The 72,089-nt window shown below is 36.1% G+C and overlaps 3 protein-coding genes across 6 annotated transcripts; 2 read left to right on the top strand and 1 right to left on the bottom strand.

Moving 5' to 3' along the window:
• Positions 1-33,790: 33,790 nt before the first annotated feature.
• LOC131061328 (probable sarcosine oxidase) lies at positions 33,791-35,751 on the top strand. The gene has a single exon (XM_057994968.2). The coding sequence runs from the start codon at positions 34,073-34,075 to the stop codon at positions 35,303-35,305; it is 1,233 nt and encodes a 410-aa protein (XP_057850951.2). The 5' UTR covers positions 33,791-34,072; the 3' UTR covers positions 35,306-35,751.
• A 12,099-nt stretch (positions 35,752-47,850) lies between these two features.
• On the bottom strand, positions 47,851-54,226 carry LOC131860407 (uncharacterized). The gene is made up of 6 exons (XM_059214818.1): positions 50,668-54,226; positions 49,486-49,555; positions 48,892-49,402; positions 48,566-48,775; positions 48,357-48,444; positions 47,851-47,921 (listed from the first exon to the last, which is right to left on the bottom strand). Exons 1-6 carry the CDS (start codon positions 54,224-54,226, stop codon positions 47,851-47,853), a joined length of 4,509 nt encoding a protein of 1,502 aa, XP_059070801.1.
• A 4,283-nt stretch (positions 54,227-58,509) lies between these two features.
• On the top strand, positions 58,510-60,148 carry LOC131062438 (D-3-phosphoglycerate dehydrogenase 3, chloroplastic-like). Of its 4 annotated transcripts, none has more exons than XR_009359442.1 (3): positions 58,711-59,283; positions 59,546-59,642; positions 59,950-60,148. XR_009359442.1 is itself a non-coding variant. In XM_059214088.1 (2 exons), exons 1-2 carry the CDS (start codon positions 58,639-58,641, stop codon positions 59,955-59,957), a joined length of 276 nt encoding a protein of 91 aa, XP_059070071.1. In that variant the 5' UTR covers positions 58,510-58,638; the 3' UTR covers positions 59,958-60,148. The 4 variants fall into 4 exon arrangements, 2 of the variants coding, with proteins under 2 accessions (XP_059070071.1, XP_059070070.1); XR_009359443.1 differs by having other exon boundaries at positions 59,494-59,642; XM_059214088.1 differs by lacking the exon at positions 59,546-59,642 and having other exon boundaries at positions 58,510-58,906.
• The last annotated feature ends 11,941 nt before the right edge of the window (positions 60,149-72,089 follow it).

Below are 72,089 nucleotides of genomic sequence, written 5' to 3'. Positions count from 1 at the left end.
TCCCATCTTAGGTTTTCCTTATATATATTGGTGTATGAGATGTGCCCTTGTGTATGCTTGCATTGCATTGTCTTGATTTATCTTACCAGTAGGCCCACTATGTATTGGGATGTTAACCAATACACATACTTGGAATATTAAGGGTGAAGAAATTTAGAAACCACTGATTCACCCCCCTCATAGTGTTATCTTGTGTCCAACAATTGGTATCAAAGCCTAGGTTCCCAGTTGATAATATTTCTCCAGCTTAGGTAGATTATGGATTAAGGACATAATGGTCTATTTAGTGTCAATCACAACTCCGGTATTTGATGGTTCAAACTATTCCATTTGGAGTTGTAAAATAGAAGTCTACTTATCCTCTCTAGGGTATGATGTTTGGATGTTAGTTGCTAATGGTCTCCCTAGTCATGTCGGTCCTCCCACCGGTCTTGAAGCAGAAAGAAGATCTAGGTGCAATGAAGAAGCCATGAAGGCTATATTCAGTGGACTATCTAGTGATGTTTCTTCAAAGGTGGATAAGTGTAGGTATGCTAAGAGATTGTGGGATAGATTGAAGAAACTCTATGGTAATGAGCCTACCACTGCTGGATCGGATTGTGAAAGCAAGAATAACAATGCAACATATACATGTATAGGTGTAGAAGGGGGATCGGTCAGCAATTAGAGTAATGATGATGAAGAAACTCATCTCTTTATGGCCCAAGTGATAGAAAGTGAGGAGCACACATTTGAAAGTGATAAGGAAAATAGATCCCACCAGCAAGATGTGTTTGGCAGTGATAGTGAAGGTGAAGAAGAAGAAGAAGCAAAAGTTGATCTTGAAGGAGAACTTGTAAGTGCGCTCAAAGAACTTAGTAGAGTGAGGAATGAGTACAAGTTATTCAAGAATGTTACAATTGTACAGTAGAACTGATTGATCAGATGCCTTGAAGAATCTGAGAAATGTGTCTTAGAATTAAAGACTCAACAAGAAGACACTAAGGTGTGTCGGTGTAATGATCTAGCATTTGAGCTAGAAGTCAAGGATAAAGAATATCAATAGTTGGTAGGAGAAATGGAGATTCTTCAAAAGGGCCTTGAGAAATGTCAGGATGAGCTCAAGGTAAGAATTTGGTTTGATGGAAGCAATGATGCCTTGGATAAAATGTTGAAAAATCAAAAGCATGCCAAGGATACCAGTGGATTAGGAAGTGGTGTCAATGAATGCTCCACCAGCAAGAATGTCCCCCACAATGACATTTTGTTTGTCTCCTCAAATGGAGATAACATGGGTCGGACCTTCACAGTTAGAGATGCTCTCCGGAAGAAGGTTGATCTAACCACAACTAGTGAATACAAGCAGACAAGGATGAAGACCGGTGCTGCAAGAAGGAGAATCAATTTAGATCCCAAAGGAAAAGGGAAGATGGGGGAAGGCAACTTCACCAGAAGCAAGAACATGAGAAGACAACAAAGAAGACCTACCAATAGAAGACAAGGAAATGCTACCGCCCACAAGACAAAGAAAGTGTGGAAGAAGAAGGGACCAGATGGAAGAAATGCAAAGAATGGACAACCTAGGGTCCATCCCTAGAGAAGTAAACATGGAGATGTCAAACCGGTAAGATCTCCCCATGCATGGAAAAATAAGTTTGTAAGTTATAAGCCTTCCTTCTCCAGTTATTGCTTTGCATGTAATGGTTACAGCCATAGGGCAAAAGAATGTAGAATGAGATCTAGAAGGAACAATCTAGGATCTCATAGATATCATGTATATGAGCAAAATGTTTCAAGGAGTAGAAACATGCATATTTCCTCTCCCAATTATGCAAATAGTGTTTGTTATAATTGCAATGGATTTGGCCATAGAGAGTTTGAATGTAGGAAGAAGGACTTGCAGTCATATGGAAGTTGGTATAGTAGCTATGCTCAACACAGAAATGGATATAGAGCATATGGAGGTCAAAGACCTGCATTGAACCAAAGGAGAAATGTTCCAGCAGGATCAAGAGGACCACCGGTTTCGATAGCCGATTGCATTAGCATGACCAGAAGAAGATGGTCAAACCGGTTTGATAGAAGGTCCCCCAATCATGCGTTTGGCATGAACATTGTTTTCTTCTACAACAAAGTCTCTGGTCATGTGGCAGAATTCGGCAAAGCAAGGACCCATCAGCAAAAGAAGGTAACACCTGCTCCTAAGACTAAAATTGGGAACAAGAATAAGACCATGCATGTATGGATGAAGAAACAAGAAGATGCAAGCATGGACCGACACTCTATATTCAATGCACAGGTGATATTTCTTAAGCCTTAAAGGAGATGTGGGACCTTAGGGAGAGTGGTACACTAACCTTATCACTCACCCCCTCAATGGAAGAGGACACATGGAAGAAGAGGATGTTGCCAGTAAGAAAGAAGAAAATGAGATGGCAAGTGTGTATAGTGGCTGCCTTGGTTACACACCTACAGATGAAAGATGAATAACTACTGCTTGTGTCAAGGGTTGGCAAATTTTCAATTGGGATCCGATGCAAATTGACACAAGAAGACATGAGTTATAGGAAGGTAATCTGGTGGTACAAGAAACTGGTATGAATACTAACAGGTACTTGCAAATTATGTAAGATAATAAGGTTTGAGATCATTGCATTAGGCCCAATAGCATGGAATGAGGAGTTTATGTCTCATGTGGTATTGGAGATGACCTGAATGATAGATGTTGGCCCGATTTTTTATCATATATATGCATCATTTGTGGGCTAACTGGTTTGATTTATGGCATGATGATGATATTGTATGACATTTTGTATACCTAGGATCATGTCATATGTTGTGGTGGAAATTGTGGAGATGATAGATCATTAGATTGATCACATATGCACAACTCAACCGATATATGGTGAAGATTGGAGCTCCAATTTTGGACCTGACCGACAATGTGGACCTAAGATGCATGACTCAAGGGGAGTTGACAACCATGTTTTCTGACTAGTATCAGACTTGTTGGACATAGAGGGTGTGCAAATGTCTATGGCCATACCGATATGTTTCCATTTTTTGGAAGTGTCTAGGGTTTTGAGATATTTTAATGTCTATCAAATTGAAATCACAACCAGACCATTGAGAGTGTTACCTAAAAAAAAGAAGAGTTACCTGCATAGGAGAACATATAGTTGGTATCAGAGAAGATACAATTAGTATTAGTGTCAGCTTCAACACTTGATACAACAATTTGGGGTTAGAATGGATTCTGCATATCAAGAGAAGATGATGCAGCTTGACCGACAGTTATGTTGTATTCACTAACACTTGGTCCTTCAATTGGTTTCAAACCTGTATATGCATTAGGGTTCTGGTTTGTATATACACTTGGTTGTTGAGCAATTGGTGTCAGTTGATGGTTGAGCCCTCCATCTCAAGTGTTGTGACTTGAGAAGATGTAACAAATGATGGTTGAAGGAGGAGGAACATCCGACAAAGAAAAAGGGGACAGAAAAGTATCAGTGCCCTGTAGACACGAGGAGAGAAACCTTGTCAGTGCCCTTTGCCATTGTTGTCAAAGGGGGAGAGATAATCTATAGTATGTCAGATGCTACATGTGTTGACATCAATTCCAAAGAGAGATTGTTGGCTTTGTGTTGTCATCGATGTCAACCGGTATAGCATATTACCGATATAGTTGTCACCAGTATTGCATGTTACCACTAGAGCAGGATAACCAGTATAGGAAAATAGTTAACATGATATCTTTGATGTCAACTAGCCTTGTGATGTCATTTATGATCACCGGTACACAAGTTAGTGTGGGCTTGTGTTAAAGACAAGTATTGGAGATCAGCCTGGTATGATGTCTTCTGCAAGAATGCAAGGTTTTTGGTTGTTGATTGTGATGAAGAGAGGGAATGTTACTAAGGATCACAGCAACACCGAAGGTGAAGTATGTTCAGGCCACCGATATGTTGTTGAATGTGTGGATGTGAAACAACAGGACTCCCACTAGATAAAGATGAAGTCACCAGATGAAGAAGATAACACAAAAAGAAGAGAAGGCTGATAGAGAGTGTGCTCAACAAGATTATATGTGGTTGTTTGAAGATATGCCTACTAAAATAGGGAAGCCATATTGATGCAAATGTCAGAAGCAGATGACAAGGATCCTCTCCCACTGGTAAGTGGAGCTTATCTCCTATTATGCATAGGATGCATCATAGTTCTCCGTGATAAGACAGAAGAGTTAAAGGCAGGTGATTGAAGGCTCACACTGGATCTACCGGTGAATCACAAAGATGCCTCAAGTGCATGAAATCAAAGATATGCACTGAAATGACAAAGAAGGCATGATGGGTTACCAAGACAAATGAAGAGTGAAGGGTTTGTGACTTAGACAAATGCATCTTCCACCTTGACAAACTGGTTAAGAGAAGAACTAGTCAAACAATGAAGAAGGCAAAAGGTTGAGCAATTGCAAACAAAGAGTTCAACTAGATTGAAAAGGGAGAAAGACATTGTTGCAAATGTAGATAGGTGAAGTTTGATGTCACTGGTGTGCATGGTATCTTACCAGTTTACATGCTGAAGATACTACCGGTATAGAGGACAACCGGTAAGGTGAAAAAGAACTGATGTAGAAGGCTCCCATCTGTTGAAGATGTGCATGAGGTAGGTTGGCAAGTGTCCTGACTGGTTTAGGTGCTCCCTTAGAAGAGAAGAAAGGTGCAAGGTTGATGATAGACCAGTTAGGGTATAACCAACAGATGAACTTGGTTGTTTGTGTGTTGGTCAGTGGAAGAGTCCAAACTGACATGGAGGCCTGAGCTGAGCTAGACACTGACAATGTGGCCACGTGGAGTTGAAGTGGCAAGAATGAATGCACAGGTCGGCATGGTGTGTCGATGAAGTGTCTGTCGGTGAGGTAGATGGTGGCAAGTTGACATTTATGTTGACTGCGTGATTCATGGGATGTGTAGTAGAGGTTTGTGGATCGAGTTCAAACAGACAACAGAGATCTAGGACTGACTGATTGAGAAAATCGAAGTAGGTGAAGGAAACTGCAAAACCATTCTTGGTGATCGACCAAGAGATCAGCCGACATATTAAATACAGACTACTAAATATAGAAGGCGTGCTCTAGAAGGAACGACAATGGCGGTGTTGATTGATGAGTTGTAGATCATCAATCAAGGAGACCAAATCTGATGAGATCTGATTGGATTTGGTTTGCCTCAAGGTTGATGAAGAAACACTAACTGCTTGAAGTTTGAATTGGTTTTTAGCAGGAAGACTTGTTTATAAATATGCAAGTCAAAATCGATGAAAGTTGTTGCTATTATATAAGAGAGTGAAGAAGTGAATATAATCATTTTTTCAATCAAGTGCTCAACGTCGATCAGAGAAAAGACTGAGTATGTGAGAGAATCGGGTTGAAGAGTTCAACAAGCGAGAGTGAGGCAACCGGTGGAAGGGTTTAGCAGAGGTTTAACCGGTAAGGCCATAGCAACCGATAAACTGCAAAAGTGCATTTGTGAAGACAACTGATAGTGTTAGAGCCAGCACAAAGATGGATCAGAGTGAAGTAACTGTGTGCGAGTATGGTAGAGAAGATTCAGCAGGCATAGAACAGAGCATGGGTAAACCGGTAAGCTGAGTAATTGGCAGTCAAGTACAAAGTCTGTCAAATAAACAACTGGTAGAGGTTGAGTCAGCAAGAGAGCAGCAGAGATAGGAGGCAGTAATGAATGGGACAGAGTATGATTCGACAAAGAGGAGTCTAAGTGGAAGATAGAACACACTACTAGTAAAGTTGATGACAAGGGAAATCGACAGAGAACTTAATTATGAGTTGTTATAGAACTCCTTTATAACTAGGCTATTACTTTTGTTATGATATCATTTATTGTGGTCATAGAGTTGGTGCTCAATGTAGGGATTGTTGCTCCTTTGGGTTGGTGCCCATAAACTCTAGGGGTTGGTGCTCCTTGGGTTGGCTCCCTAAACATTGTAATCATATTTTCATTGTGAGGCTAGATTGGAGCAGCAAACTCCAGCAACATTTCTCACCAAGGTTTTTCCCATCTTAGGTTTTCCTTGTATATATTAGTGTTATGAGATGTGCCCTTTTGTATGCTTGCATTGCATTGTCTTGATTTATCTTACCAGTAGGCCCACTAGGTATTAGGATGTTAACTGGTACACATACTTAGAAGATTAAGGGTGAAGAAATTGGAAATCACTGTTCACCCCCCTCTCAGTGGCATCTTGTGTCCAAAAATCAATACCTTCAATCTAAGATCATCCCTTACATATTAATCTTTCTTTTTTTCTTACCACTTCATCGACTTCATTAAGTTTATTCTGGAACACCCATTTAGTGCCAATCACATTTTTGTCCTTAGGTCTCAAAACAAGCTCCCAGGTCTTATTATTTTCAATTTGATTCAACTACTCCATAGATTTTATCCAATTTTCATCCTTACATGCTTCAACAACATCTTTAGGCTCAATCTGAGAAAACAAATATATCTCTTCAGCAACAAGTCTTCTCCGAGTAATCACACCTTTGTTCTTATCACCAATAATCTGATTCTCAGAGTGATTCAATTTTACATACCTTAGAGTCTTCAGATTATTTTGATTCTTAGGCTCTTGAATTCCTTCACTGGCTACAACAATATCTAGATCAATTGTCTCTACATGATTAATTTGCTTTAGGATCTCAGTCCGTCCAGGCTTAGAAACAATATCCTATTCATCAATTTCATATCCACATGCTCTGATATGATTTCCAAAACATTCAAATTTTACATTTGCACTTTCCACTACCTTTTTCAACCTCTTATTGTAACACTGGTAGGTGTTTCTCTTAGTAGAATATCCCAAGAAGATTCCTTCATCACATCTTGCATCAAACTTTCCTATAACCTCATCTTTTTATATAACATTTGCTTCCAAAAAATCTGAAATATTTAACTGTAGGAACATGACCAAACCAAAGCTCATAAGGAGTCTTACCGGAATCACCTTTTATATGCACCCAATTGAATGTGTAGACATCAATGCTAACAAATTCCTTCCAAAAGGTTTGTGCAACATTTCCTTCAATCAACATCATTCTAGTAGCATCCAAGATTGTTCTATTCTTCCTTTCAACAACTCCATTCTGTTGAGGGGTTCTAGGAGCACACAATTGTCTTCTAATTCCATTCCTCATAGAATGTATCAAACTCACCGAATGTGAATACTCCTATTTCAGATCTTAGACACTTCATCTTCAATCCTATCTCAGTCCCCACCTTTGCTTCGAATATCTTGAATTTCTCCAATGCTTCTTATTTCTCCCTTAGAAAAGTCACCCACATCATTCTAGAGTAATTATCAATCAACAACATGAAATACCTATCACCCTGCATGCTTCTCACTCTAGTAGGACCGCGCAAGTTAGTATGCACAAGATATAATAGTCCATTAGATGTATACAATTTTCTTTTAAATGTTGTTCTTGTTTTCTTCCCCAACTGACATTCTTTACATGTTGGATTAGAGGTCTTCACAATCTTAGGCAGATCTCTAACAACTTGAGTAGAACTTATCCTTATCATATAGTCAAAGTTAACATGACACATCCTCCTATGCCACAACCAACTTTCATCTATCTAAGCAATCAAACAACTTTTCTCACCAACATTCAAGTGAAAGATATTACCTTTAGTTTTAGTCCCTGTTGCAATATCTACACTAGAGGAATTCGGAATATTGCATTTACCATTATTGAATTGCAAATCATATCCCTTGTCAACCATCTTTCCAACACTCAAAAGATTATGCTTAATCCTTCAACATATAAGACATCATTAGTGTTATTCTTACCATCAAAATATATAGAACCTCTACCACGAATCACACAAGTTTTATCATCTCCAAATCTTACTATGCCACCATCATACTTTTCCATACAAATTTAATTTTATCACCTGTCATATGATGTGAACAACCACTGTCAATTACCCATTCATCTCTCTCTTCAATCTTAGTAGCCAAATATTTCTCCTCGACAATGCAGCTTGTAGGATTCACTGGTACCATATCATCTTCCTTTAGCAATAAACACAAACTCATCTCCTGAGTTACCATTATCTGACTCTTCATCTGTCACACCTTCATCAGCAACATAATAACATCTCTTATGATTTCCGTACTTCCGGTAGGGCTTATCATGCTTCTCATATCTATCATGCTTATCAAATCTATCACGTCTTTCATGATTATCATACCTAGACATTCTTTCAGGACACCTAGAAGCAAAACGTCCTATCTTATTACAAGAGAAACATTTCAAAGGTAACTTTCCATCATACTTACCAACTCCCTTAGGCACTCTTTGAGAAATTAGTTCTTCAAGCTCATCCAACTCTCTCTCCTGCTCTTCCATCTCTCTTAACTCTTTCATATCTTGAAACCCTAGATGAACTCTCTCCCATATCATATAGTTGCTTCCCAAATACAAAGGCTTTAAATGCAGTCTTAGTTTTAACTTGTGATTCTCCAAACTCTCTCAACTCAAATGCAACCAGCTTAACAACCAACATATCTCTTGTCATAGTAGTCACACTCTGGATCTCGTCAATAGCAGCAACTTTAGCTTTATAAGAAGAAGGAAAATATCTCAATACCTTAGCAACAATCTCTTTTTCCTCAAGAGTTCCACCTGCACATCTGATATTAATAACTAGCTCATTCACCTTAGCCATAAAGGTAGTTATGTTCTCATCTTCTCTCATCTTTAATGTTTCATATTTTTCCTTCAAACTCTACAACTCAGCAAATTTTACTTGTGCATCTCCTTCATACAAGACCTCAAGCTTCTTCCATATCTCATGTGCAGTCTGAAGTCCCATCACATTAGTCATCTCTGGATTGGTTAAAGCACTTAGCAATGCTTCCTTAGCCCTTATGTTATGTTCATCTTCTTTGATCTCATCAATAGTAACTGGTCCATTGGGAGGAACATTGTAAGCATTCTTTGTAATCTTCCAATAATCTTCACCAAGACACTTCAAATGCACTTCCATCTGGTCCTTCTAGAAAGCATAATTACTTCCATCAAATCTAGAACTCTCCTTCTTAAACACATAGGTTGTCATCCTAGATCTCCTCAAGCAATTAAGCTTCTTCCAGAGGATCTAGCTCTGATACCACTTGTTGGAAACAACAAGAAGGAAAACTGAGAGAGGGGGGGTGAATCAGTTTTCACTAGATTAAGATAATTAAGCGCAATCTTAGATCTAATTAATTGCGGCAAAAAGAAAGATAACAACAACACACATAACACCAATATTTTTGAGGAAAACCCAATTAAAGGAAAGACCATGGTGGGAACCTACCCACATTAAGATGATACTCTGCAATAGTATGTGAAAATATTACAATGGGGAATGCACATGCATTTAGGCACACTACCTAGAGCTCACTGCTCAAATTACAATGACCTAGAAGGCTCCAACCCTCAGGGAAGGCTCACTACCTTACAAAGAGATTCAAACTTCAATCTAGAAAGAATGAACTATAGCATCTGTCAATGCCTGATAACAGTTTTGGTTAAGCTCAAATGTCCGCCCTTCACCAATCTCTGCTCAACACACCACACCAAATGATGATTTCTCTTATTCACACATATACCGCTCTTTGATAATGTAGACTCAACACCATGATCCCTAATTACATGAATATTACACCCATTTATATATATCATCAACCTTGACTGCAAGCTCTGCCAGACCCATAACACCTAATTACATAATTACATCATACAATACATAAATCAACCAATGGACCAATACAATGACATCGATAGCATAACATGTACCTAAATAAAATCTCCAAACACTCATCACCACCAGAAATCGCACCAAGACCAATCGCAACACGTTACACCACCAAAATACCGCATAACACGAAGAATATCACCGCACCATGAAAATCAACAAAAAATCACACAAGTATCGATGTGGACCACCAAGACAAATAGAACATTATTAGTAAACACCAAAAATCACATTAGAACCATCTGCAATGGCTGCACCAACACCACTTATGCAAATCTTCATCAATGAACACGTTAATGTCCAAGAACACTCAATAACAACAACTTGGATAAGAAAGATAGCTTCTAGAGCACCAAATCATGAACCACTTGAAATGAAGATACACATGAATATCAAAAACATTCTCCCAAATCTGCAACACAAGATATAATCATACTAGAGCTCACTAGATCAAAAATCAGACTCTACCAGCCACTGAACAAAAAGACAAAAACCTCAAATGCAATCACCATATCAAGTGATATGATCAAGAAGACTTCCGGATAGCTGAAACCAATTTTATGAAACACCAAACCATAGGAATATGTTGACATCAATGACAATAACATATCCTAGTAGCAACAATGCCCAACATTACTGAAGCCTTTCAAACTTTTAAAGAACTTGAAACCCCATGTTATGGATTGTGTAGACCAACAAGATGTTGGAAAATTGGAGGAATTGATTATGCGTTGCATTTATGTTTTGTCATTGATGGCAACACCGACTGTTTTGGTTGTTTACTGATTTTCGATAGGTTCCGATAGAGTGGTTGGATTATGATATTGATTTGGTATGCTTTGGTTTGTGGAATTGGTTTGGATCTATCATTCACGCTATTCAGATGTGTATCACAATTAGTTGGTTTGGGATTTCATGACTCAAGAGCTATCATTTGTTCTAGTAAGCCTTTTGGTCACTGGTAAGGGTTTTATCGACAGAGCTTTGTTGAAGATATTTTGATGCACTTGATAAGTGGTGTTGTTGTGGCTTCTAGATGGCTTTTGGGATGTTGTTGGTATCTTGTTCATGTTCCTGTTGATTGGTGGTGTTGCATTTAGGACCGAACCTAATGCTATCTTATTCTGCTAGGTTATGGACCGGTTTATGTAACGTGTTGGTGGATGATCCCAATGCGTTACCAGTTGGATTTATTGGTTGGATTATGTTGTTTCGGTCTTAGGCTGACTTGGTTCATCATTGGATTGCGGGTTTATGTTATGAATATATTGTATTATCTTTTAGGTGGTCGACCTAATTGTTTAGGTCCTGGGTTGGTATAAATGTGATGTAAGATCTCTTTGTAGATCATGTTATAAGGTTTATGGGTTATGTGATTATTTGTGTGCGAATAAGGTTGTAATCATATGCAAAGGTTTTGGTCAATCGTAGTTGATCGAATTGGGTTGGTGAAAGAGGTTTAAGACCTCCTATACTGAGCTTAACCAAAACTGTACTCAGGCATAAGAGATGTTATTCTTGTAGTTCACTCTTCTTTTTGGATTTATTTTGCAGTCAGTGAGGCTCCTTTTGTGATGAGTAGTGCGCTCTAGGATGTTGGCCTTCCTGCATGTGTAGGCCCCTCTTTTTGTAATCACATACTTTCTGCAAAAGTATTATCTGACTGTGGGTAGGCTTCCCACCATGGTTTTTCCCTTTACTGGGTTTTCCACTTACAGATCTTGGTGTTATCTTTTGTGGATGGTTGGTAAATGTTATGTGGCTTATATTTGTGCTTAACGGTTATATTTTTTATTCCAATTTTTGGTTTATGTATTCCAATAATAAGGTTTTAATGCTTAAAGTTCTATAATCCATCGACAACTGATTCACCCCCCTTCTCGGTCGTCCACCGGTTATCTGAGCTATCTAACACAGAAATATCACAAAGTTTTGTGAGTGTATAAACACAAACTGTATATCTATATATATGGATGTCACAAGTTTCTATGCTTGCATTAAAACAAAAAAATAGTCTACACTTGTCTTCTCCTTATGCACTCTTTCATCCTGATGATGGATCACAAGGTGTGATCCAAAATGTTGATGCAAACAACTATCTACAACTGAATCTAGAAGCAATTACAAACAACAATATGGATTGTGGAAATCTAATATCATTAACAAATAAAGTAGTCTACACTTGTGTATATAGAATATATAGAGTTTCATCAATATATATTTATGTTGCTCAAAACAATGTGAGTATATCACAAAATCTAAAACTCAGAGACTGTATATTTTTCCTATCAATGAATATATACAAAATATAAAAATGTTGATTAGATACTCCATCCATACATTAGATACTCCTTGTATATATGTCGACGAATGAAGGGATTTGTGTTTATTTGTTCTGTGCTTTCCATTTAGGAATTATACTTCCTGTGTATATGCTTAGCAAATTGCAAACAATAGCGAATAGGCATAGAAAACATGGGCCATATAGATTCTATATGAACATATGAATTTCTGGATGACAACTCTTATGATATTAATTTATTTTTGGCAAAAATTGTCATTAAGAAAAATATATCGAATTATATGTTAATATTAATATCTTAGCCTTCTTGAACACAACCATGAGGTTCATTTTGTGATTAGGGGCTACTAGTAAAAGTCGACCTCTGAGACCCTCTTAGAAAAGTCTCTTTAACCTGCAATACTAGACTCACAAAATTCAAAAGCATACATGTTAGATAGTATTGATTCATGTCAGGTTCACCAAAATGAATGCATGCAAATTTATTAAACAAAATATGCATATAACTTAGCCTATTTAGACAAACATATGCAAACCTCAAAACAATAAGTACGCTGATATGTTGATTATTGGTTGGATGTGGTTTCTGATTGATCCAACAACATAATGGCATAATAAAGATGATTGAATGATGAGATGGATAGCATAACGATAGCCTATGAAAAGATGATTAAAATGAGAGAAGAGGCCTCCATTTATAGATTTTTCATGAGGAAAATATATTTTAGGCCCTTATGCCCCAAAATCCACCATCCCTAGTCCATCATCCCCTTCACCTATTTTGGGTCCTCATTTCCGAAAATCCACATTTGATCCTCCATCCAATTGGAAACCCTCTTCTCCACAACTTCAACACCCCTCAAGGTGTGTGTCAATATTGATCTTCCCAACATCCCCATCCATTTATCCACAAGTAGTACATATTCAAGGGATACCATCCATGAAACTAGATGCTTGAGTCCTCCCTCCATCCCCCTATCACCTATTCACTATCTTCCACATCCACTTATCCTCATCCTTATCCATCAACAATATTCCAAAAAAAATTTTAAAAATGACAAAAAGAAGAAAAAAGAGAAGAAAAAGAAGAAGAAAAAAAGAAAAACAAATCCATCCAATGGTGAAAACCACTACTTGTGGTGCCTTGGGTAAGTACCATGATGAAAACTTGGTAAACAAGCATCATGAGTAATCCCCTCATCCTCTTGCACTCTACACTTGGGGGCAAGCTTCATCCATGCCATCCTACCATCCACATCTTCCATATCCTTATCCTTTATCCACATCCTATCTAAGTCCATCCTCCTTTCCTATGTTTGATCTTGACTATCCTATACGTATCCTCCATCTTGTATTCCCCAACCTATCCAAATGCATCCTCCATTCTGACCATTGATCTTGATCAAGCTAGAAGAAACATAAACTTCGTGCATGCTTTAGAAAATACAAGCCTAAATTCCTCCTCCATCCATATCCATTCCACATTAACCTTCCATCTCATACATCTTTATCTACCATACACCCATCCATAATTTCACTATCCTTAGTGTGGGGCTTTTACCTCCTTTTAAACATAGTTCTTGGATCCTCATCCACCTATCCTTCATCCTTTCATCCTTCATATCTTGTCATATCCAATCCATTTTTCATCCTCGAATCCTAACCAATCCATTTATCCTCCTCTAATCCTTTTACCAAACATTTATTCTCCCTTGTCACTGGTATTAATCTATTTATCCTTTATCCACCATTCAATCCCATCATATCCAATCCATTTAATATCCTTGATGGGGTTCACCTAGTTTGCTAACACTTCACCTAGTTGATGTTGCTCAATTCCACCAACTCTCTAGGCCTAATTGCACTCTATACCTCCAATTCCTTCTCAATCTCTTCTAGGGATTTCTTATTAACCATTCCAAGGTGTTTTCTTCAAGTGTTTTAGCTAGGAACCCTACCAATTTCACAATGCTTCCCATGTACTCATCTTGGTTGTCTTGGCTTCAACTTGTCAAATTGACCTCCTACTGTTATGAGTTGCTATAGAGGTGTGGAGGTGGCTACTAACATTCTTTTAATTCCTTTTGGGTCCTTTAAAGGTTTTCTTTCTTTTCCCTCCTTACCAATTTCACCATTTTGCCTAGAAAAGGGCTACAAGGAAAGAGCCCCAATTAGGCCTCCAAAATCCGGTTTTCTACGGCTTGGAGGAAAACAATCCAAAAGACCCCATAAAAAGTTTTTATTTTCTTCAATGAATCACCTAACCTCAAGTTATTTTTTTGTGGTTTTGTTTCCTTACTCCACCGTACAATGTCCTAACCCCAAAATGACGGTTTTGAAGGGTTTCTAGGCCTTCTAGCTGGTAGTGACTAGTCAAGTTGGTGTTTGGGAAAAAAATGAATTTTTCAAGGCTTCCCCTTGCATTGGAAACTCTGTACTAACTTCGTGGACCCCTCCAAAAGATTAGATAGTGTTTTGGCATTCACTCCTGCACTTTGCACTTCAATTTCACCCTATCTCCTCTAGTCGGGTTGCTTCTGGACTCACCTAGAACAAGGTGATATTCACATTAAATGTCATCTCTAGAACTTGTCCCTACATATGTAAAATGTAAAAGTGGTTACCTTCCATGTCCCAACAGGCCGTGATGGTATCACGTGTGGAATTCATGGGGCAACCATTTTACTCAAAACTGCTATATACAAGCCAAAACAAGAAAACACTAATGCAAACTAATTACAAATATTGAAATGAAACTAAATGCTCTAAAACACACTAAATAAACTTAATCCATCACTGGATCAATGGATTCAATCCATTTGCATTTACAAAATGAGCAAAACAAAGCCAAATGTTGTGAAACAGTCCGAAAATGGGTAGTTTCAGAGTGTTGAACTTACAAATCAAAATATCCAACCTTCGTAATCATGCAAGAGAGGTTTATTATAGCATTCCCCACATGTGGAGTCTTTCTAGGGCATTGGAAAATCCCTAACTTCATTTCTAACCAATTTAGGACAAAAGTTGTCATGACAACTTTCAAAAGTTGTCATGACAACTTTTTGCAACTTTACACTTTTGCACTTTTTGGCCTTCTCAACCTATGAGACCTATTCTAAGTCATCACACATGACTTTTAAAAAAAATTTAAAACTAATTTAACCCTCCCTAATTCCTATACCAAGTTTTGACACTTTTGACCATCAAGAAGTCAACTACCTACTCAAACCACTATTTATGCACAAAATACAAACCTAGGAAGAAACTAACTATACTAGGCCTACATTTCACTCATCACACTCACACTTGAACCCTCCTAGATTCCTTATTCAATTCCTGACTTGGCTAGGGTCAGTACAAGCCAATATTGAGAAAACTAATAGCCTAAGTCCTAGGTGTTCCTACACCATTCTCCCAAACAAAAGAAGATCATGTCACCTCCTTAGGAATCAGATTGTGATGAATGCCTAGATTCATAAACTCCATCTCAAGAACCCATGTAGCTTCATCATCATCCATACCCTACCATTTGATTAGGTTCTCCCAATAGGTTTGATGCATTGTCTTCTTGGCGATCCTTGAACTCAACACCTTCTTGGCCTTTGGATTTGATTTGGATGGTAACTGAAGGTTGTTCACATCATCTGATACCTCTGAGTGACTGCAATCTGAACCTTTAATTGGTCCCTTGTAGGCAACTAAGTCTGCTATGTTAAAAACTGGTGACAATCCTATGTCACTAGGTAGGTCCACCTTGTATGCATTTTCTCCATACTTGGCTAGAATGGCACATGGACCTAGCCTTCTCATTTACAACTTGTTAGGCACTCCTTGTTGTAGCCTTTCTTTGTTTAGGTGAACCATGACAAGATCTCCCACTTGAAATTGGAGGTTCTTCCTTCTTTCATCAACTTTTTGTTTGAGTTTGCTTGTGTTTTCCATCAATTTTTTCTTGACTAAGTCATGGACCTCCTTCATTGACTGAGAAAAGTCTTCTGCATATCCACTCCTTGCTGCTGCACTACCTAAGTCTCTTAACTCCAAAATACCTTTTGGGTGCACACCATAGACCACTTCAAAAGGGCTCTTGCCGGTAGTCCTATTTATGGAGTCATTATATGCATATTCAGCTTGTGAGAGTACTTGATCCCATGTCTAACCATATTCCTTAGTAAGGCACCTTAATAAGCTTCCCAAGCTTCTATTCACCACTTTGGTCTACCCATCTATTTGAGGATGGTAGGCTGAACCAAAAGAGAGGTTGGTGCCAAGCTTTTGCAAAAGTGTCTTCCAAAAATGACTCATGAACTTTGAGTCCCTATATGAAACAATGCTCATAGGTAAACCATGTATCCTTACTACCTCTTTGAAGAACAAATGAGCTATTTGGCATGCATCATGAGTAGTCTTGCAAGGCACAAAGTCAACCATTCTGCTAACTCTATCCATAATGACATAAATGCTATCAAATCCCTGATTTGTCCTTAGTAAACCTACTACAAAGTCCATACTAATGCATTCCCAAGGTCTATTTGGGATGGGAAGAGGTTGGTATAAACCGGCATTTGAAGAAGTACCCTTGGCCTTTTGGCAAACTATGCAAGTTTCCACATACTTTTTCACATCTTGATTCATCCTTGGCCAATAGTAATACCTTTGAACCAACTCTTGAGTTTTATTGACTCCAAAATTTCCACTAAGGTTTCCATTATGCTTCTCTTGTATGAGATTTTCTCTCATTGAGCCTCTAGGCACACAAAGCTGCCCACCTCTAAACAATAGTCCATTTTGCAAAGTAAAAACAGAATGCTCACTATGGAAGTGATTTTGATACTCCTTACACACCTTATAGGCATTTGAGAAGTCTTCATCCTCTGGGTATAAGTCTCTAAAACTGTCAACACCTATGCTTCTCAATTGGATTTCTTGGACTGTCAAAAGTCTCCTGCTCAATGCATCAGCAACCCAGTTTAACTGCCCTTTCTTGTGCTTGATTATGAATGTGTAGGCCTGCATGTACTCCACCCATTTCATGTGTTTATGATTGAGTTTGTCTTGTGAGTTTAGGAAACTCAATGCTTGTTTGTCCGTATAGACTACAAATTCCTTAGGAAGGAGATAGTGCCTCCACTTCGTCAAAGCCTGCACTAAAGCATTTAACACTAGATCATAAGAGGAGTATTTCCTCCTGGCATCACTTAGCTTCTCACTATGGAAAGCTATTGGTTTTTCTTTTTGGCTTAGGACAACACCTACTGCAACATTGCTTGCATCACATTCTACTATGAATAGTTTCTCAAAACTAGGCAACACTAGCACCGGTTGAGTAGCTATCTTCTCCTTCAAGGATTCAAAACCTTTGTTTTCTTGTTCACCCCATTGAAACTTTTCCTTTATTCCACCTCTAATGGTGTCTAACATTGGTGCACATATGGCACTGAATTGCCTAATTAACTTCCTGTAGTACTGAGCTAGTCCATGGAAGCTTCTCACCTCTGTTGGTGACTTAGGAGTAGGCCAATTTACTATGGCTTCAACCTTGTTGGGATCCATCTTGAGGTTTCCTTGAGACAACACAAACCCAAGGTAAACCAACTCCTGCTTAAAAAACTCACACTTATCCAAGTTCATGGTTGACTTTTCATCATACAATCTTTGTAATACATCTTGCAAATGACTAATATGATTTGCCCTATCCTTATTGAAAATGAGAATATCATCTAGGTATACCACCACAAATTTACCTATGAAGTCCTTCATCACCTCATTCATGAGTCTCCTGAAGGTTCTTGGAGCATTGGATAAGCCAAATGGCATTACAAGCCACTCATAGAGACCCTTTTTAGTCTTAAAGGCAATTTTCCATTCATCACCCTCCTTAATCCTAATTTGGTGATATCCACTTTTAAGGTCAATCTTGGTAGAGTACTTGGCTTCTCCTAAACAATCCATTAGGTCTTCTATTCTAGGAATTGGGAACCTATATCTGATGGTGATCCTATTTATGGCTCTAGAATCAACACACAATCTCCAAGTACCACCTTTCTTTGGGGCTAACACGGTAGGGACAACACAAGAGCTAATGCTTTTCCTAATTAGGCCTTGGTCTAAGAGTTCTTGGATTTGCTTGGCAATGTCAACATTTTGTTGGGGAGTCATTTTATAAGCTGCCTTGTTAGGTAAGGATGCTCCGGGAATGAATAATATTTGATGGCTTATGGTTCTTTTAGAAGGTAAGGTGGCTGGCTGTCCATCACTTACTATGCCTTTGAATGTCTTCAACAAATCTTGTACCTCTATTGGCAAATTTGGCTACTCTTTCTTGTCTTCCTCTTTGGGCTTCATTACTAGTGCAAACCCTATACCTTCACCTTCATCAAGTGTCTTCAAGAACTTTTTTTCACTCACCAAAAGAACATTAGGACTTGCTGCCCTCTTTTCACCTTCCTCAAGGATAGACTGAATCTTGTATGTGACTCCATATTTCTTGAATGAGTATGCATTCTTGGCTCCATCATGAATAGCTTGTCTATCAAATTTCCATGGTCTTCCCAATAGAAGATGACATGCATCCATGGGTAGGACATCACATAACACCTTGTCCTTATACCTCCCAATGGTAAAATCCACTCATGCTTGCTCATTGACTAGGACATGTTGGCCTTTATTCAACCAAGTGACTCTATAAGGGTTGTTGTGAGGTATCATTTGCAATTTGAGCTTACTCACTGCCTCTTCTAACACAATGTTGTCTATTGACCCTAAGTAAATGATCACTTTGCAAACTTTGTCCATAATCTTGCATTTGATCCTAAATAAGGACCTTCTTTGGCTTGGCTCTTCTTTGAATAGTTCTTTGACTAAAGTTCTCCTTATCATCAAGTTGTGACCTACCTCTGAAGTCTTTCTGCTTGAAGACTCTTCTTGAAGATAGTTCACCCTCCTTTCACCACATTGTGATGATGACCCCTTCTTTGGACACCTATATGCTAGATGACCAAGTTGGTTACAATGGTAACACTTCATTGTTGCAAAAAATGAGGAACCTCTACCTTAGCCACTAGATCTTCCTTTAAAATCATTTTTTGATCCCCTTCCTCTATTGAATCCTCCTTTATTAGTGCCACTCTCTTGTTGCTCAATGAGTTTAGACTCACCTTGTGTTCTTTATTCAGAACTTCTTCCTCCAAAGCCTCTCCTATGGCCTCTATTGTCTTTTCCTCTACCTCTGCCCCTATTGTTGCTTGAGTCATGTCTTCTTTTCAGTTTTTCCTCCACCTTAAGGGAAAATTGATAGGTTTGATGGACTATTTTTGGGCTCATTAGACTGATTTCCTCTTCGATGTTTCACTGTAGACCATTTAGGTACCTAGCAACCTTGAGACTCTCTTCTGTAAGGAAAGCAAGTGCGGAATTCGCTTCCTTAATGTCAATTCACAGAGGAGAAACTGACTAGTGTAGACAAAACTTCAATATTTACTAAATATGGTACGAGTAAAAACATGCACAAAAATAGCACAGAGAGATAACACACAGAGTTAACGTGGGAAAACCCTTTCGGGAGAAAAACCCACCACCAACAAATGATCAACTTTATTAACAGTATGTTAAAACAATACAATAGAGTCTCATCTACAGATTTTCTTTTTCTCTGTTACACAGTCATTCCAGACATATAAACAACCGGATCAAACTTCTCACAGAACATGCCCTCAGCTCTCCATATTTCATCTTCTTCTCAACCTTTGGATTGTCGTTGGTTTTCAATACCAAACGGCTTGACGGCTCATCAAAGTAACGTCCCCAATGGCTTGAAGTCTAACCGTTTGCCAATGTCAGTCTGTAATCATGAAAAACAATTATCCCACGTGCAGTAGACAACCGTGTCGGTTCGTATTCATTTACACCGATAGTCTCATACATAGTATCTGAGAATCGATCTTTTGGATCTCGGTTCGACCTCGCTCTCGCAATCGGTCTCTGCTCCATCGGCTATCAGCACAACATTCAAAAGGCAAAGCCGATGGCCCGATGATATCTGATCACCTAAGGCGACTCCATTGGGTCACTGGTATATCTTTTCAAAAGATACTCTGATCTCTGATGACAAGGAGTGGTCTTTACCGGGACATTGGAATAAGAGCATAACTACTATCCCGACTGCCGATACCAAGAACACGGACTCATCAGCTCATCGGACCAAGTCCAAAACTGTTATTCTAATTTGCATTGCCAATCCGGTAAGATGACATCATCGGGTCATCGAAACACAAGGAATAATACTATGTCGATAAGAGAAATAATTGAGACCGGTAAAGCGAGCTCATCGAGACATCGGCATGACATTCAGAATGTCAACCCAATAGCCAATAGGTGACCCGAACCAAGACCGGTAGAGTGGGCTCATCGGGACGTCGACATAATGCTACAGTAGCTATTTCGATAGAGAAGAATACATCAGCAAGAGTCATGCTGATAGAACTCACCGTATCCTTCATACTGTTTCATCGTTATGACTTAAACTGATTAGTATGGACTATTGTCAAGTGAATTTGAGGCACATTTTTCCAACAAACTCCCACTTGATGAGGAATTAACTGGGTCGAGATACTATTCCAGACATTACTGACAGACATGGGTACGAAGACCCATAGAATTCGAACACCACCTAAACTTGTGTGTGCTCACTAGTTTTGTCAAGGCATCTGCAACATTTTCCAGAGTGTCTACCTTGTTAAGATAAACTTTTCCATCTTCCACCATGTCACGTACGAAATGATACTGAACATCAACATGCTTTGACCTGGCATGGAAAGTAGGATTCTTTGCCAAACAAATGGCACTCTGACTATCACTCCAGACTTCAATCAGCCCTGCACCAAAACCAATGTCAGAACTCAAACGTCTAAGCCAGACTGCTTCTTTGCAAGCATGTGTGGCTGCCATGTATTCTACCTCTGTAGTGGACAAAGTGACTATAGCTTGTCGCTTGCTCATCCAACTAACTGCTCCACCATTCAAGACAAAAACATATCCACTGGTAGATCTCCTGCTGTCAATATCCCCTACCCAATCAAAATCCGTGTAACCACAAATGCTTAGAGTTCTCTTTGAATCCTTCAGATTACCATGATAACATAATGCAAAATCCAAAGTACCCTTCAGGTATCTAAACACTCTCTTTATAGCATCCCAGTGTGTTCTCCCTGGATTTGACATAAACCTGCTAAGTACTCCCACTGGTTGGACAATGTTTGGTCTTGTACAAACCATAGCATACATCAGACTACCTATAGCACTTGCATACGGTACATCTTTCATGTCTTCAATCTCTTTTGGAGACTTCGGACTGTCCACCACAGACAACTTGGTTCCCTGCAAGATGGGAACAACCTGTGGTTTACAGTCAGACATATGAAACCTGTCAAGAACATTAGTTATGTATTTTCTCTGGCTGAGCCAAAGTTTCCTCTTAGACCTATCTCTTTTGATCTCCATTCCCAGAATGTAATTTGCTGGTCCTAAATCCTTCATTTCAAATTTCATACAAAGCTGAGATTTTAGATCTGAGATCATACTTTTGTGTTCCCTATGAATAACATGTCATCTACATACAAAGCTATGATAAGAATCCTATCATCATCAGTTTTGTAGTAAACACAATGATCAGCTTTGGGTCTCACAAATCCCAAGGACAAAACAAATGTATCATACTTCTGATACCACATTCTGGGAGATTGTTTCAAACCATACAGAGACTTCTTGAGTTTGCATACCAGATGTTCTTTACCTTTTTCCACAAAGTGCTTAGGCTGAGACATATAAATTTCTTATTCAAGATCACCATGAAGAAATGTTGTCTTCACATCCATCTGCTCAATCTCCCAATCATATGCTCCTGCAAGTGACAAGAGAAATCTAATAGACGTTAGCTTAGCTACAGGAGAAAATATTTCTCCATATTCAATACCTTCCTTTTGCGAATACCCCTTTGCAACCAGTCTTGCCTTATACTTCTCAACATTGCCATCTGGACCATACTTCTTTTTGAATACCCACTTACAGCCTACAGGCTTTCATCTTTAGGCAATGGCACCAAATCCCAAGTTCCATTTTTATCCAATGATGACATTTCATCATTCATGGCTTCCAACCAAGAATCTGAATCAGGCATTTCAATTGCTTCTTTTACAGTCCTAGGCTCATCAGTATCTGCAAGTAACGCATAAGCACAATTAACATATACTTATTAGGTGTATACCTTTCAGGTTGCTGCCTCTCTCGAGTAGATCTTCTCAACTCTAGTGTTGAGGCTTCTCGAGATTCATCAGAAGGCTCATTATCATGTTCTTCTTCAGAACTACTTGAACTACTTGAGCTCTCCTCATCTTCAGGTATCTTTGGAGATTCTTCTTTGATTGGAGGTACTTCAACCTCAACTTCTCCTTTCTTTTCTATTTTGTGGTCTAATGACTTAGGCTTTATTTCATGAAAAATCACACTTCTGTTGAATAAAACCTTACCAGTCACTGGATTCCAAATTTTGTACCCTTTCACACCAACTCCATAGCCAATGAAGATACATTTTATTGCTTTGTTATCCAACTTAGATCTATTCACATCAGGCACATGAGCATATCCCTCTACACCAAAAACACGTAGGTGCCTTAGAGAAGGTTTCTTACCAGACCACACTTCCATAGGTGTTTTGTCAACTAATGCTGAAGTAGGAGAGTGATTTAGCAAGTAACACGTTGTAGCAACTGCTTCAACCCAGAATGTTTGTTCCAGCCCAGCTCCACTCAACATGCTCCTTGCTTTCTCCATTAGAGACCGATTCAACCTTTCAGCAACTCCATTTTGCTGTGGAGTGTAAGGTACAGTCTTATGTCTTTTAATTCCATGATCAACACAGTACTTGTCCAAATCTGCACTACAAAATTCACCACCATTGTCTATTCTTAAACATTTAATCCTTCTCCTAGTCTGATTTTCAACAAGGTTCTTAAACTCCTTAAACCGACTGAACACTTTTATTTTACTTTTAAGAAAGTATACAAATGCCCTTCTGAATAATCGTCTACAAAGGATACATAGTATTTAGACTTAGACAAAGAAGGTACATCCACTGGACCAAACACATCAGAATGAACATAATCTAGAATATCAGAAGATTTATGAGAACTGGAATAAAACCAAACTCGGTTATGTTTTCCATAAATGCAGTGCTCGCAGAAATCAAACTCAAAACTACAATCATCAAGACCATCAACCAGATTCTTATTCTTCAAGGCTTTTAAACCTTTTTCACCTATGTGGCCTAACCTGTTATGCCAGAGCATTGTTTTCTTACCAGGAAGTTTAGCTTCCAATGAGTTTGCATTATGTATCCTTATAGTTGTTTTATCAGACTTTTTAGAAGTTACATTACAACATATAGGTTCAGCATTTAACTTGTATAGTGTACCAATGCGATCACCCTTTGCCAATACTATGGAACCCCTAGTCATTTTGCAACCACCAGACACAAAAGTAACTTGAACTCCAGCATCATTAAGTTTACTTACAAAGAGGAGGTTTCTTGCCAGACCTGGTATATGAAGAACCCCATTGATCCCCTTCACTCTACCATCTGGAAATTGGATTTTGATTCTGCCTCTCCCTACAATCTCTAATGTAGAATCACTAGCCAGATATACCTTTCCACCAGCATATGGTTCATACCTCGAGAACCATTCCTCATGGGACATCATATGGAAAGATGCACCAGAATCTACTAACCAGGTGTCATCTATGGTAGGCACTGCCAGGGCTGCAACAAAAGCATCACTTTGAGAAGACTCAGTGTCAGAACACTTCTTCTTCTTCTTCTTCTTCTTCTCCTTCTTGCAGTCCTTTTGGATATGCCCTTTCTCCCCATAGTTCTAGCACTTCACCTTTGACTTCTTGCCTGGAGATTTAAAACTCTCTTGAGACTTGGACTTCTTTTCTTTCTTCTTGTCTTTGTCCTTTGATCTGCCTCGAACAGAGAGTGCATCCTTTGTCGTCTTAGAGGACTTCTTTCTCATTTCTTCTGACAAAAGAGTATTAACCACCGTATCCATCTTGAACTGGGTCGTGGTACTACCAATAGCCATCACTAAGTGTTCCCAAGAGTGAGGCAATGAACACAACAACAACATGCAATGTTCTTCTTCCTGAATGGACACACCAACAGAAGTTAACTGTGCAAGAACCATGTTGAATACATTCAAATGGTCTGCCAATGTTGTCCCTGTGTCCATCTTCAGAGAGTACAATTTATTCCTCAAGAAAATTTTATTCACCAAGGATTTTCCTTGATAAATATCACCCAACTTCTCCCAGAGAAGATGTGCAGACTTTTCCTCATGGATGTTTAACAAAACAGAATCAGCCAGACATAACCTGATTAGACCCCTTGCTTTCCGGTCGGCTAAATCCCAATCTTCTTGCTTCATGCTTGAAGGCTTAGAAGTTGCAACTACAACACCCCAGAGATCTCTATTGACCAACAAGTCTTCCATCTTGAGTTTCCAAAGTTCAAAACTGGAACCATTAAACTTCTCCATGTCTATGCATCCTGAAGTACTTGCCATTTTAATCTGTAAAACAAGTAGACACTCTGCAAGACTCCCACTGAGACAGAACTAACACAAAAAACCAACCCAACCCAACAAGGATAACAAAACGGGACAGGCTCTGATACCACTTGTAAGGAAAGCAAGTGCGGAATTTGCTTCCTTAATGTCAATTCACAGAGGAGAAACTGACTAGTGTAGACAAAACTTCAATATTTACTGAATATGGTATGAGTAAAAACATGCACAAAAACAACACAGAGAGATAACACACAGAGTTAATGTGGGAAAACCCTTTCAGGAGAAAAACCCACCACCAGCAAATGATCGACTTTATTAACAGTATGTTAAAACAATACAATAGAGTCTCATCTGCAAATTTTCTTTTTCTCTATTACACAATCATTCCAGACATATAAAAAACTGGATCAAACTTCTCGCAGAACACGCCCCTAGCTCTCAAGATTTCGTCCTCTTCTCAACCTTTGGATTGCCGTCGATTTTCAATACCAAACGGCTCGACGGTTCATCAGAGTAAGGGCCCCAATGGCTCGAAGTCTAACCGTCTGCCAGTGTCAGTCTGTAATCATGAAAAATAATTATCCCACATGCAGTAGACAACTGTGTCGGTTCATATTCATTTACACCGACAGTCTCATACATAGTATTTGAGAATCGATCTTTTGGATCTCGGTTCGACCTCACTCCCACAGTCGGTCTCCACTCCATTGGCTATCGACACAACATTCAAAAGGCAAAGTCGATGGCCCGATGATACATGATCGCCTAAGGCGACTCCATCGGGTCACCGGTATATCTTTCCAAAAGATACTCCGATCTTCGATGACAAGGAGTGGTCTTTACCGGGACATCGAAATAAGAGCATAACTACTATCCCAACTATCGATACCGAGAACACAGACTCATCGGCTCATCGGACCAAGTCCAAAATTGTTATTCCGATCTGCATTGCCAATCCGATAAGATGACATCATCGGGTCATCGGAACACAAGGAATAATACTATGCCAATAAGCGAAATAACTGAGACCGGTAAAGCGAGCTCATCGGGACATCGGCATGACATTCAGAATGTCAACCCGATAGCCGATAGGTGATCCGAACCGAGACTGGTAGCTCATCGGGACGTCGACATACTGCTACAGTAGCTATTTCGATAGAGAAGAATACATCGGCAAGAGTCATGCCGATAGAACTCACTATATCCTTCATACTGTTTCATCGGTATGACTTAAACCGATCAGTATGGACTATTGTCAAGTGAATTTGAGGCACATTTTTCCAACATCTTCTTCCACTATAGGAGATCTAAGGCTAAGTTTGTGAAACTCCTCCGTATAGCTACTGACATCAAGGTCTTTTTGCCTTAAGTTTTGCCTCTTCCTATGAATTTTTTATCTAGGTATACCACCACAAATTTACCTATGAAGTCCTTCATCACTTCATTCATGAGTCTCATGAAGGTGCTTTGAGCATTGGATAAGCCAAATGGCATTACAAGCCACTCATAGAGACCCTCTGTAGTCTTAAAGGCAGTTTTCCATTCATCACCCTCCTTAATCCTAATTTGGTGATATCCACTTTTAAGGTCAATCTTGGTAAAGTACTTGGCTTCTCCTAAACAATCCATTAGATCTTCTATTCTAGGAATTGGGAACCTATATCTGATGGTGATCCTATTTGTAGCTCAAGAATCAGTACACAATCTCCAAGTACCACCTTTCTTTAGGGATAATACGGTAGGGACAAGACAAGGGCTAATGCTTTTCCTAATTAGGCCTTGGTCTAAGAGTTCTTGGATTTGCTTGGCAATGTCAACATTTTGTTGGGGAGTCATTTTATAAGCTGCCTTGTTAGGTAAGGATGCTCTGGGAATGAAGCCTATTTGATGGCTTATGGTTCTTTTAGAAGGTAAGGTGGCTGGCTATCCATCACTTACTATGCCTTTGAATTTCTTCAACAAATCTTGCACCTCTATTGGCAAATCTAGCTGCTCTTTCTTGTCTTCCTCTTTGGGCTTCATTACTTGTGCAAACCCTATACCTTCACCTTCCCCAAGTGTCTTCAAGAACTGTTTTTAACTCACCAAAAGAACATTAGGACCTGCTACCCTCTTTTCACCTTCCTCAAGGATAGACTGAATCTTGTATGTGACTCCATCTTTCTTGAATGAGTATGCATTCTTTTCTCCATCATGAATAGCTTGTCTATCAAATTTCCATGGTCTTCCCAATAGAAGATGGCATGCATCCATGGGTAGGACATCACATAACACCTTGTCCTTATACCTCCCAATGGTAAAATCCACCCACACTTGCTCATTGACTAGGACATGTTGGCCTTTATTCAACCAAGTGACTCTATAAGGGTTGTTGTGAGGTATCCTTTGCAATTTGAGCTTACTCACTGCCTCTTCTGACACGATGTTGTCTGTTGACCCTGAATCAATGATCACTTTGCAAACTTTGTCCATAATCTTGCATTTGATCCTAAATAAGGACCTTCTTTGGCTTGGCTTGGCTCTTCTTTGACTGGTTCTTTGACCAAAGTTCTCCTTATCATCAGGTTGTCACCTACCTCTGATTCTAAGGCAACCTATGAATTCTTGTTGCTTGAAGACTCTTCTTGAAGATATTTCACCCTCTTTTTACCCCTTCTTTGGACAGCTATATGCTGGATGACCAAGTTGGTTACAATGGTAATACTTCATTGTTGCAAAAAATGAGGAACCTCTACCTTGGCCACTAGATCTTCCTCTAAAACCATTGTTTGATCCCCTTCCTCTATTGAAACCTCCTTTATTAGTGCCACTCTCTTGCTGGTCAATGAGTTTAGACTCACCTTGTGTTCTTTGTTTAGAACTTCTTCCTCTAAAGCCTCCCCTATGGCCTCTATTGTCTTTTCCTCTACCTCTGCCCCTATTGTTTCTTGAGTCATGTCTTCTTTTTAGTTTTTCCTCCACCTTAAGGGCAAGTTGATAGGTTTGATGGACTATTTTTGGGCTCATTAGACTAATTTCCTCTTGGATGTTCCATTGTAGACCATTTAGGTACCTAGCAACCTCGAGATTCTCTTCTTCCACCGTATGAGATCTAAGGCTAAGTTTGTGAAACTCCTCCATATAGCTACTGACATCAAGGTCTTTTTGTCTTAATTTTTGCCTCTTCCTATGAATTTGCACTTCATAGTCATCAGGGAGATAGACTTCTTTGATTTTGACTAACATCCCTTTCCAAGAAGAGATGGGTGCTTTGCCCATTTTCTTCCTCTCATTTTGCACAAATTTCCACCATGTGAGAGAAGCTCCTCTCATCCTTGATTTGGATACCTTGACTCTTTGGGCTTCATTTATGCCTTCACATTCAAAATGGTTCTCCATGCCTTCTATCCATTCTAGGACCACTTCTGCCTCCATCTTACCAGTGAACAATGGCAATCCTTCCAGTGATTTACCACTCAAGGCCTTCAATGCCTTCAGGAAAGGCTCTTGATCTAGGATGGGATCAGGTTCAGGTACTTTGTCTATCTCTAACACTTATTTACCCTTCCCTTCTTCTCCTTCTACCTTTACCAACACTTCATCTGCCTTGGTTTCTACCTCACCAAGCTTACTCTCCAATTTTAGCAACTTCTCCTTCAGGAGTCTATTTTCTTCCTCTTGATCTTCCACTTTCTTTGTCAACTCTGCATTGGTCACCATGTTGTTGTCTCCTACAGATTCCACTGAGGATATCTACTCACCTAGCCCGAATCTTATAGGCTATGATACCTATTTGATGGGGTTCACCTAGTTTGCTAACACTTCACCTAGTTGTGTTGCTCAATTCCAACAACTCTCCAGGCCTAATTGCACTCTAGGCTCCAAGTCCTTCTCAATCTCTTCTAGGTATTTCTTCTTAACCATTCCAAGGTGTTTTCTTCAAGTGTTTTAGCTAGGAACCCTACCAATTTCACAATGCTTCCCATGTGCTCATCTTGGTTGTCTTGGCTTCAACTTGTCAAATTGATCTCCTACTGTTATAAGTTGATGAAGAGGTGTGGAGGTGGCTAATAACATGCTTTGAATTCCTTTTGGGTCCTTTAAAGGTTTTCTTTCTTTTCCCTCCTTACTGATTTCACCATTTTGCCTAGAAAAGGGCTTCAAAGAAAGAGCCCCAATTAGGCCTCCAAAATCCAGTTTTCTAGGGCTTGGAGGAAAACGGTCCAAAAGAACCCATAGAAAGTTTGTATTTCCTTCAATGAATCACTTAACCTCAAGTTATTTTTGTGGTTTTGGTTCCTTACTCCACCGTACAATGTCCTAACCCTAAAATGAGGGTTTTGAAGGGTTTCTAGGCCTTCTAGCTGGCAGTGACTGGTCAAGTTGGTGTTTGGGAAACAAATGACTTTTTCAAGGCTTCCACTTGCATTGGAAACTCTATACTAACTTCAGGGACTCCTCCAAAAGCTTAGATAGTGGTTTTGCATTCACCCCTGCACTTTGCACTTCAATTTCACCCTGTCTCCTCTAGCCGGGTTGCTCGTGGACTCGCCTAGAACAAGGTGACAATCACATTAAATGTCATCTTTAGAACTTGTCCCTACATATGTACACTTTACAAGTGGTTTCCTTCCATTTCCCAACAGGCCATGATGGTAGCACATGTGGAATTCATGGGGCTACAAGCCAAAACTGGTTGTTTGCAAACCAAAACAAGAAAACACTAATGTAAACTAATTACAAATATTGAAATGAAATAAAATACTCTGAAACACACTAGAGAAATGTAATCCATCACTGGATCAATGGATTCAATCCATTTGCATTTACAAAATGAGCAAAACAAAGCCAAATGTTGTCAAGCAATCCAAAAATGGGTAGTTTCAGATTGTTGAACTTACAAAACAAAATCTCCAACCTTGGTAACCATGTAGGAGAGGGTTCTTATATAACTCCCCACGTGTGGAGTCTTTCTAGGGCATTGGACAATCCCTAACTCCATCGCTAACCAATTTAGGACAAAAGTTGTCATGACAACTTTTTGCAACTTTACACTTTTGCACTTTTTGGCCTTCTCAACCTATGAGACCTATTATAAGTCATCACACATGACTTTTAAAACATGTCTAAGAATAATTTAACCCTCCCTAATTCCTATACCAGGTTTTGACACTTTTGACCATCAAGGAGGTCAACTACCTACTCAAACCACTATTTATGCACAAAATGCAAACCTAGGAAGAAACTAACTCTACTAGGCCTACTATTTATGCACAAAATGCAAACCTAGGAAGAAACTAACTCTACTAGGTCTACATTTCACTCATCACGCTCACACTTGGACCCTCCTGGAGTCCTTATTCAATGCTTGACTTGGCTAGGGTCAATACAAGCCAAAATTGAGAAAACTAATAGCCTAAGTCCTAGGTGCTCCTGCACCAATCCTCCTCTCATCCTTTTACCAAGCCTTGGTTCCCCATTGTCAATGGTTCTCATTCATTCTTCTATCTTAACCATCATATCCTCCATGCACTCCTATCATCTCCAATTCATTTATCCTCCTCCCATCTTATCCAATCCATTTATCCTCCTTTCAACCCTATTATCCAAAAATCCCAAATCAATCCAATCCAATGCAATCAATCTTGATCCATGCAATTCCGCATCTTGCAATCTAGTCAACCATCCTTGATCAATCCATCATCTTGATCCAAATTAGTTGATAATCAATTGATCATCTTTAATCCAATAATCATCATGGGATGTATCCTTCCCAATCCTTGAGGTATGCATTGTTCTTATCGTCAACTTTGATATCCTCTTTATCAATAAATTAATTAGTCAACTGATTGGTTTTCAACTTGACTAGAGGCCAAATTTTGGGTTTCTTTTGGTTTGTTGTGCATGCTTGCTTGTTTCTTGTGTGTGTTATAATTGTTTAAATTTATCATGGTCTTTGAATCCTATTGCCACAACGGAATCATGGTCTTCCATATCATGGTGTCATAAGGCATATGTTTTCACTTGACATTTTTGATCACGTGTTTGGCACATTATCATCTCGGTTCCTCATACCTTGGTGCATAATGTCAAGTACAATATCAAACCTAGGTTTCTCATACCACTACAGCATGACTCTCATTTAACCCCTCTTTCTCTATCTTTCCATCTATCTAGATCCATATCCTTTTCATACATATTTAATTTCTCTAGTCCTCCTATCCATTTCGAGAGCACACTCATGTTCTTAGAACCTGCATGTCCTCTTCAGGGGCATACCACTACCTCCTCATCATCCTTTCTCAATCCACATGTATGATTGGAGCATCGTGCTACTAGTCCTTATCCCTTCCTACCCATTATGTTTTACTCTTCTTTGATATAATATCATTTCATGATGCCATATCAAAGAGGGGCAAAATGTAGACACTTAAATTAAATAAATCTTATTTAATTAATTGCACCCTTATCACATAATTAATTTTATTAATTGTCTCCCCCATTACTCTTCCAAAATAATTAATTAGATTGTATTTAATTAGTTAGTATCATTCCTTCATAATTAATTTATTAATTATGTATCATTTTGCTTCTTCTAAGGTTTGATTTATTTTAATAAATCAAATCCCACCTTAGCCAATATTCCAATATTTCTTTAATTTAGATTAGTTGATTAATTTTTAATTAATTAGCTAATCCCCTTATTCCTAACCTCATTAACATTTCTTTTATTTTTAAATTCCTCACATCTACCCAAGTCCACATGTGACACCCTCTTAAATGACATGCATGCACAAGTCATTTTCAAGTCTCCACATCACTCTTTGACCATGGGTGCTCACACATGTGTGAGACTGCTCTTCCCAATAGAGCCACCCAACCTCTTACACATGCCATAGACATGTCACTTTCACTAGCCCTCTACCTTTTCAACATGTGACTCACAAGTCACTTCATAGCCACCTTACCTCTTACACATGTCATAGACATGTCCCTTTCATGAACTTCCCCATGCATGCTCACACATGGGTGAGAATATCACTTCTCTTGTCATAAGGCTAAGCCTTCAAATCTTAGACCATATTCTCATGTTGCTGGATCAATGAGCAACCACATCCATACAATAATCAACATATCAATACACATTGTTTTGAGGTTTGCATGTGTTTGTTAGAATAGGCTAAATTATATGCATATTTAGTTTAATGCATTTGCATGCATTCATGAGGATTTTTGAATTAAATTAAATTCAAAATCGGAAGAAAAGGGAAAGACACATTTAATTAAATAGATATAGGGATTTATTTAATCAAATGAGAGAAAGGACTATATGTAAATTAAATAAATTAATTAACCTAAGACTATAGAGTAATGGACATTAATTAAATAATAATGAATTATTTAATTAACAATGTGACTTGAATAGAAGAATAATGACAACTAATTTGATCAAATGTTTAGGTGTCTACAAAAAAAACCATTTCACCTCCTTTTAATACAAATGATAATATTATGAAAACCAAAATAAAGAAAAGAAAAATTGTTACACATCTTGATACAAAGGCTAATAATATGAAAAAACAAAATAAAGAAAAGTAAAAAAATCACACCTCCTTTTGATACAAATGATAATAATATGAAAACCAAAATAAAGAAAAGAAACACATACAAATGATAATAATATGAAAACCAAAATAAAGAAAAGAAACACATACAAATGCTAATAATATGATAAACAAAATAAAGAAAAGAAATGTCATTACACCTCCTTTTGATAGAGATGATAATAATATGAAATTCAAAATATAGAAAAGAAACATGGTTACACATCTTGATACAAATGCTAATAATATGAAAAACAAAATAAAGAAAAAAAACACCATTACACTTCTTGATACAAATGCTAATAATATGATAAACAAACCAAATAAAAGAAACACCATTGCACTTCCTTTTAATACAAATGGTAATATTAATATGAAGAAAAAAAAAACACCATTACAACTCCTTTTGATATAAATGTTAAAATAATGTGAAAAAACAAAATAAAGATAAGAAACACCATTACACCTCTTTTTAATACAAATGCTAATAATATGAAAAACAAAACAAATAAATAAATAAATTCCATTAAATTCGTTTTAATACAAATACTAATAGTGTAAAAAAAAAAAGGACCAATACACTTCTAAGAAAATATTAAAAAATGCATATCAAATCAAGTCTATGGCTCCTAGTCAAAATTAACAGCAGCTGGTCTCACACAGAAAAGAATATGAAGAAAAACTAAAGTTGGTGATCTCAGTGCCATACACTAATTAGTCATCTGGACAACATTTAAATATTTCATTCAAATCTCAATAGACATATCAAACCAAGTCTATGGCTCCTAGTCAAAATTAACAGCAGTGGGTTTCACATGGAAAAGAATATGAAGAAAAACTAAAGTTGGTGATCTCAGTCCCATACACTAATTAGTCACCTGAACAACATTTAAATCTTTCATTCAAATCTCAATACACATATCAAACCAAGTCTATGACTCCTAGTCAAAATTCAAACCAAGTCTATGACTCCTAGTCAAAATTAACAGTAAGAATGCCCTCAATAGAAAAGAATATAAAGATTAACTAAAGTTGATGATCTAAGTGTCATAGACTAATTAGTCTCTTGGAGAACATTAAAATCTTTCAGTCAGATCTCAGTCAAAATTAACAGCAGGAAGTCCTACATCAAAAAGAAGACAAACTAAAATGGCTAATCTCGGTCGGTCTTCATTAAAATATTTCATTCGAGATCCAATCGAAATCAAGAATAGGAAATCCCACATGAAAAAAAAAACTAGAAGAAAAACTAAAATTGCTCATCTGAGTCCGCAGACTGTTCTCAGTCCGTACACTGTTTAGTCTGCTAAACTGTCATCGATTCTAGCATTCATTCATTCCCTTGAATGTTTCACACCACAGAAAAAGTAAAATATCTTAGCTGGCTGCCAGCACAAAGCATAAAGACAAAATGAGGACACATCGATGGAAGAAGAATGGTAAATTTATATGACATACGACACCAGTAAATTACAAGAAACTGAAACCTTGAGAAGGGAGAAGAATCTTGACAGAGGTGAAGAATCTTGTGCTGGCAGCTGTCAACAATACTGTAAAGGACGGCCTACTTGCACTAAAACTCTATAAAAAGCTCTCTGGGTGCTGGAATGAATCTGCACCTTACATGTTTGGCCATGCAATAAGCCTTGATCTGCCCAACAAAATCTTATCCTTCTGCAGTGGATCTGGAGAGGAGTGAAGCCCTTTCCAAGAGTGACAACAGTAGCATCCTAGTGAAATACACAAGTTAACACAGGAGGAGTAATGGGTGAGATCGCAGGTGAATATGAAACGATTGTTGTAGGAGCAGGCATAATGGGCAGTTGCACTGCCTATGAAATTGCCAAGAGAGGCAAGTCGGTTCTTCTTCTGGAACAATATGATTTTCTGCACCACAGAGGCTCTTCACATGGGGAATCCAGAACTATTAGAGATGCTTATGTAGAAGAATACTATGCTGCAATGATGGAGGAGGCTTTTTCTCTCTGGGAAGAAGCTCAGCAGGAAAGTGGGTACAGAGTTCACATCAAAACCCAGCAGCTAGACATTGGTTCGGTCCAAAACAGGAGCCTCCAATCTGTCATAGCTGTCTGCAAAAAACTAGGGATCCCCCATGAAGTTCTAGATGCAGAACAAGCTTCCTTGAGATTCAATGTATTGAATTTGCCTAAGGATTGGATTGCCGTTGTCACAAATAGAGGAGGGATACTGCGAGCCTCCAAGGCAGTTGCAATGTTTCAGTCTTTAGCTTTGAAGAATGGAGCCACGCTAAGGGACAATGCCCGAGTCACTAACATTACTAGCGGGTGGAAATTGAGTGATGGGTTGGATGGGGTTCAGGTGTGCACCAGCAGGGGCTCTGTACTTGCAAGGAAATGCGTGATCACTGCAGGAGCATGGGCTCACAAACTTGCTAAAGAAATAGCAGATATTGAATTGCCTCTTCAGCCTGTTCATGCTACTATTGCATATTGGAAGATTGAGGAGGGTTTGGACAACTTTTCGGCTGAAAAAGGGTTCCCCACGTTTGCTTGTTATGATGAACCTTATCTTTATGGGACGCCCTCTTGGGAATACCCTGGTTTGCTCAAGGTGTCACTCGATGGAGGTAAACCATGTGATCCGGACAAGAGGTCTTTGGTTCCTGATTTCGATGCACTAAAAAAGTTGCTAAGCCCTTGGTTAGCTGAGACTTTTAGAGGGCATATTATGTCAGAGAGCCCTGTTGTTGCAGAGGCGTGTATGTGTACAATGTCTCCAGATGAAGACTTCATCATTGATTTTTTGCCACTGACAAAGACTTCATTGTCAAGAGAAAGGTCACCTATCTTGATTGCTTGTGGATTCTCTGGCCATGGATTTAAAATGGGTCCATTGGTGGGACGGATAATGGCAGATCTTGCCCTCAAAGGAGAAGCCCATGGGATACCCATGCAGTATTTTTCTATTGAACGTTTTCTTAAAAGTTCCAGAGGCAATATCAAGGACTACAAATAACAAGTGTGTCACATGACATAATAAGGGTAGCAATAGAACTGCTTGAATGTCAATTGCATTTCGGCTTTCCCGAATGATATTGGTGGGTGAAGACTAAGAATCTAGGTAATTTGCAATATGTCCTCTGAGTAGCAATAATATGAGATCACAATTTGCTTTTTGATGTCAAAGCTTGCATTTGCATGACATGATTTTTCAGTTTGAAGGACCAATAGAGCTTAGAGGACACAGTATTTAGTATTTAGAATTTCTCTATTTTTCGCATTGATTTCCTGTTATTCAGTATATGTAATTGTTCAGCCTCGTTTTCTTTGTTGAAATATGTATAAGGTTCTGAAAAGCCTTTATTATGGTAATCTCAATATTTTAACCCTGCTTAACCCTTAAATGTACTGAGTTCTACTCTTACAGTTGTTCTCTATTACTATTTCAATGGTTGCATTCCTCGATCGGTGCATTGATTTCTTGTGTCTAGTCCCAAGAACTCAAGTAGAAATTTGAATGCAGTTTTTTGTTTAATTGATGTCGGATGCACACACATAAAGTGCTCCCAAATTTTAGAATAATGTCTGTCATTACTTTTATATTTATTAACATATATTCAGTAATTGGAAGATCTTTTCATTTTGTAGAAAACTCTTGTTCTCCCTTTGCGATTGCCTCATTATGCTATGTCTACAACTCTTACAATCTTCCATGCCATAAGAATTTTAGAGGCTTAATCAGCTCCCTAACACATTTCTCTTGTTAGTGCCATGGTTGTTGGAATTAGTATATTGATAGCAAATTGCATGTCACTGTGGTCAAAATGGCATTAGTTGTGGTCCTTCAACTAGGAATAGATGGCACACAAAATTTTACAGTAGATGGTACAGTGCAATTTAGTGCAAGATATGATAAGACCAATCACTGCTTCAACTTCATCATTAATAATCCAGAAAATTCTAGCATCATGTATAAGGAGCTACAAAACAATCTGCAACAATGATAGCTCAAGGCATTCTGGTATATTAAAGATTTTAAGCTACCAAAATCCTCCTCTCTTTATGCTGTCCCACCAGTAATAGATTTTAAAGGAGTTAAAAAGCCTATTGACACTGTAACCTACAAAATGTAGCAACAAGAGGATCAAATAGCTGGTTAAAGTTATAATGAAGAGTGAGAAGAAATTAGAGTGTTATGATTATGAAAATGTGGAGAAAGTGCCATCTTAGAGAAAATGAGGCTGTTAAATGGGGATTAAATACCTTAATGGATCTCTTCTAGGTCTTCAGTCTTCACTGAGACATAAATGGGAGTCCTGCAAAATGAAACTTTTTTGTAGGAAGCTGTTGCAGTAGAAGACATCCTCTTTCACGATAACAGATTCAATTAGAAATATTCAGGGGTATTTCATGACTTTGGAAATTATCTAGGGACAAACAAGGTATTTTCATCCTATGATATGGAAAATGGAACCTGAAAGCTTGAAGTCATTATTGATTCATTCATTTCAGTCTTCTCTTTTCTAAAATCAGGGGAGCCCTGGAGGAGCAGGTGCATCTTGTTAAAACTGTTTCAAGTGAATCCACTAAAAAACTAAAAGCTTCCATGTTTGGCATGTAGGTGGTATTAATCCAAAAGATTGGATGAAGTAAATTCTTTTCTTCATTGAAGAACTCAATGAATCAGTTGTCTGGAAAGCCATATTTCAATAGAACTCAGATAAGGATCTATAAGTATTCACAATGCTGTTTCTAGACCAAGTACTGGAAAAAGAGCTCAAACATGGTGAAAGTGTTAGAAGGGTTTTTCTCAAGAGGGTGAGTTCTTACGTACAACACGGGGCATATACTTAACATATTTGAGAATATCCAAGAAATTATGAACACCGGAAGAAAGGAAAATTTGGACATTTCTAAGATGATAGTTCATAGCAGAACAATATATGCCGCATGGTTAATGAGTGTTATAGGTAAGACCTATGAGGCATCACAAATATGGTGAAGATAAATTTGTGGGGCATGGGAGTATTTATCTAGATGTAAGCATACATTTTCTTATGTATATTTGTTGATTCTATGGCCTATTTAATCAGTCAAGGTCATATAAAAGATGACAAATTGAAAGAGAGGTTATGATACTTAGTATTGATAATGATTATTTATGATTTGAATGAAATGTTATTTTTATATGTAAAAATAATAAATCTTGTGATGTCACATCAGTTTTTTTGTCTTTTTGGACACCTTGGCAAAAAGCATATTGATGTGACATCATTGTAGCCTTGAAACCTAAGTTATAAGTAGGGGACTTGCCAAGTAAGTTGCTATAAAAAATTGGAAGTGATTTGAAATTTCCACTAAGATTTTGAGAAGCGTGAAGTTAGAGTGCTCAACTACTAGGCCCTCTCTCCCTAGTGATGGGGAAGCTTTGGTGTTTTTTATTTAGAGTTGTTCCCTTGTTTTTTAATATGTCAAAATTTAAAAAATTCGTGTCAAAATCTGTGATTGGGTCATTCCTAATCGTAAATACTCAAGTGCTTCAAAATAACAAGGTTGTTTGTCCAATCAAAATTGTCATTTGACAATCATCATTGCAAGTCATCTACATTATGTGTTTTTTATTGGAATCAAGGAACACTGAGAGGAGGGGGGGGAGGGGGGTGAATCAGTGTTCTACCGGTAAATAAACTTTCAGACTTATTCTCAAACCACCAGAAGCAAATGCAGGAAAGTAAAATGCAGAAACACAAGATAATAAACCACAAAACCATAACACTAGGATTTTTACGTGGAAACCCGGAAAGGAAAAAACCATGGTGGGATTGGAACCCACAATATTCATATACTGTGATTAGGAGTATATAAATATTACACAAGGGGAATGCACTTGCATTCAGGCACACTGCCTAGAACCAAAGGTTCAATTACAGTATGGAAGTCTCATTGACTTACAAACAATTACAATGATAACTACAATTTTTGAAATCCAAAATAGCATCAAACAATGCTTGGATGCATTCCGGTTAAGTGCAAGAAGTTTGACTATAACACCTTTGCAACTCTTCTTTGTTTTGCTTTTCAGTTAGCTACCAGATCAAGAATGCGCACGTGAAACTACGCCAAAAAGGGTTCTCAATCACAACTCACTCATATCACCACCAAAAAGATCTTCTACATCAATTATATATATCCGCAACCACAAAATAAAAATTCATTAAGTCGACCAAGCATAATATGCAATGGAGTGTGTAACCAGGTGTCGGCTCAGACCGGATCACCAAAACATATGCGGATCAACCAAATAATGACAAAATGATTTCTACATGCTGGCTCTATCATCCCATGCTTGAATCTAACCATCGCATTCACCTCAAAGATTTTGGACCAAAAATGCTCTGCTTATCCTGAAATACTAGAGATAGATTACTGGATCACTTCCTCTTCCGGATATCAAAATCCACGACTACCAGATAGGATTTCCAAGGAGAGTTGCCATCAATGACAACCCTAATCCATTATCGATGCATTAGAATTCACCGGATGAGTGTTAATTGCCAACATTTTTTGCGTAGTTAGTCATAATTGTTTTAAGTATTAGTATTCAATTGATTTATACAAGCTACTTGCATTGAATTTGGAATATCTAACACCGGCCTAAAAGAAAGTTGCTTGTCGCTCTAGTTTAGACTCCAGAGTAGTCATGTAAATTGACAAGTATTGTGGTAACAATTAAATCTCAAAACCCATAAGAGATGGCACAAAATCCTTTTATGGAGATACTATTGATAGCATTTCATCTAATGTGGCGAGTTTTTTAATCAAAACACCTTTTAGGTTGCAAGAAGTTAAAATTTCAAGTTTTCACCATCTGATTTGTAGAAATGATTAAATTAGGAGTATTATAAAGGATGAAGCGAAATGGTCCACAAAGGAGGTTTATGATGTCATACAGACAATATGACACGATCTCATCGTAAAATACTAATCCAGGCAAATTTTATATATCAAACTTCATTTGTTAGGTTGGCATATTTGTTGGGTAAATTTATAAGGTTTCCAAAAGTAACATCAAGCACTTTTCAATTTTTCAAAACTCATATCAAGAGTCCAAAATTGTGAGAGTCCAAAATTGTGTGTAATTATGTTGGCAAAATCAAAATGTTAGTGATACTACCTCTTGCTAATGAGTGGTAAGTAGGTAAGCTTATGTCTCTTCAAAGGGCATAAGATTCACGTACACTATTTTCTTTGGTGAAAAATAAAGGTGATATGAAACATTAAAGATTGAAGAATTTTCTCAAATGGCGTGATTACAATTGTTTTGGTTACATGAGTTATCATTTTATGGGAAGCAATGGCTACATGATATGTGAATGGTGGTTGGTGTTCTATGCTCCCAACAAAGTAATACATTTGAAGCAATGGTTACATGATATATGAATGGTGGCTAGTGTCATGTGCTCTTAACAAAGTAATACATTTGAAGGAGATATATTATCTTTGTTCTGAAATGCACATATAAACATTCCATATTGCATGTGATTGAAATGTTAATGAAGGATTTTTGAAAATAGATAACTTTAGAAAGCACAAAATCTCAACTTTAAAATTTGCAACATTGTAATGCATGGTTAGAACATTGATAAACATTGATAAAGGAAATGATATGTGTGGATAATTGCTTTTAAAAAGCATAAATTTAATGTGTAAAAAATTATGAACATTTCTAATGCACCAATGAAAGGTTCTTAAAATCACAAATTGTGATTTTGTAAAGTTATTAATGGCTTCTTAAACTTTGATAAATTCAAGCTACTAGATAATAACATTCTTAAGGGTACATGTTTTAAAAATCATGTTCAACTATGAAATAGTTTGAATGCACTGTAATTGTTTGAATCGTAACTATCAATAATCAAAGAAGTTGTGAAGTGGTGTAAAGGGCATGCTATGAAGTGGTGTAAAGGGTTGATGAAGTCTTTTTGGCACTGATTTTAAAGAGATCTTGAAGTTTGATTACTCATTGATGGGAACACAAAAAAACATCGTTGTTTTAAAATACAAATGGTGGCAACAATATGTAACTAATCTTTCCTAACCATTAGTTAGGAACTTGAAAGTTGTAATTTATGATTAAAACATCGATGGGAAATAATTATGAATACATTTACAACCTAAAACAACTTATTGATGGTTGCATAAAAGTTAACTATTGTTCTCAAAGTGCTGAAAAGGGGATTAAAAGGCAAGTAAATGTTTCAAAAAGTTGACAGTTTCAAGTTGTGAACACCTCCCAAGTTGTCAATGACAAAGGGGAATCAAAATGTTTCACAACTTAATAACCCCCCTTAAGTTGTTGATGCAAGTTGCAAAGTCATCATTAAATGTCAATGATAAGTAAATCTTGGTTTCTTGAAAGTCTTCATCAATCTCCACCAAAGTTTTAAAAACTTTCTAAGTTGCCAGCAAAAACTTGAGAGATTATATTGCAATAACATGATGTTGCATGGTACATGGATAAGTTGTAGATTTCAAATGAAGATACTGGTAAATATTGTAGACATTGAAAATATTCCCTTACTTATTCATCTAATATTTGACCTCTAATTCATATTAATTATTCATTTATCATTAATAATCACTTCTATTTTTTAATTAACACAATTTATCCACTTAATTAAAAAATATCTTATTATTTAATTAGTGTTAGCTAATTAATTCACTTATAACTTCTATCTCCATCTCTTTTGTCTTCATTAGGAAATAAACATTTCAATATCCACTACTTCAATTAACAACTACAAAATAGCCGACAAAAAATCAGATTACCATACACCAAGGAGCATCAAGACCCCCTACAACTCAAAGAGATACACATACTCCTTTAGATGAATTGATAGAAAATGTGTTTGAAAAAATCATCAAAGAAAATTTGATTCGATATCCACAAACTCCACCATTTGATGAAAGAAAACCAAAATTGACATGGTATAGAGATAACGAATACTATAAGTACAATATGGTAAAAGGTCATACCCTTCTAAAGTGCATGCAACTAAAAATCTATGGCAAATATCGTATTGATCATGGTGAACTTGTAGTTGAAGGTCAGTCAACCTCCTCACCTATTGATAAAATAGGTATCTATTAAGACACATTCTCTAATAACAAAAATTGACCCTTGGTGTATAATAAAGGTCAAAACCATGGAAACCAAACAATCCATGTTCATATTACACCATCTTTGTATGACTCATTTGTTTCTCATATCAAAGAAATCAATCCATGGGTCAACACTATCACCAATAAAGGTCCTACTTGCATTGTCACCACTATGTGTGGTCAAGTTACCATTTGAGGGACACACTCATCCTCCTAAAAAGCTACCAGTATTATTTCCTTGAGCATCTAGAAAAGACTAGCACAAATTTCTATATTGAATCTCCTTAGATCATTCCCTATTTTTAGGGACATATTGGATCAAGCTTTGAGAGAGTCATGAGTTCCTAGTATTATAAATCTTGACCAATTTCAAGCCCTAGTAGGACACTTATCTTCATCATACCATATTGATTTCACTCCTAATGACATGTCGTCTTTAGAGTCATCCCATAACATAGCATTTCATTTAGTGACAATTGTCAATAAATCTATGTACCTACAAGCTTGTAAAACAATTGTGATATTAAAATGATACATAGAAGTCAAAAACAAGATGAACATTACAACATATGATGAATAAAAAAGAGAAACTGAAGGCATAATTTGGATTTACCTACAAGTTGGTCAAGTTATACAATACACCATGATGCATGTCCTTGAACTTGAGATTCCATATAATATCCTTCTTAGTCACCCATAAATCCATGTCATGCAAGAAATCCTCTATGCCAACCATCAATGTCTCAAGTTTTGACATAATGATGTAGCAGTCACAATTCTTACAGATCCTAACCCATTCCAATTAAGCAAATTATTGGAAAATCCTTATACAAAGTCACATAATTGTCCTAGTGCAAATTTTTATATTCCTTTGCCATAATTGTGATCCTCCCATATGTGTATCCTATTTCTTTAGCATCAACAACATATACTAAACTAGATTCCCTAGTCAAGGTCAAGATTATAGATAAAGGTTGTGGAGAGTATGAGATATAGAATGCCTTCCATGTTAGTCGGTCATCTATGTCTTCAAAGTATTACATTAAACCACAAAAGAATAAACAAAAGATAGAACCCAAATTCCTCTTGTATGGCATGATAAAATTTATAGACTGTGGTTTCTTGAGGATGAAATCATAGATAGTGACATAGTTGCATGGTTACATAGAGATGAGGAATTTGCACCATGATTTGTTCAAGAGACTATTGAACACACCTAGATGCTAAGAGGGAGGGGGAAGAGTGGGTGTGTGTGTATCAACATTAACTAAAACTTAACCATTAAATCAAATTTGTAGAAGTAAAGAACAAAAAGAGAACATACACCACACAAGAACACCAATGATTTTAACTTTGAAAAACTAAGGAGGGAAAAACTATGATGAGGATCAACTCACACTATATGAAACTTGTTAATACAATATTTGTTTTAGAACTCATTATCCAAGGAAGCTCATTTATCCTTGAATGGACTTGTAGGCTAAGGCAGACTGCCTTAGGGTAAGATACAAAGGAACTTACTAATAAAATGCATTATCTTGTAGCAAGATACATGAATATGAAAATGAAGAATATAAATTGAACTACTATAGAAGAAGCATCTGACTTATGCTGAAGTTGCAACCCTCCATTTGTAGCACAGACACTTTGTTATATGGATTTAGCATACATCATACTCAACTGAAACAACATTGTAATATTTCACACATCACATTACAACATTTTTGTGTCTTCTTTATTATTATTGCAACTGATCTATCATTTCTTATATATCCCCCAACATCCCAAAACATCAATTAGGTCAACAGCAATAGGACTTATCAAATGAAACATATGACCCATAATAGACCAGCTTCAAACATATGTAGTAACCACAAAATTAGGTTGTGGAACAACCCAAGGCATAGGTAAAGCCAAAACACATCTTAACGCATCCTCCAAAGCAATAGAATAGTTCAAGTTTAAACACATGTGAAGGATCTCATCTCGTTGGCTCAAATATCAATACTGCTTGTCAAAAATGTTGAATGTTTGCCTCCAATCCACCGAGGAGAAACCAAAATCATCATGTGGACCAAAATAGAAGTTATGCAGATCATCTACAACCTCTCTACTAACATCAAATCAATCATCAAGTTCTGGCACAAAAGAGTAAACCTTTTGAAATACCAAAAATAGGACAAACCAAAAAGACCAACACACTTCATCATAAATAATATTGTATTGTGGAGCACCAATTCACTTGAAACTCATATCATTGAACCCTTGTACCATCTTGAACATATTCCCAAAACCACACAAGCATACCAATCATCACTGAAGAATGTGAAGCATTCTAGTGATTCAACAAAGACACAATACACTATCAAACTGTGATTCAGAGAACAAACACTTATAAATCTTGTTGCAGAAGTGACTATAACTTGAAATATTGGAAGTAGGCTCCTGAAACACTTCCAAGTATAATCCCTAAACCACACAACTAGAATATGCAATGGGAAAAAGTGTGAACCAAATTAACGACTTATATGCTCGTGAAAATACTATGTTCAATACTTAGATAGATTTCCTCATTCAACCAAATATGAAACCAAATCAGTGTCGGTCAACTGACTTCAAAACATGTAGTCACCAACCATTATAATTGCATAAACATTACAAATCATATGGAACAAAGTGTTGTCATGTACTTACCAATCATCTAGACATATACTCTATACTTACCAATCATCAAGACAGATCATATGCCATGTATACATCTGTTGAACCTTGGACTATCCTACTTATTGACCCTAAGACATGGACTATGTTAGTTGCACAATTGCTCTCAAATATGACTCATCAACAATGAAAACACCCAACAACACATATTTTATTCATGTTCCTAATGACAACATATATTGTCAGACATCAAGCTGACATCAATGACAACACATATTGCCAACAAAGACATAGACTACACCACTCAGAATGTGTAAGAATATGGATTACAAAGGATGAATATTAGGATTTCATGAACAAGGTCCTCTTGAATAAGTCACTATCAAGGCTAATTATCATAGATTTGGTTTACAATATATGCCTCTAATGGAAGAATCTTATGATACTAATAGGAAATCTAATATTGTGTTAGTAACTCCATTCATTAATGAGTTTATCAAAAAGAACAACACCTTGAAAACTCCATAGATTTTTCCACCCTTAATATTTGTACTCTTACACTAGCTATTGCACCTTCCATTGATCTTCCACTTATCTAGATCTAGATGTCTTGCAACTAACAAGATCCTATGTCCTTTGACATATTTCAAAACACCGAAGCTATATTTGAGTTCATGGGACTCTATAATGATTTTCCAATAAATGACCATAAACAAGGTTTCAATATTGAATTAAATATAAAAACTAGCGGAGAACAAGTCAAGTCCCTTAGTCCTAAAAATTCAAAAAAAAATAAAAATTTAAAAACAAAGAATTGGAAAACATGTATCCCCTAGTGAAAACCTCTTTGAAGTGTTATCAAATAAAAAAGGAAAAGAACACGAGAAACAATAAAAACAAGAGACGCAAAGCGTCATGTTCCTGCCGAGAGGAGAATAGAAAATGTATGGATGGTACTGGGGAGTGTTAATGTATATGCTAGATATAATGGTAAAGAACAACAAAAGTTAGGTGTCTGTATGATTGAAATGTAGATGGGAGGGGAGAAAAGTAAAAGTTGTATGGTGATCTTATGTTTTGATTAAAATCTGTTTGAGTTAGTTAGAAAGTGGATTTAATTTTTGTTGTAAAGTAATTATATATGATATATAATGATAGTATATTTATATTAACTAAAATTGAGTATCTTGTTTATTGAAGGAGGTATAATGAAAATGGTGCTTTTTAATAAGAAATTAAAAAAAGTTAATATCAAGCAATATTAACTCGTATATTTCATATAAACATTTTGAAATATTATTATGTTCTGTAATAACATTGTATCAAATTGATGTGTATCGTTATTTATAAATCAGAGACCTTTTTTGAAAAGAAATATAAAAAACAAATATTTCATATCACTGAGAAGAACAGATTAAGAATGGTAGCATGAATATTTGCAATAGTAAATTTATTAATTTAGGCATTTTTGTTCTTGTAAAAGACTCTTTTTCTTTTGTGCAATTGTATAATACTAAGAAAGAGGAGAAGTCATACAAGTATCAATCGAGAACAGTGCTTAAATTTATCTGTAGCAGTCACAAGGATATATCTCTTGAGCAAGACTAAATTGTATATATGACCCTTTTCCATGGGATCGATAGGCAAGTCTTTCACTATGCCAAGTATGTGTAATTTGATTGTGGTTATACATAATGACAGAAAATATGTATTTACTTGAGTGGATCCCCATTAAATGGCCCCCCTATCTGTTTCATATAGGATGCATCCGCATTGTAGCAGGAATCTGCTGTACTCCTGCACAAGGCAATTGAGGGGGTAGAGCTCGAAGTCCAGATGTTGCAATTCAAATTAAGTCGATAAACGCAATTTTTCCATTAATATAAAGATGGGGCAAAGATCATGCAATGCAAATCAGACGTAGCCTGTTGCATCGAACTAGATGGTGCTTGGCTTATGTGCCCTAGTTCAACTTTTCCTAAAATAAAACAAGCGGATACAAATAAGATTGTACCTGATGCTTCTTCTCCTTCTTTCGCTCATTCCTCTTAGGAGACTTTGTTTTGTGTTTGGTATGTGCTACTGGGTCGTAGCCAGGAGGGACTTCAGGCATTGATTTTCTGAACTGGGCATTTATAATAGCTGCTAAATCAGATTCAAGTAAACCGAAAAAAATACACAAGAAGAGATTAAGGCAATGGAGTGGAATGAAATAAATGATGATTAATTGATACCAGGGCGCCTTCGAATCATACAGTACAGGTGCTCAACCTGTGATTAGAAACATGGTATATATATTAAATGCAAAACTGTAAGGCAAATTACTGGTTTTGTGAAAAATAGAACAGCGTACAAAGTATTAGTAGACTGTTTTCACAGTGATCATAGACTTCTCATAGGGCTAAAACTTCAATGCATGTGGACACCTTAATCAGTTGTATTGTAGAATCTGTTACCGCCATTTGGAGATTTAGTTGGATATAGCAGAAAAAAATTGCAATAATAAAACAGACCTAAACCTGGTTACCCAAAGAAGGGATGTGTTCATTCGGTATGCCACAAAAGCACAAAGAGTCATTAAGTGTCACAAATTAAAGAATACAGAGTCATTAAGTGTCCCAAGAAGTGTGTTTTTAAGTAATCCAAATAATATTTTTTAAAGAAAAATATAGAAACTGGTGCTGGAATAAAATCGAACCCAGACCCAGCAATCCAGAGAACGCATTCCTTTATTATCTCAAAAAATAAAAAGTTATACTTTAATAAAAAAAAACGAATAGGTGTATGAAATAAATCTAAACTGAACTGAACTACAGACACATTTTAACTAAGTATCTTCAAAGATTCGAAATAAAAATAGGTCCAAAGAGTTGTAGTCGAATGGCTTAAAATGCCTAATCATAAGAAGAGCAACTCAAGTTCAAATCACAATTCAAGCAGGCATACTTATAAAGTGTACAAGCAAAAAATTAAAAATTAACGGCTATTCGATATAAATATGAATCTAACCTGACACTTGAATAATTGAGTTTAAACATGGGTTTAATATCTCTAATGTAATCTCTTTATATTTTGTCAGCTTACCGCATGGATATTAATGTATTACAGTTCTCATTCAGTGTTGATCTTATGAGACTAATCGTATGATACCAGTCCATAGATACCATGCCTAAAATGTGAACAGAGTGAAAGAAATCAGCACACTAGAATTGTTGAACTTATAGCGTAATTTATGACTTTAACTTTATTATCAATATATGGAAATTTTGGAAACAAGAAGATAACAAAATAACTAAAATCATCACTACATCATAATATAGAGATAAAAAGTAAAACAAATAGTGAAAAAGGTTGAAATAGCCATATGAGTACATGATATGTAAATTCAAATAATGTTACAGAAATGCAGAGCAAATGAGAAGAACTTATTTTTAAGACAACTGAGGCTGACTATTCATGTTAGTGATCTTCCATTATAAGGCAAAGGCTCAGTGAAATCCAAAATTACTCCACTTTGTTCTAATTCGAAGTAGTAGGCTACATAGCTGTAGTTTTTAAAATATGTAAACATACATGCTGTACTTTTTAAAATATACAAACATACAGGACTGCTTTCTGTCACATGATTTGAAAGATACAATAGCAGACTTAATTATAGGTAATCATAGAATTTGCTGAAAATTTTTAGTTCCAGTGAAATAAGAAGACGTGAATGTTCTTAATTTGTGGAGTCAAAATTCATGCTATAAAAGTTGTAGCTGCTGGCATTTGCTGTGTTCGTATTGAGATTGTAGCAAAGAGTCGAAGACCTGCAAAGTGGGTAGACAATATTTAATAATATGAGAGAGAAGTGTAAGATGGTAAATCTGAGAATAAGAGGAGAGGAATGTGTTATTTGATGAAGGTGTTGTAAGGAGGAGCAACTGCTTACCTGTGTTGTATGTTTCTGGATTAGTGTGTGGTGGCAGAAGTGTGGATGATTGTATTTGTTTGGTTGAGAGTGAACTCTCCTTGGGCAGAGAAGTCACGGAGAACTTCGATCACTTTTGATTTGTCATTTATGTAATCTTGAGGTGATAAGTCTTGTAGAGTGGGCATTAGCTGGACTGCTATAGTGTTCTCTATGATGCAATTGATTTTCTGGTCAGGAGTTGTTGTGAGAGTTGACTTAAGGTGCAAGGAATATTCATGTTTGATGTCCTTTTGGCACTTTGGACAGTAGGCAGTGTTGCCATGGAGCATGCCGAATGTGTCAAACTTGTATTTGCAGGCAGTGCAAGAAGCAATGAAGGGGTTGGAGAATGCATTTGTAATAGTTAATTTGCCTGTGACCTGCAACCATAAGAAGGAAACAATTATATAGCTGCCAAGACGATGGTTTGTTGGCAAACATGTGCAAACTGTGGAACAATACAAAAGGCATGCGAACTGTGTAAAATTTGGTTTTTCTTACCTTGTTGGTTGATTCCATGAGTGCTGTTAGCTTTTGCAATGTTCTTTTGTCTTTGAGTGTACAAATGAATGTAGCAATGCCTGTGCGGAATGCATTTTTGAGATCAGTTCTTTTCACAATGTTTTTGAACAACATTTGTGGAAGCTCATTACTTTGTAGTTTGTTCTCTATTTCTAAATAGTGTTGTGTGAAGTTGGCATTCATCCATAGCTGCAAAATAGGAAAGAAAATACATAAGCATGGTGTGTAAAGGGAAAGTAAAGAATGATGGAGGTTGGTTTGAAAAAAAAGTAGAGATAAGGGAAAGAAGTGTGAGAGCTGTGAACCTGAGCGTTATCATTGTGTGCATCTTTTATTTCCAAAGTGTATTGTACACCAGATCTCTTTGCTGCAACTACCAAAGCGCCTATTGTGCCAATAGGATAGTCACTTGTGTTATTTAGCAAGTGCCTGATTGTGGTGTTTGGGATGAAGTTGTAGTCATGTAAAATACGTGGAATTACTTGGAGAGTGCTTGTGTCCTTGAGGAGAAGAACACAGTCACAATCACCTCTGTCGTAGTCAGTGCGTGGAACAACGTCAAAATCTGATATAGAGAGGCCCATGCCTACGATGATTTTGTCTTCAAATTTGTGTAGTAAGTTGTTGCTGACAGTGAGGGTTATTGTCATTTCACCCTTCAAATCTGTGAGGTATGCACGAAGAACTTCTCTAGTCTTGTTCACTTTGTCCAATGTTGCTTTGTAGATGACAAGAACATCTCCTTGAAAATTGTTTCCAGCTTTTCTGGCATTTAGGTCGTCGATTGATAATGAAATTTCATTGTTAATTTTGGACCTGTGCAAAGAAGGAAGAGTATTAGTACTATAGTAGTAAGGAAAAAGAGAATGTGTAATGTTTAGATAGTGCATGTATATTACCTTTTGCTTGTGTTCTTGTCCATTATCTCAGACTTTGGTGCTATTGTTGTATGTTGTTGCATTCGTAATGCTGCAGAAAAATAGTAGAGTGTTGAGTAATGATTATGTTATTTGCGTATTTTTGGGAAGGAAAAAAAAGTTGTAAATTGTGAGTGCTCTATTGGGAAAGTGAGTTTTGTGAAAAAATTTGTTGAATTTTGCTTGTTTGAGGCGGATTGATTGAATTTTAAGGATTGTGAATTGTTAGAATAGCTGCGAGGTGGTCAGTCCAATATGCTTCCATCCTATTAATGGTGCATATGTTAGTAGTTGAGTTTGACCATATGTGATCGATTAGTGGCTTATTTATGGTGTGCGTTTCTTTTAAGAGTAAATGTATATTGTACTTTTGCATATGTTTCTCAAGCACTTGTTTGGATTTGGTTTGTGTGGACATGTCAATATTGAGGTCGCCAACAATGTAGAGTAGTGTATTAAGGTCTATGATGTTTAGTATTTCATCAATAATTGTTGTAATTTGTGTAATTGGAGTATTTGGCTTTGCATAAATATTGCAAATGTTTAGTTGTGTAGTTGATAATATTATTGTTAGTGTAATTGCTTCGATATTAGTGGAATGATGTGTTTTGGATTTGGAAATAGGATACTTTGTATTTGTTAATGTTGAGATTCCATGGACATTATACATTGTATACATATTAAAGTGGTTGGCTAGAGGATTTGTTTGAGCTAGATGTATGTGTGTCTCTTGTAGGCACAAGATGTCTAAAGACATTAAGATGTTGTCATTGAGTATGTCGAGTGTGTGTGCCTGTAAGGTACGTGTGTTTAGTGTGCATATTTGCAGGTGGTCAATGTTGTTGGAACAAATAAGTTTGTTGTCAATATTCCATTGTGCAGTTGAAAGTAGACACAACATTTCTATGTGCACTTTTTTTTTAACTTTAAAATTTGCTGGAGTCAATGGGTGTATGAGGTATAATTTATCAAGTGTTTTAGTTCGTGATAGTGCTGTGTATGTTAAGCCATGTTGTTTAATGCCAGTGGGGTCAAATGCCATAGCATCCATTGTAAGGCCTTGTGATCGATGTATAGTACGTGCACATGAAACTTGAATTGGAAATTGTTTCCTTATTGTAGTGTGTGGTTGTTTATTTAGTTTTTGTATTGCTTTAGTTATACGGAGTATTGGAGTCCAGTTTGTTTGAATGGTGGGATTGTAATAGGGTGCAAGTTTTTTGCGTTGTTGTATTCCTACTGTTGGGTCATTGAAATCAATCCAAATGATGTCAATGTGATTGTGTTTTGTATATATTTTGAAGATTCCATCAGATCCATTGACAAGGCCATCTTGAGTATTGTAATTGCCAGCATATATTTCAACTAGTATATTTGGTTTGACGTGAATTTCGGAAGGCAAAGTAGTTGTGTGGTCATACAAACGAATTGTGTCTATATTGGTTTCTTGCTCATCCAATGCATTGAGGACAATTGTTTCTCCTGGAAGTTTTGTTAGCATTTTATTATTGTGGTTGTGTACATCAACTTTTCTATAGAAGAGGTGAGGTAGTGTTGGGTCAACTGGTGGTTGCTTTAAGCAATGTTGATTAAGATAGTCAATGTCATCACTTGTTTGTGCAGCGACACGCATTTTGTTTAAGATATAGATGAAAGTTTCATCTTTTTGTCGCATAGTTTTTGTTAGTGGGTAGCACTTGACATTGTCGATCCAGAAATTATATGGCAACAAATCTGTAGCAGTTGGCTTGTTTTCAAATATAATGGAGTCAAGTACTGGTAGTGCTTGGTAGAGGTCACCACAAAATATTGTGTCCAACCCACCAAAGGGTGTTGTGGGTGTTTGCATTATGTCACGTAAACGTTTGTCTATGTAACGGAGGAATGTTGAGCCAACTAAAGATATTTCATCAATTAGCAGGATGCGTAATTGGCTGAAGTGTTTTGACATTGTATCTAGAGTGTCAGTGCTAAGTGGTACAAAGTTTGATTTGTTGAAAGGTATGTGGAATGTTGAATGTAGTGTAGTTCCACCAACATTGAATGCTGCTTTTCCTGTATATGCAGTGAGTAGTCCTTTTGGTTTGTCTGGATCATTGTCAATGGAAGCACTGTAAAGGCGGAGAAGTGTTTGGTAGATAGCTTTTGCTGTGAATGTCTTTCCAGTTCCTGCTCCGCCAGTGAGGAATAAATGCAAAGGCGTTTGCATGTTTTTCATCTTTTTAATGGCAATGTCTTTGACAATTGCTTGTTGCTCTATGTTTAGCATTTGTCTTAATTTGTGGTATTCATTGTTATCAATGATTTGTGTGTGCTTTGCAATTTCAAATGCACCATGGACAACTGTATCTGTAGTTTTGAGGCTTTTTTTGTTGATATCAGGTCCTATGTCGTATAGCTCATCTTCATTGAATGTGTTTGGTACATGGACATCGTTAACATCGTTAGGATTTTCTGTATCGAGTTCATTGATGGCTTTGTCAAGGTCGCCCCATGTAGGGTTAATAGTAAATGTAAATTTTGCACAGTTTTTTAGTATTGTTTTCTCATGGTGTGTGTATGCACTTTCCCATGATAGGAAATTATCTTTTAGTGTGGTTTCATTGAGGGTAAATGGTACATATAGCACTAGTTTCTCTCTACAATAGTTTTCTATGTCAATATGTTTGTTGTAATTGATAAACCTTATTATGTTTGGTTTTGCTTTTTGCTTGATCTTGGTGCCATCTTTGTTATAGGTAGCAACAAATTCAGCAAGGCAAATAGCAGTGATTGTGGGTGGTCGTTGTATGTAGTAGTGCATCAGAGATTTGCAAATAATATCTTCAGAGTCATCTAGTTCTTTTCTCAATTGTTTTGGAGGTTTTAGTATAAATGTCCTTTCATCATCAGGTCTTGTGTCAATGAATATGCATTTGCGTGAGCTTTTATTCAATGGGAGGGAGAGGACAATGTGGGCAGCTTGTTGTGATGACATTTGTTGTAAGTTTAGTAGTGCATTGCCAAGTTTCTTTATCATTTGTATTGCATCTATGTTTTCATGTTGATGCTCTTTACGTATTTTGTTGAATGCTTGTGTCATTGACTTGTCAACTTTTGCAATGTAGGAACTGCAATACATTGCTGCTGCATATGCATTTAGTATGAATTGTGCATCTGTATTTGCGTTCCATAGCAAGGGCATTTGTTTGGCAAAGCTATTGTTCCATATTTGTGAGGGCTTTCTTTGTAGTAGTAACGTTGGCCTCTGGATTGTTGACCTTAGTGCTAGGATGTATTGATCCTCAGTTATTTGGATTTCATCTAAGAAGTCTTGCACGGTGCAAGAGGCATCATAATTTTCTATTTGCAATGTGGAATATATTTTTGTAGAATTTGACATTATTTTTTCATTTTTTTCTAATAATGGTTCAAGTATCATTGTGTTTTGCATTGGTGGAAATGGGAAATTGTATCTACAATTTGTCTTTTTGTTTCTTCTGCATTGCTTTGTGTGGTGATGCTTATGTAAATTTGCAAGTGAATTGTCTAAATGTTCTGTGCTACAAGTAATGTACTTATCAACAAACTGCACTATATCTGTAGTTGTGGCTTTCCCGTAGATTGGTGCATCTTTGGTCCATATGAGGAAGTGGTCATGTTCATTTCCTCGATTTTGAAATTCAGTTACTGAGAAGTAGTCACTGATGTCTCCAAAGAAACTATTATCAGATAGTATTAGTTTTTTCATTGCATTTATTCTGTGCCTATAGTATCGTGCACATGTCACTGGATCTTTTTTAATAAGTTGGAATTTATGGTTTCCAATTTGAGTAATGTCTCTTTGTTCATCTACTTTTGAGTAGTGTAAATCATGCAGTTGTTGAAGAGTTGTCATCAAGGGTTCCCAATTTTGCTCCGCGCTAGTGAATGTGAGGAAAAAAGTTGGTGGCCCTAGTTGTCGGATCATTGCAAAGACATTTTTTTTTAGCTGATGTGTGTAATCTGGAGAAATTCTAATTCTTTTAAAGTCAATGTAACCAATATTTGATTTTAGCATTCTTTCTAGGTTTGGCTTTTCTTTGACATCTTTTGCAATTAGCTTTTTGCCTTTAAGTTGTCCTTTCCGTATTCTTACCCACATTGTTGAGATGACTTGTTGTATAAGGACTTTGACAGTTTTGAAAAACAGGTTAGTTGTGTGATATGCAAATTGTCTATGTGAGGTTAAGAGTTCCCATTGTGCAATCTTTTGGTATGTAAACCTTTTCGTAATGTCATCATCACGTGCGCTGCCAAAAAAAAGTGTTGGGAAGTTCATTTCTTCAGCATATTTGTCTTGGAAAATGCCTATTGGACAATTGTCTTGTGCGGGAGCAATTTCTAGTATTTTATCCTGCATTTGGTGTATGCACCTAGATTCAGTGAATCCATGTATCAAAGTTTCTGATGGTTGTTCTTGTTCCATGTCACTATCTGTGTCAGTATCAGTATTATTTGTTTGTATTGTTTCTTGGTTATTTGAATTGTGTTGTACGATGGCTTGCCAATCTTTGTTGATTTGCACATTTTGTAATTTGTAAAGTGGTGTGCTTGATAGTTGAAACAAAGCTTGCATTATAAGGTTTGGGCGCACCATTCCTTTCTGGAATGCGTTTTTGTACTCCAGGCGCCTCTTTAGCGATACTGCAATTGTTGTTGTGCTGTCAGTAGATTGTGGTAGTGCTGTTTGTATTATGTCCATATTTGCTGGGACATTAATTATCGAGCCGGTCAAGCCTAGTTGTGGTCTTCTATGGCCTAGTTCCCAAATTTGTGCAAATGCAATTCTCAGTGAGACCAATCGTTCTTCTAGCTGGGATAGATGTTGTACATGTTGCAATGGTTTATTAGTACGAATGTTGTGTGGTGTTGAATATTTTGGTAGCACATGTTGTTGTAATGCATTGTTACAAGTTCGACATATTGTATTTCCTGTTGTAGTACGATCAAATTGCAATAGAGTTTGATAAGTGTTTTTTTCTTTGTCTTTAAATACCCTAGTTTGTTTTTTAAAGTGTAACATTAGGCAAATTGAACAAGTATACTTAGGAGTATCTTGTATTCTGTCTTTAAAAATTCTTACTAGTGACAGTGAACTAGTCCTCTTATTAGTTTTTTGTTGAAATGATGGGTTGATTGCTATTGGTTTGGGGATATTGTAATCATTGGCAGCTTCAATATTTATAAGCTTTTCACTTCTAATTTGTTTTTTTAGTTGATGAAGTGTGATTGTTGAGGAGTTTGTGTTGGTTGATTTTGCTCTTGTACTTATTGTCATATTACCTATTTTGCTTTGTTGAGGTTCAATATGTTGCGTTGACTGATTACTAATGGCTAGGACTTGTTCCAATTGTTTTTTTGTAGAACACGAAGGCATAATCTTATCTCTAAGTGTTCTTTTTAATGTGCGCAGTGTTAGCTTTTGTGTGTATTTGGTATTTTCATTTCCTATTTCTAATAGTGGCTCAAAATGCCCTGAAAGTGGATTTGTGTCATGGAAGAGTAAAGAATAGCATTTTGTGTTTGAAAATTCTTTGAAATGCAAATACTTTTTTCCCGTTGTTTTTGACCAAAGACATATTTGTATATTGAGCCAGTTTGATATCCAATGGATACAAAAAATATCTCCCCATAGTCCTGTTTCTTTTTCGTTTGTGGTTGTCATTGTGGACAATCGCATGCGTTGTAGATAAGTGTTTCTATCTCGAAGATGGTGCATTTCATACAAACTTTCAGGGTTGATCTCATCGTTGTATGACTTGATTGCTTCTGCTTCGCATCTTGCAAGGCAGTTTAAGAAATGGTCAATTACACCATTTCGCAATTCTATGGAGGTGAATCGATTTTGTAATAGGAACTCTAGAGAATCGAATAAGCAATCGCCATTGTTGTATTTGAAATTTGTAATTCGACATAGGCCATTGTCTTTTAACACTTTGTCAATGTCACAAGTATTAGCACCTGTCATATGTTGAGATGTTTTGATTTCTATGACTCCTAAGTTTTGTTGAGTTTCCTTTTGCACAGAGGTTTTTGTTTTAAAATTGTGAAGTTAGAATTAATTGCAATTGTTCAATTCCAAGTTTTGGGCACTAAGTACTGAACACTATATACTGCACTTAAATTTATTGTCTACTCACCAATTTTGTTACCTACAAAGTTCGTTACCTGCAATGCAAAAAAATTATAGATTGTCATGGACAATTTGAAAATTCTCGTAAAGCTGAGCGCAAACTTACTTGGCGACATGCTTATAAGTAGACTAATGGTGAACAGTTTCTTTATTTTTGATGGTATGGTAAAGTATGTAAATATATTTCTAGAAAGATATGTCTGTGTATATAGATATTCTTAATGATTTATGGTTACCTAAAAAAGTACTTGTAAATACAATCGAGACAATATTCTTTATATAACACAATTGGAGAAAACAATATTTCCTTAAAATCCTAGATCATAATAGACAATTTGCCTCTATCTTTTAGGAAGAAGACTATTATGTAAAACTATTTAACAATTAAAATGTTCTATGACTAACAATGGAATGCAAATAGAAAACGAAAAATGTGTTGTATGTATGACAATGGCATGCAAATGAACAAAATTTTGAGAATGTAATAAATTTGCATAAAACCATTTAACTTGCAAAAGAAATACTATTTTGTGGAAGTATTTGACATACCTTCAATATTGATAGTTGATGTGGAATATTTGTATATGAAATCCTGGAACAAGTGAAACTTTTATATATTAGTATTAACATTAAAAAGAATTGAATTTTATACAAAAATAAGATTTCTTATTAAAATTATTGATTTCTAAAAATAATTTTTTAATTATTCAAAACAAATGCTTAATATGTTCAAATTATAAATCTGTTATTAAATTTATAAATAAAAATATTTAAAATAAAAAAAAACTATTATAGAAAATATATTATTGTTGTCTTAAAACAAATTTTGCAATCACATAATGATAGTTAAGAATAAAAATAATTTAAATTTATTGAACTGGAAATATAAAAAATAAATAATAATAATTTCAGTACTATATAATATACATTAAATTTGATTTGACTCATTAAACTACTTCTAAACAATTATTATATGAAAGGGATTTTTTCAGCTTCAAACAGAAAACCATTTTATTCAATGTCATAAACTTAATTGTACCCACTCAGTGAACTGAGATGTGAATTTATGTTTAAACAAAATTCTATAAAAAAAAATAATAATTTATTGACCAAAGAAAGAAACCTAGCTAAAAATCCATGTGCCGTGTAGAATCAAATTTTCATCAATGTAAGTGTGTCTTCTTAATTTGAAAATTAAAGTATAGCATAAAAAGATTACTTCAACAAGCAATAACCATGAAATTTTAACTATATAAATTAGAAGGTTAAATCATTTTTTATTCAATTTATCATCTCAATTTCTTGAAAATTGCAATGTAGATTAAATCAGTAGTATATATATTTACCTTTTATATGCATGCCTAAATTGTAACTATTTTGCACATACCCTGCGATCATGGCATTCCATGAGACCGCATTTCTGTAAGGCATTCTGTCAAATAGTTAACATGCCTCGTCTATCCTTCTACATTTTGTATACCTGTCCACCAAGGCAATTGTAACTATAACATCTTACAAAAGTGCTTTCTGCTTCTATGGATGTCTATACCCTGTTTGAAAGCTCCTATTTTGGAGAGGCAGTGAGGACAGTAGCAAAACAAGGCAATTTAATTTATTGGAAGGGTAAACCGTAGTATATTACTATATTGGATATTCGAATCCAAAAAAACTACAATAAAAATTAACTTAACCAAACACCTATAATCACATTAAATTTAGCTGAAGTCAGCTCAAAACAAGTAAAAATGGGGTAAAATAACATGAAAAAAAAAATCACCAGCCTTAAAAAAGAGCAAAGAACCTCAATAGAGATTCATATAAACAGACACAACTAACAATCCACATGCCTTGTAGATGCCTTTACATTTTCCATTTAACTTGTTTGCTTACCTTGTCTATGTTGCACGTGGACATAATCTGTTACAGGTGGTTCTTAATAAGGAGGTTGGGAACAACAATATAAATTGGGAATAATCAGTTTGAATAGCATATTTTTAAAAAAAACTATATATACAAATCAAACTAAAACTAAAACAAAAAATCTGAAACCATGTAACAATTAATATGTTCTATGCCTAACAATGGAATGCAAATAGAAAACGAACAGAATGAAAGATAGGTACACAGTTTAGTAACAACTTGGAGCATATCAATAGGTGATATAGATTACATTTATCAAAGTAAGAATTACAAGTAAGTCGTATGCATGGCAATGGCATGTAAATGAACAAAAAATTGAGAATGCAATAAATTTCCATAAGACTATTTAACTTGTGAAACAAATACTATTTTGCACATAAATTTAAAATTATTGTTTTTTAAAATTAAATTATTTATTTATGAAAACAATTCCTTAAAATATTCATATTAGTAATTTATTACTAAAAATATAAATAAAATAATTTAGAATAAAGAACTAATATACAACATATATTATTGTTTTGTCTTAAAACAAATTTGCAATTACATATTGTTAGTTTAAGATTTAAACCTTTATATTAAAAATTACAAATAAAACCAAACTTGATAAATTTAATAAAAATTTTATTAGAACAATATTAATTCATAACTAAAAATATAATTAATGTATAATTTGGTCTAATTTAATTTTTTACTAATCACAAATTAACAATATTATAATTTATTAGAAGCTAACATCTGGTACAGCTAATTTTGCCATTTGGTATTTAAAAGATAACTGCCAGCCACTGTTTAATATGTGGTAACTCTACAGATACAGGTGTCTAGCCACGGAAAGAGACGCAGATGCCAGCGACATGCGAGGTCTACTTGTCAAGGCTTGAAATGAGATGAGGACTAATGGCGTATTTTTTTTGCAAGGAAGAGACGGTCTACCTTAGATTCGCGCTTCCAAATGGAAGAATGAGCAGTTGACGTTTATTTTTTTCCTAAAATTATGACTTTAGTCATAATAATGCTATTAATTTTTTCTTCCGTAATAATTTTTTAATGGTTTGGGGATGGATGGATGGACAATTCCAGAAGGTTGCAGGTGGGTAGATGATTCGAGAAGGTTGCGGATGGATGAATCTTTGCAAGGACGCCTCAAGGTCGTTGGAAGAGCCGGCGTGGGAATTGATAATGTGGATCTCCATGCCGCAACAGAGTACGGGTGTTTGGTGGTAAATGCTCCCACTGCAAACACTGTAGCGGCTACAGAGCACGGCATAGCACTTCTTGTCGCCATGGCAAGGAACGTGCCGCAGGCCAGCGCTTCCATGAAAGAGGGTCAGCTTTTAACATTTTTTACTTAAGTGCTCTGTTTTAACTTTTCTTTGTTTAATGAAAAGTAGTTTCAGGGAATTTGGGTGAAGAAAGATGAATTGTTGATCTCTGGGATTGCTGTAGGAGATAGCAAAGAATTGTGGTTGCATATGGGTACTTTCTGGGACGCAGGCCCTGCTGTAAAAGTCGCTTACAAGCGTAATGATACATGGAATCCTTTCAGTATGGTGCTCAAAATGGGAATCGGTGAGTGGGGTTCTCCTTCAGCGCCTGCCTTGGCTCACTCCCTTAGTAATTATGCGACCCAGTAACCAACACAGGCAAAAAAATAAAGCCAGACTGAATGCAATTCCAGGGCCCTATCAAATTCAGAGTAAAAAGTAACTATTCAAATTTTATTTTTATCTTTTAAAACAAATGTTGATTATGACAGGTTCTTGGCTCAACTAAAATCAATTTCATGTTATCAGACATATTTTTGGATTTTAATAACAAATTTTATAAACCCTTCTTTTTTCATGTTTTATTTCTGATAAAATGTCATTTTGTGGGTTCTTTGTTTTTCAAAATTTGTAAAACCTTTATTTTAGCTCTTGATAAACAAGCAATGTGTTGTTCCTTATACGTTACTGGGGGTTGTAGTCCGACATTTGTGTGAAGGCCGATCTACAACAGTGAAGCTTGGACCTGTGAAGGGCTTGTGGCTCAGAAGCAAAGTACCCTATAGCGGTTACAGAAGGTACTACCTTCTGAATCTTAGTTGTTTCAATAATCCGTGAAAAACCACAATATCACAATAAAAATGTTAAAGATAAATGTAGCTTAATCATTTTTACCGTGCTTACAGACATTTGTTATAGAAAGTAAGGTGGGAAACCAGTGACCAAAATGAAAACATGGGGAATTTATAACTGGTTAACCATTGAAACACAATTCAATAGCACTAATTTGTCCAAAACATAAATAAAAGCCACTGTCCAAAAATAAAGATCTTACCTAACAGTTTTTTTCACCCCTATTTCTGGCTGTTGTTCTTTGCCTTCCAGGAAAATGAAGGATGTGCGTTCACTCAGATGCAGATGTACTCAAATACATTACTCAAACACAATGCAAAGCACAGATCGAGAATGTACTGGAGAATGCTCATGACTACTCCAGATTGTTCGAAAGTTAAAAATTAAATGAACTCTGCCAAATTCCTTCAATGGCATTTAATGCACAAAGATTTTTTACAGATTTGAATTATTACAATATGTCTAAAGTTTTTTCCCGTATGTATTTTCTTATTTTTTATTATTTCATTTAATCAAATGTTTCAGCGGCATTGACAAATCATATTAAATATAAATAATTTAATATTAATTATTAATCCAGTTTAAATATTTAAGTTTTCCAAAAGCATTGAAGCTCCAAAAATTCTGAGCGCTCATTGGAGGAGGTTGAAAACAAAAATGTATTCAACGATTGCGTTAGTTTCTGCCTGTCGGCAGGAACTAACAATATGTATACTGATTAGAACATTCCTAAGGCATCAATAGACGATGAACTCAACCTTCCCTTGAAATATTTATAGTGGCAAGATTGATCAACAATCCTGGTAGAAGAATTAGAAAAAAATCAATTTGGGAACAAATGTTGATCCTTAAATCATTTACATAACAACCGCTATGTTAGAAAATGAAAAGGAAAACATCATAAAAATTATTAGTTTCATAGGGATGTGCTCCCCTAAACCCCCACATTTTTGAGATTGGGACGTCTTTGAAATGTGGGGACGCGGCAAGGACATCCCCTACCATCCCCCCACGCCCACATAAATGCCTTAAATGTAACAGGGATACATGGGATGCCCAGACATCCTTTGAATGTCTCTCAGCCTAGGATGTCACAAAAAGCATTTTTTTAGTTTATTTTTTTATTGATTTCCATGCCTAGGGTTGAGACCTAATGGAAAGTGGTCCCCCTCTAAGCCCTTAAGTCTTTATTAAAGACTGTCATATCATCATTTTTTCCTCACATTGGTTTTATAAGTTTTCCAACAACTAGGGGAAGAGGAGGGAAAATAGTGAGTAAAGGATTGCAAGAGTGAGATTGAGGTGTTGCAAGTGCTAGAGGGGTGAGAAGGAGCAAGAAGAAGAGGAGGCAGATTATACATCAACTTGGAGGATATTTTCAAGCACAAGGTAGGTTTCTATGGCTATTTTTTTTTTAAAAATGGTTTTTTGTTTTTTGTTTTTTGTGAGTTCTATTTTCAAAATCTATTTTGATGTTGGATATTGATGACAAAATCAAAAATTAAAAAATTAAAATTGAACATTGAAATGAATCTATGAATACGCATTTGCAAACATGTTTATGGAATTATGATTAAATTTTTTAATCATAATTCCATAAACATGGCTGCAAATGCATATTCATACATTCATTTCAATGTTCATTTTTCATTTTTTTCATGAAGATTCGACATCAAAATTTGAGTTTTATTTTCAAATTTGTTAAACTAGGTGGAAACTAGGCACTCTTAGAATCTATATTGTTTATTGCAGTGTAACAATGAGCTCTCACGACATGAATGAGGATGAGATAGAAGTTCATACTCATAGTGAAACTAAATCAGAATATGAACCTTGGGCTGAGGGGTGTAACCATGGGGCTAATATTGAAGCCCAAACTAGTTCCATGGCAAGTGCAGTAGCTAGTATAGAGTTTCTATCAACTTTAAGTATTCTACGGGTCCTTTGGATCACAAGTCTCCTCTTAAATAGTTTTCAACAAAACTACTAGGAAAGATGGGGACAATCAACAACACAAGCAAGTGTAAATGAAACTTTTTTGGTCTATAATGGTATGGTAGCATTACTAGAGTTAATGCACACCTTCTTTTTATTAGCGGAAAAGGTCTAGATGTTCTTTTTTTGGAACAAGCAACAAACCTCAAATATAGAGTTGAGATAAACAAGCTTTGGGGTGTTCCTGATGAGACTGCAACTACACCTATGCCTACTACTTTGTCTCATAGGCCACATGTTCAACAAAGCTAGCCACAAAGTTCTAGTCATACTTTGCAAACAAGAGTAGGAGTGATGTCAAGTTATTCTTCTAGTGTCATTGTTGCAATGTCCCCATTTTTCTAGTGAACACTCAGGAGTCATAGATTCATCTGTTAGCCATCTCCATAGGTGATTTTAGTGGATAGGGGATTATTTTGGGTGCAAAAGGCTTATACTTAGCCAAAATTGGGCTTGAGTGGATTTATATGAAATAAACTTTATAATATCATGTTATAAAGTTACTTTTTCTAAAAATAGAAAAAAGTTTATTTAAATGGTGTTTTAAAAGTAACTTTATATTATATAAAGTGCCCCCTTGGCACATTTCCCTAGAAGTTATAACTTCATAATATGATAATTTAACGAGGAATTAGACCCTCAATGGGTCAAACCACTTAGTGGAAGTTATTTTTTAATAAAAAGAAACATTTTAACATGTTTTTTTTATGCCAAAAGTACAACCCAAACCCCAAATTTGAATTAGGGTTTGAGGAATGTTTAAAAGACATTGGGTACATCATTTTATTTATTATTCATTGGATATTTGATAATTTCTTCCTTGAAGAGCTTTGCAACAACAATCTTGATTGTAGTTTCATGTTGATAACGAAAACTCTCACCCTTATTTAGTGTTTGGACGAAAACCCATTCACCTGTGCATTGAGGGAATCCTCTTTTAGGTCATTTGGGGCCAATATCTAGAGGAAAATTCATACTTTCAGTAAGTATAAATCATCTACGACACATTTGAGCAGATTGGAACATATTGGAGAACATTTTACAACAGTTATTGTGCTTTTAATGCTGTCCATACCATTCCCAGGCTAGTTGTACCCTCTTTGCTTCTCCTGTGAAGCCAAAAAAATAAATTAGAGGGTTTTGATTCAGAAATTTGTGTGTAAATTCATTGTTGGCAACAAATAAAGACAAATCAATAGTTCTTTCAGGGAAATTTTAACACGTTTGGGCTACATCAACATTTTAGTGGGGAAAAAGGGTCAATTCTAGATGAATCTCCTGGCAAGAATTTGGAATAAGCACTCGATCTGCTATTTCTTCCTTAAATTGTTTTTGATAATTATATATAAGGAGAATAAAACACATTGGAACAATTTGCAGTACCCGAAGGCTCCTATATTGCTTTGTGCACCACCTCCAACATCAAAATAAGTTCATCCAAGCAAGGCGTTGGACATCTGGTAGGCCAGTTTTGGCTCTAGTTGTCTTAAATAGTCATTCTCTTGAATTGATAATTTGCTGCAATAAAATTTGTTTTCTAAAATTTTATTTCAGTCAATTGTTTCTTTTATATATTGCATTATTTTGGAAAATTTTCATTGGCATAAGCAAGTAAAACCCCAAAAACTAAAAAAATATCAAAATTCACTTGAAACCAATAAAACAATTCATTGGTCAAAGATTTGAAATAAAACAAAAAAACTTCACACTGGATCAAATTCTCAGTTGGCATCTTTCAGTGGTATTAGAGCTAAGACCCTGTCAGCCTATGGTATGCTAAGGGATGGTTACAAAAATGGAAGAGTGGGAAAATGAATTAGCAACCATCAAAATTGCTAGTTGGTATAACAGGTATCAGAAGAAGAATAACCATCTAACATTTCAAGAGTATCTAGCTCTAATGAGGAAAAGTATACCTGTGCATGAGGAAGTTATTAGAATCTTTGATGACTACACATGTGAAACTAGGGAGATCAAGGCTATCAAACCTTTTGATAGGTATTGCACAAGGAGAAGGAAAGAAGATTGGTTTCAGCCAATTCATGTTCAAAACAAAAACAAAATTCAGTCATGTGGGAGCCCTATGGTGGAAGAAGAGAACAAAGAGGTGTTCCATCCTACCTATGAAGATTTGAACCACAAGAATCAACCATTGCCCCTATAAAATGAGCACACATAGGTCTTCATGATTTTTCAGTTGATATTGATTATCCAATACATGTTGATGATGAAATTGATAAGGAGGTTCATAGTGGATCAACCACTACTGAGTTAGCCGTGATTGGCATAGAAGGTGTTCCTAATGCACCTTTCATTTTGTCACCAAATCTTGATGATATAGCAGAACTAATGATGTTGATAGGTGACTTCCTGTTACTTAACTCCATATGGATTAGCCACTATCCTAGTTGGGGTTATGTTTCACTCCTTGATCTTTCATGGTCTACACTAGTTACCTAGTTACTTGAGAGTGTAAGAAAGTTTGCCTATAGGATGGACTCGAAGTTTGAGACGAGTTTCCAAGATTTGCATTGGGTTGATGCTATGCTTGAGGACATCTATGGTGTTGGCTAGAGTTATGACAATGAGGTTAGGTGGCATTTGGTGTTGGCTTATATGTATATGAGAGTTCATTTTTACACCCTCATGATGTCCTACTTACTTGAACAGTTACTTCAGAGAAATTTGTGAGAAAACTTCTTCTACATTAGCACCTACAACGAATTCTTCATTTTCGTATGGGGTTCAAGTATTATTTTGATTGGGAAATTTTATCAGAGTGGAGCAACATGTTGCTTGATGTTGCTTGAGGGCAAGCAATCTCAGGAAGGGAGGACTATAATATCCCCATTTTTCCAGTGAACACTCAGGAGTTATAGATTTATCTATTAGCCATCTTTGCAAGTGAATTTAGTGGACAGGGGATGATTTTGGGTGCAAAAGGTTTATACTTAGCCAAAATTGGGCTTGAGTGGATTTATATGAAATAAACTTTATAATATCATGTTATAAAGTTTCTTTTTTTAAAAATAGAAAAAAGATTATTTAAATGGTGTTTTAAAAGTAACTTTATATTATAATAAAGTGGTCCCTTGACACATTTCCCTAGAAGTTATAACTTAAAGGTTATAACTTAATAATATGGCCACTTTTAATGAGGAATTAGACTCTCAATGGGTCAAACCACTTAGGGGAAGTTATTTTTTAATAAAAAGAAACATTTTAACATGTTTTTTGATGTCAAAAGTACAACCCTAACCCCAAATTCAAATTAGGGTTTAAGGAATGTTTAAAAGACATTGGGGGAAACATTTTATTCATTATTCATTAGATATTTGACACTTTCTTCCCTGGAGAGATCTGCAACAACAAGCTTGATTGGATTTTCAGGTTGACAACGAAAACTCTCACCCTTATTCAGTGTGTGGACAAAAACCCATTCACCTTTGCATTGAAGGAATCCTCTTTCAGGTGATTTGGGGCCAATATCTAAAGTAGAATTCATACATTCAACAAGAGTAAATCATCTACGACACATTTGAGCATATTGGATTAGATTAGGGAACATTTTCCAGTAGTTATTGTGCTTTTAATGCTAGCCATACCATTCCCAGGCTAGTTGTACCCTCTTTGCTTCTCCTATGAAGGCAATAAAATAAATTAGAGGGTTTTGATTCAGAAATTTGTGTGTAAATTCATTGTTGGCAGCAAATAAAGATAGACTAGTGGTTCTTTCAGGGTAATTTTAACAAATTTGGGCTACATCAACATTTTAGTGGTTCTGGAGGAATCTCCTAACAAGAATTTGGAATAAGCACCTGGTCTGCTATTTCTTCCTTAAATTATTTTTGATAATTATATATAAGGAGAATAAAACACATTGGAACAATTTGCAGCACTTGGAGGCTCCTGTATTGCTTTGTGCACCACCTCCAACATCAAAATAAGCTCATCCAGGAAGGGCATTGGACACCTGGTAGGCCAATTTTGGCTCTAGTTGTCTTCAATAGTCATTCTCTTGAATTTATAATTTGCTGCAATAAAATCTAAGTTCTAAAATTTTATTTCAGTCAATTATTTCTTTTGTGTATTGCATTCTTTTGGCAAATTTTCATTGGCATTATCAAGCGAAACCCCCAGAACTAAAAAAATATCAAAATTCACCTCAAACCAATAAAACAATTCGCTGGTCAAAGATTTGAAAGAAAACAAAAAAACTTCACACTAGATTAGATTCTCAGTTGGCATCTACCAATTGCCCATGTAGGAGAGGGTAAGGGGAAATGCAAGTTCCAAAGTAACCCCATAGCTAATTTGTGCAACGTAAAGTTGAAGGATGAGATATATGATGTCATTAACAAGTTCTTCTTTGCCAATGGCATCCCATTTCATGTAGCTTGATTTCCTTATTATAATGAGTTAATGTCAATGGTAGCAAAGGGAGGACCATCATATGTGCCACCAAGTGAGACCAAATTGAGGACCATGACCTTCAATAATAACTATTCCAATATCAATGTGTTGATGGAGAAGATGAAGGAATGTTAGGTGAAGATTGGATGGGGTATAGTCATGGATGGGTGGACGGACATTAGCCATCGTCCACTTATCAATATCATGGTTACATATACAAAGGGCTCATACTTTCTTAAGGCGCTCACTTGTATAGGACATCACAAAGATGTTGATTGCCAGTTTTAGGTCCTCAATGAGGCTATTGAGGAGTTTAGGCCACAAAATGTGGTCCAAACAGTGACAAATACAACACATGTATGCAAAGTTGCGGGGAAACTTGTTGAGGTATTTTATAGACATATTTGGCAGACTCCATGTTGTGTTCATGCCATTAAAGAATGGATAGCTATGAAACATATTGATATGAAAATTTTCATTAGCAGCAAAGAACGTGTGCTAAATGTGAAGATTCCAAGATGACATAAAGCAATGACAAGAAGATTTAAGGAGACAACTAATAGAGAGGAAGGAAGTGAACCACAACCATATCAAAGGAAGTCCTCTATTATGATAAAATACACATGCATGATAGGGCCCATGAAGAATTGAAGATGCTAAATACCATGAAAAGATGATAGAGTTACAACAATGAAATATGAGTCACAAACGATAAAAAAGAGACTACAATTTATGAAGGTGTTGTTATGTCTTAATCATCATTTAATACTCCATGTTTATGAAATAATTGTAGCAAGAGTTACTCATGTTATATCACGAAGGGATTAAAGAGAGAAGATTATATGGAGAGACAACAATGTTACTATATTGATGAAGATGGAAATATAAAGTCAGTATTTCAGGTTGATAGCCTTCATGATTAACTAATGGTTATCACTTGCTTGAGGACAAGCAAGATTTTCGTTGGGAAAGTAATGAGCCTACGAATTGTCTTATTAATTTCATGTCTTATGACACTTTACCATATGTTCACAATGTCATTCCAATACATTTATTAGCTTTACCTTGATTTTATGAAGCATTAACTAGGATTAATGATGTTTGATTAACATTAGTATGTTTAGCTAGTTAATGTTAAATTATGGTAATTATACTTATGATGAATTGTTATTACTAAATGTCAAGTATTTTGGAAGGGTTAACATGTTGTTTATGATATATTTGAGTCATTCATGCAATTGAAAAAAAGAAAAAATGTGTTGACAGTTGATAGATATAGTTTGAAGAGATTTATAATAACAAAGGATTCATGCTCACCATAAGTTGATTGAATAAAAAGTGGTGAAATTGGATGTAGTAGTTGAGGAATGAATTCTAGATCAGTTTGGAATCTTCTACTTCTTGATGATTTAATCAATTGAAAGTAAATGAAACATTAACTGTATGGCCTTAAATCTAATATGCATAAATCATCAACAAGAAACAACAAATCTCTCCAAACTATGAGAAATCAAACTATCCTATGAAAACCATGAAATTGAGAGCATGCAATAAACACAAATCAATTTAAACAAAGAAACATGAAACAAAATACTCCCATGATCTCTCCATAGTTCTTGAGTATCCTTTAAAATGTATGAAATAAGTGCCCTAAAAAATATGCAAGCAACAAAGATTAGATAAAAGAAAAGCTCAAGTATTGTGGTAAAAAATAAAATGGAGGCCAATATTCGAATTTATAGATTTGGAGGGAGATAGATCAACAGTGGAGTTAAAATTCTTCCCAAAAGGAATGGATGGCTTAGATCACACAAAACAAAATTTGCCAAAGATAGGGGAGGAGTGAGAATCTGGTGAAAGAAATAAGAGGACAAATGACAGAGACTGTAAGAGAGTGGGGAAGTGAGTGGCAAAAAAAAAGAAATTAAATAATATAATTATTTATTTTCACTGGCAAGATAAGAGTGAATAAATATTTCATCTATTTACCTAGTTGAAAATGAGAGAGATGAATAGTTGAACAAATTAATAACTCATTAGAATATATAAAAGAAATGAACTAGATAATTAGATCACCATTTAATTATTTAATTATAAAGGGACAGAGAAACGAAAGAGGATGTTAATTAATTAATAAAAATAAATTAATTAAAAGGAAACAGAATATTTAATTAAATAATAAAAAATTATTTAATTATTGAGGCGATTTAATGAATAGAAGAAGGGTTGATTTTTCATTAGTATGATAAGAATGAGGAACTTATGGAAACAATAAATCATGACTCATAAATTATTATGACATGTTTCTACGCATTTTCATCCATGATTGTATTTTGATGTTGTAAGAGTTTGATTGGTAGTGTGACACCATCAACTCTTGTTAGTTAGGTTTTTATTATTAGTTATGGATAGAATAAGTCGACTCCTCATTGTCATGGGAGAATGGAGATGTGTTATAATTTTTTAAATGTTTGTAATTAATCCAACTCTCAAGCCTAATGTATAAATATGAGATTATATTTGAGTTCAAGACAGGAGAGTAACCAATTAGTGGTAAGCTTTGTTAGTAGTGTCTTTGTTCAATTAACAAGCCTGATATCAATCCATCTAATCTCTTTGGTTTGAAATAAGAAAATTATTTCAACAATGTAACTTGTAGATTGAAGATTGAATACTAATAATTAAGATTATAGCCACTCAAGGGCCACTTGAGGTATTGTGACTCTATAGTAATTTATATTGATGTTTAACATGCTTATGTGTTAAGAAATCAATTGTTTAGAATGAGTTGTGTTGTAACATAGTTAATTCTATTAGTTCTACTCCACCTATTGCCACTATAGTGTCAATTAACAAGTCAACTTGCAACAACTAGTGTGTAGAAGGTGATCTTTTAGTTCAGGTCATTGCTTTTAGTCAATTTTCTATACACTTCGATAGAACAACCTAGAAGTATTTCATAGTGCAAATATAGTGCCGACATCATCCAAGGGGATAGGTCACTGGTTTATGATTAAATGAGCCTCTCTAGGACATTGAGTTACTCCATGTGTGATTAGTTGCCCAATTGAGTGCATGCATTGAGTTGTTTGCACCAGCTTATTGTACCTAGTAGAGATCAGTCAATAGGCAAAAATAATTGCCTCCAACACAACAAAGGTTGCCTATAGAAGCATCACCTAGTGTAGGGAGAAGTAATATGTGTACATTTAGTTTAACCATTGATCATGATGGAACTACCTACCAAGAGATGAATAGATACCCGAAGATGGCTACAATGAGATAAGCGGTAGAGGAAATGGCTAGTGAAGTGAAAGGAAGTTAGTAGCAGAACAACTTCCTACACTAAGATTGAGAGGAGTGTAATACAAAAAAAATTACAAATCCTTACAATAGTTTTAAAAACTAAACAAAAATAAACATAAATAGAACACACACAACAATACAATGATTTGCATAGGGAAAACCCTTTTGGGAGAAAAAACCCACACTCCAAAAGATGCCCAATATATTATTTTAAAATCAATAATAGATTACGATATACTTGTAGAGCAAGCTTTTCATAAGAGTATCACCAACTAGATATTCATAGGTAGTTCAATAACTATAAGACTCTTACACATAACCTCCATCTCACAAACCTCATGTATAGGAGATACAATACATGAAACCGTCAAATGGTATTAAAAAACCATGGGCTAAAACCACCCAATAAAGTGGCATCCATCTTATCTCAAATTCTAGATGCCTTCTAATGTATCAAGACACACATCAACATGTGTACCTCCCCTTTATAGATCGTTGATGTGTCTGACATTTTTTTTATATTTACTATTTCAAGAGACCCAACTTCTAGAGGTCATAGATTTTGAACCAGGTGTTCAATTGATGAACCGTTTGAAGTGTCAAAATCTCATGACATGCTCTATCAAGATATAATCCAATATACTAGTTAGCGATATTTTTCAATCATTTGGTATCCTCTAAAACCCTCAAAATTGACTCTGAAACTTTATTTCACCACTTTAAAAAATAAAAAACTTTAATATATTCAAATCTAAACATGATCTTGCAATGATAATTTACTAGCATGCTTATCTACCAAATTCAAAGCTTTGGGAAAATTTTTGGACCAATACATGATCAAATAATTTAACTTACTAAAAATAGTAATTTTATGTATATGCTATGTTGAGGGGCTATTTTCCTAACATTCTCCCACTTGTCAAACACCTTACAAGAGCAGAGGGAGTATCTACACAAAAAATCAATTGTTAGGGGCAACGAGGCCCATAGACTTTCAACAACATCTGAGCTTATCTTTTCTCATAGCCTTAGTTAAAGAATCTGCAACATTCACCAAAGTCTCCACCTTAACCAAGTTCACCCTACCATCCTTGACCATACCTATGACAAAATGATACCAAACATCAATGTGTTTGGTTTGAGCATGAAATGTCAAGTTCTTAGCTAGGTAGATCACACTTTGACTATCACAATAAACTGTCATTGCACCTTGTTTTATTCCAATATCTAAAGACAATCTCTTAAGTTAAATGACTTCTTTACAAGTATAATTACCGACCACATACTCTACTTTAGTAATGGACAAAGAAACCACGTCGTATCTCTTACTCATCCAAATAATTGCACCACCAAATAAAGTAGACACATAAGAAATGGTTAATCTTCCACTATCAACATCAACTGCCCAGTCGGATTATTCATAAGCATAAATATAAAGGGAAATCTTGTTTTCTATCAAATTACCATGATAACAAAAAATATTCTAAGGTACCCTTCAAATATATGAAGACCCTTTTAACTGCATCCCAATGAATTCTACCAAGATTAGACATATATTTGGAAAGAACTCATGTTACAAATGTGATGATGATGGTTATGATTGATTGTCATTGATGTAAACATAATGGCATAATGGTTGTCATTTATGCCAATGTATGGTTTGTTTTTTATTATGGTAAAAGCAGGTTTTGAAGGGACCCCGAAACCCTTTACAAAATATCCTTAAGAAATAAGAGCATTAAGAAACAAGAAGGAACAAACAACTAAAAAACTAGAATAGAAATGAGCAATATCCAACAAAAAATTCCCACAGAACCAGCAACGTCCAGCCAAAATAGACAAAAGACAGAAAACAAACTACTTATATTCTTCAAGGCATTAGTCAGATTTCCGCTAATCTCATGCAATTCTTTAATATTATCCCTAAGTTTAGGGATTTCCTTAGAAGAGGCCACAACAAATTTCTTCATGCTCGCCCTTGTTCTCTTTGTTGCGCCACTAGGAGCACTTTCCATAGTCCTTGCCTCAATAGCATCTTCATCAATATCAAGGTCCACGATGGGTTTGGGAGTACTGGAGCCCTCAAGGACTTTAGAGATTTCCTCTAAGTTCTTAGTTACAGCTGTAAGGATATCCAGAATCATTACCAAAAGGTTTTTTATAGTAGTTTTCCCTTCCTCCAGATTACCAATCTGAGCTTCCATCTGCTTTTCTTTTTCCTCCATATCCTTCTTCCACTGCTTCTGGTCCCTATCATCTTTCTTGCTTTTCTCTTCCCACCGCTTCCCATTTTTTTCCAGATTCTTGATTCCTTCATAAGCCCACCTGTCAAAACCCATTCTAGCCTCATATAGGTTTTTGAGATTATCCACAAGTAACCCTTCTCCAACATACTCCTTATCCTTGCTCAGATTCTCCTTGTCCATCTCCTGCTCAAATTCCTTATTCTTCTCCTACTCAATATCCATTTCTTTTTCCTCATTAATCTTATTATCCTACTCCTCCATTGGCTGGCTATTGACAGTGCCTAAACTAACACTGTGGGTAGGACTATCTTGATTGGAAACATCCTCAGCTCCTTCTTCCTCTTCCCCCACATCCTCTTCTTTCCAGCTTTCCTCTCCTCCAGACTCATCAATTTCCAATTCCATCTCACTACCATCTTTTTCGATATCCTC

The sequence above is a fragment of the Cryptomeria japonica genome, chromosome 11 (genome assembly GCF_030272615.1).
Source record: "Cryptomeria japonica chromosome 11, Sugi_1.0, whole genome shotgun sequence".
Classification (NCBI taxonomy): Eukaryota; Viridiplantae; Streptophyta; class Pinopsida; order Cupressales; family Cupressaceae; genus Cryptomeria; species Cryptomeria japonica.
The sequence above is the reverse complement of the archived record's forward strand: the minus strand, read 5'-3'. Positions and strand labels throughout refer to the sequence as shown.

What these genes read in the sequence shown, in the direction of transcription:
- LOC131061328 (XM_057994968.2), top strand. Translation starts at nt 34,073, where the DNA reads ATGGGTGAGATCGCAGGTGAATATGAAACGATTGTTGTAGGAGCAGGC.
- LOC131860407 (XM_059214818.1), bottom strand. Translation starts at nt 54,226, where the DNA reads ATGGACATAATACAAACAGCACTACCACAATCTACTGACAGCACAACA. An exon ending in AAACTGGACTCCAATACTCC is followed by an intron (nt 49,556 to 50,667) that starts GTATAACTAAAG and finishes ATTTTTCTGCAG; the next exon opens with CATTACGAATGCAACAACAT. An exon ending in TCATGGAATCAACCAACAAG is followed by an intron (nt 48,445 to 48,565) that starts GTAAGAAAAACC and finishes TTATGGTTGCAG; the next exon opens with GTCACAGGCAAATTAACTAT.
- LOC131062438 (XM_059214087.1), top strand. Translation starts at nt 58,639, where the DNA reads ATGGATGGATGGACAATTCCAGAAGGTTGCAGGTGGGTAGATGATTCG. An exon ending in CAGCGCTTCCATGAAAGAGG is followed by an intron (nt 58,907 to 59,026) that starts GTCAGCTTTTAA and finishes GGATTGCTGTAG; the next exon opens with GAGATAGCAAAGAATTGTGG.